This window comes from Mytilus californianus, unplaced genomic scaffold (assembly GCF_021869535.1).
Source record: "Mytilus californianus isolate M0D057914Y unplaced genomic scaffold, xbMytCali1.0.p SCAF_5, whole genome shotgun sequence".
NCBI lineage: Eukaryota > Metazoa > Mollusca > Bivalvia > Mytilida > Mytilidae > Mytilus > Mytilus californianus.
The window spans coordinates 88,762,403-88,834,491 of record NW_026262701.1 but is presented as its reverse complement, the minus strand read 5'-3'; the positions used below and the strand labels follow the sequence as shown (position 1 = coordinate 88,834,491).

At 32.2% G+C, this 72,089-nt stretch overlaps 2 long non-coding RNA genes across 2 annotated transcripts; one reads left to right on the top strand and one right to left on the bottom strand.

Annotated features, from left to right (window-relative positions):
- Nucleotides 1-18,398: 18,398 nt before the first annotated feature.
- LOC127701745 (uncharacterized) lies at nt 18,399-24,220 on the bottom strand. The gene is made up of 2 exons (XR_007982197.1): nt 23,985-24,220; nt 18,399-18,795 (listed from the first exon to the last, which is right to left on the bottom strand). It is a non-coding gene; the product is annotated as an uncharacterized LOC127701745 (long non-coding RNA).
- A 2,140-nt stretch (nt 24,221-26,360) lies between these two features.
- Nucleotides 26,361-38,906, top strand: LOC127701737 (uncharacterized). Its single transcript, XR_007982188.1, has 3 exons — nt 26,361-26,874; nt 36,961-37,047; nt 38,202-38,906. It is a non-coding gene; the product is annotated as an uncharacterized LOC127701737 (long non-coding RNA).
- The last annotated feature ends 33,183 nt before the right edge of the window (nt 38,907-72,089 follow it).

The following is a 72,089-nucleotide window of genomic DNA, read 5'->3' as shown; positions in this document are numbered from 1 at the left end:
GTAAAGTGTACAGTTTTACAGGGTCAGTTCCAAAAGCGCAATAACTGTTCGATATCATATGCGAAAAATCTAAGCGACATCTTGCAAAACCACAATACTACGCAAGAACAAAATGTGGCGGAAGAAAAAAATAAAATCTCAGAACAAAACCAATAGGTCTTTCCACAGAAAAGTGGAAAGACCTAATAAGAGCGTCTTACCGCCGCCAAAGACTACTTAGTGCTTACAGAACATATTATCAAATAAAAAAAAAATGAAAATTAATTGACAAATTCGAAAAACCATCGTATTGCATGCTTGTCTGACGAATATGCATGCAATATACATGAAGTTCTCTTATAGTTGTGGCCTGTTATCTATTTCTCGTTATTTAATTTAAATAGTAATAATAAACTCAACGAAGGCTGGTTTATTATTATATTGAAATTATGGGTGCATTTCTTTCTAACCTAAATTTTGTAAACGTTGTGTGGCGTTTTTTGTCGTTTTCTAAACGCTACAAAAGTAGAAACAAATACATCGTTTAATTAGTGTTTTCTGACCCTGTTTGAACTTTTAATAATGCATGCACATGTTGTTGGTAAATACTAAACAGACTTATTACGCGGTTATAATTAAATGCGGTTCCTTCAACCAACATACCTAATAAATCTCAAGACTTTACACCGTTTTTTTCTATTTCATATGTATGAATGTTTGTTGCCTATAATTAAGATTATTACTAACATGCAGTGTTTTTGGAATTTTTGCTTATACTGTTAAATCATGGGTCCCTTTTCAAAAGTCTCCCAACTATTGCCTTAATTAAGCAAGTTATTCTTTTATATTTTTGTTACGTTTATACGCTATCATAGGCACTACTAAGGGTGAAAATTTCACTGCATTGTTTGTCTTTTTGCAAATTGTTCCAATGTTTTTTTTTATTTTAATAAAATTCAAGGTTGAAGTTAGAAACAAATGTAGCGTTTGTACTAACAAACGATGAACGACAAACTGTAGACGCATATTTAGCGAGTGCATAGTTTGTCAAAGTTTATGTAAACTTTGCAAACGTATGTTAAAAACAAATGATCAAAACATGTGCGCGCTTAGCTGTTTGCATCGTTTGTGTTAGAAAGAAATGCACTCTAAATAACTCGAGTTGATATCAAGCGATATCCCATTCTCACTCGTTATGAAATCTATAATATTCGCTGCATGTTTTTTATCGGCGCGTGTCATACTTTTGTTATATGTCATGCGTGACCAATGGTTATTAAGAATATTAACGGTGATTAAAAATTATCCAATAAACAACTAGTAAAGACAAAAATGTGTACACTGAAGAGACTTTTATTGTAAGCTGTTGTAGCTACAGTTTAACAAAAATTGTTGAATAATAGCGAACTTAAATGATAGGATTCATAAATATTATGGTTATTGAAAATCTTTAGGGAAATAAAATTTAGAAGAATAAAGCAATTAACCCGTTTTTGTCACTTTTAATAAAAAACAGAAATAAATGAAATTGAATGTTACATCGTTTGATCGTTGTCAATTAGAAGAGAAATTGTATTTAACAAGATAAATTGAAAAAAAATACCATAAACTTTTTCGTCGTTAATTTGGCATATCAAGAAACTTTATTTTATAATTTAGCTATAATTCAATTTGTGCCGGAAAATATTAGCAAAATTTTCTTTAAATTGAAAGTTCGAACTTATTCGTGACATAAAGTTTGCATTTTTCATATATAATTCATTAAACTTTATTGACCTTATTTTTTCCCCTCAATATGCATGAGCTATTTGCCACTGCTCGTTAAGGAAAAAAAAAAAAACTATTCCATCTTTAATGAGCTATCGTCTGTTTAATATTTATATTTGTTTCATATTTTGTTACTATTCTCTAAACTTATTTCATGCAGTAAGATTTTTTTTCTACACAGAAATCGTTCTTGTCCATTATTACGTTCCTTGAACAGGTTTAAATATAAAACTACAAATCTTACAAAAAAATAATTGTTGCAGTAGCTCCTGTGCTATGATCTGGATAATGCACAGCTTAGGTGTGCATGAATTATCTTAAATATATTGCACAGTTCAAATGTAATCTTATCTTTAGGGGCGGACACAGGACTTTTCAAAGTCACAGGGGCGTAAAGACAAATTTTGACGATTTTGGGGTTAACTGTTTTATAAGTTTCCAATCAAAGCGCACACCCCAACCCCATTCAAATCCGCCATTCCCGCGGTCCCCTTGCAATTTACATTTTTGTACAGACTTCGTCGATTCAAAATATGGAATAGAAATTGTATCTCATTCTTTGGAATGGAATTTATTACCACATATTGAATATTAATTCCCTTTTAGTGACTTTTTTGGGATCAAATGTAATGAGGTTTATTTTTGGGTATATGCAACGGGAAAAATACTAATTAGTTGAAGATCAATCAGACTGCGTTTAGATACGACATGTCTTCAAAATTATTACAGGTTCAAAAGGGGGGAGTTGGTTAAAATTGGAAAAATAAAACGTTTTTTTTTTTTTACTTTGCACTTCAAATTTTAAGTACAAACCTCTTCTATCATCTCCCTCTGAACAAATTCTTGAGGAAAATCTATATTCAATTACCCTTTCAATTTTAATTGTCTTTAACAAATTTAAAAGTACATTAAACGGAACTTAAACTGTAGGAGACGCAGTTATAGTTATACACCGAGGGATAGGTGTGTCTGGATAAGAAACCCCGTCGGCCGGAGGCCGGAGGGGTTTCTTATCCAGACACACCGTATCCCGAGGTGTATAACTAACTTACACCCCATTCTAAACCCTATATTTGTTAACATTGATTATCAAATGAATAAAAAAAACCGATAGCATATTTATTGACAATACCAAACCATGACTTATAAGAATTTTTTTGTATTACATGAAACCCCACTAGTAACCTTTCTTTGGTTATCTTCGTTCAAACTTTGACAAGTGAGTATATTTTACAGATGTCAAGTTGTTTTGCATATTCCCGTTAAATCCTGTGCTAATATGGATCAGAGGGTCAAGGTTGACCGTTTCGTGTATTCTTATTACAAAGAAACAATACATCATGTTCCTTGTATGCAGTTGTCAATATGGACGGGTATAAGACGGACGACATTTTGTGGCAAGCGTTGGATTTGGTAGAAGAGACTTAAGATAAAGGCAATATTATAATCCAAAGTACTGACCGGTATCAGTGTAATAAAGGTAATCATAACTGTATTTTATATCTTATGGTTTTATAAACCCCCCCCCCTCTTATCGAGAATAAACAAACATTCATATTCCAACATACTAAGGGATAGGTGTGACCCGACTACCAGACACGCTCAACATACAAAGAAAGAGATTTAATATTTAGGAACTCCCTTTTTAGGGGGCAAACAGGGCTGATCCAGCTGGGGGTTCCCAACTCAACAAAAAAGGGGGGTCCAACCATTCAAATGCATTGATCTTTTTGGGTCCAAACCGCGGAAACCCACTCCAGATCGGCCAATGGGTAACCGGGGGGGGGGGGGGGGGGTCCCGGGAGTTAGAATCCCCATTTTTTTAAAGACCAATGCTTAAGAATAGAGACATATGACTGGAATAAAATAAATTGCTTCAAGCAAAAGAGTATTTAAAGGATTATTTTTGTATTCAAAATAGATGCTTAATTCTTTTTTTTCGCTATCGGAATTTCCTAAAATGTGTTTTTTAATATCTTGAAACAATTTGTAGTGAACACTATTAGTAATTTCTTATGTTCATGCTATTTAAAAAATAATCAATCTCTATTGTTACGAATAACAATGGACTTTGTTTGCGGGATGTAGAAGCAGGGGTTTCCAGAAACCCCGCTCGTCACACCCTGTGGTCAAAATCCTTTGTTATTCGTAACAATAGATCTATTCAATTTACACTTGTTTCAGAAATAGAAACTATGAAGTATAACAATAGAACTGGGGTGTAATGTTGGTTTAACGTCTATAAGACAGCAATCAAATGACAAAAAAACCCATAAGGACACCTAGAGGGCAATTAACATATAGTGTTCAACAATAGACGAGCGCCTACACAATATGTCAAGTTCTAAATCGTCCCGAATTTATATATAGAAATTGTGAATACATTTAACCAGAAAAATAAAACACATTTATTAGATGTCTCTGATTTAACAGAAACGATCAAAGGTCTGTCATTAAAAGAGGGGCGAGAGATACCAGAGGGACATTCAAACTCATATGTCGAAATAAAAATTAAAACGTGATTCTCCAACTAATTTAATAATTAAGGAGAAAGCCTGAATATAAAAAAAGTTTATAATTCAATCTCAAATTTTACTACTTAAAGGCCTATGTCCCCTTTCAAGAAAACTTTTCTGAGAGCCGTTGATTGAATATCGTCCGAATATTTTCAAAAACGTTCATGTAATATGATGCTGTCATGGGTTACAACAGGTCCGGGAACACAGTTATCGTAACAAAAACAGTCCCTAGTGTGGACGGTGTGTTACCATTTTTTTTTATATCCTTTCCAAATTTATTACTTCATGTTTTTTGCCTCAAATAGCAAGTAGGGAGATGAAATTACACAGTGAAAAAAAAATGGGTGATGAATTTGTAAGGAAAGTAGTGATTTGGTTCAGCAAAAAGGTTAAAAATTAGTATTTCGAAAGCTGTCAAAAGAAATCAACACCCCCTTAACATAAAATTGTCCATGTTTTGAGTTAGAGCTGATGAAGTTTTCTATAATTTTGTGATATATTTTGTCCCAAAATTAGTACACTACACTGCAAAAATTATACTGAGAAAGCGCAGGTGGGATTTTTTTTATTTTCATTTATTGTCTAGAAAAAATTAACTACGAAATAACTGTGTTCCCGGGCCAACCGTTACTGGTCAGTCATATCGGTATATATTATTTAATCTGCTCGTCGTTTGGGTCAGGTAAGGACACCCGAACCGTGCAGATTAAATGACATTTAGCAATTTGCATGTTCAATAACTATAAAATATTTAGAATTTGTGTGTCGAGTTGATGAAGGGTAGAAAAGTATTTTTACCTACAATTAAATACCTACACAGTGTGTTTTCCTAGGAATTAACCTTGCGATTTTCTACACTATAATTTGGCTAAATTCAATAATGCACTGCTAAACAAATGTTAAATAATTATATTAATAATTAAGAACCAATTGTTCAGAGAACAATTGAAGGTCTTTCCACCCATAAAGATCAATTTTGATATAGAACTATTAAAATTCAGTTGGATATATCATATCCAGCGTCAAATGATAGCTTATTGTACACTGATTCCAAAAATATATGGTTTCTATACATTTTTTTCTAAATAAGGGAGATAAATTGTTACTTCCGGTTTGAAATATGTCACTTACGGTTGTATTTGATAGTTAACTTGATACTCATTCCAAAAATATATGGTTCAATATACTTTAACATTAAATAAGTACAAAAAATAGCTACTTCCGGTTTACACCAGGTCACTTCCGGTTGGCTTTTCCATGGTCAAGTGGCTTGCAACGTAATGCAAAAAGTCCCATGGTTTTATAATGTATACATATGAGGTAAAAGCAAAGGTCAAAATCTAGAACGTCAATTTTACCTATGACCTTGAGCTCAATTTCAAGGTCATAAACCAAGGGCTTCAAATCAAAAGACTATAGGTCTTAATTATATATGGTTAATGAGTTATATCACAATATGTCTAATTTTTAATATAAGAGGGGAGAAAACTCCAATTTAATGTTAGCGTACCCTTTCAACTAAATTTGTATGTGTTACGACATGTCGCAACTTACAATTTAGTAAAAATATGTTGTCGATATCTTATACGGTTTTTGAAAAGAATTGAAAATAAGCCAAAATCAAAATTTAAAATATGATCTTGATCTCTGATCTTGACCTAATTTTCTTATTTTTGGATCAAGGACCTAAAATCAAAAGATCATAGGTCTCTATCACTCATGGTTTACAAGATAGAAATGCATATCACTTATATCAAATGCATAAGGGGAAATAACTCTCATATGGAGTGTTCATATCGCTTCGGTCAAAATAGGACAATTCATGCGAAGGATATAACGAGCAATTTTATAAAATAAATTTGTCGCTTTCTTTTACGATCACGGAGGAGATGCAGTCACAAGGAAAACAGTGTTCGGGGAGATAACTCCTACAAAGAAAATTGTTCGGCTTAGAATGGGTGAAAATAAAAAGCGCATAATCTGTATGATACTATATAAGAAATATCTAAGCGACATCTTGCGAAACAAAAAATTTACGCGAGAACAAAATTAGGCGGAAGAAAAAAATAATAATAATAAATATAAATCAATTGAACGGTCTTTCCCCTCCGAAACATGATTAATTGGTTTTTTGGTTGGTTGGTTGGTTGGTTGGTTGGTTGATTGATTGATTGATTGATTGATAGATTGAGTGCATGGCACTTTCTCGGTGCGACTCAGCTAACTTAAATAACGCCTATATTCTGACCGATAACTATTGTTTTTATTTTGTACAGGGTCATTGATGTCGGATCATGCATACATATTACGTACACATGTTTACGGGAGCACAGATTTGTATTTTAATGCATGTTTAGAAATTTGATTGTAGGATTTCAGTAAATTTACGAACTTGGGAGGGATTTCAACGACATTGATTTTAATTTCGCAATCAAGCGGACCGCACGTGTCTCATCGATTAATTTCAGAAAATACATGAATTGGAGCAGATTTTTGCAGGGATGGATTTCTATTTCAGAAAGAAATTTGTACATAAGAAGGATTAGCATTTTACTGTATAATGTACGGGACTAAAAGCGATTTTTTTTTCATACAAATGGGATAACTTTAAAAAAAAATCAGTTGAAAAAAAGGGGGGGACTGTAGTGGTAGACTGTGGTTGATAATTGAGATAAGAAACATTTACAACATGATAGCTGCAAAGTTTGAAGTTTTGATAAGTAATTTGTTGATTCGACCATAACAGGGACATTGACCCTGCAATAAAATGACGCGTACCAATTCGACAAAAAAATCCTAGTAAACACGTGTTGCGACAAACTTTTTGGTTAAATTGTTTTGTCGATATCTATAACTCTTTCTAGGAAGAAGCGATATGAACTTAATGTAAAAAAATCACAACATGACCTTGACCTTTGACCTTGACCTAGTTTCTATTCTTAAGGACCAAGGACCTCAAATCAACAGACCCTAGGTCTCTATCATTTATGGCTTACCAGTTACAAATGCATATCACTTATTTCAAATGCATAAGGGGAAATAATAGGTCAAATCATGCAAAGGATATAACGAGCAATTTTATAAAATAAATTTGTTGCTTTCTTTTACGGTTACAGAGGAGATGCAGTCACAAGTAAAACAGTGTTCAGGGAGATAACTCCGACAAAGAAAAATTGTTCGGCTTAGAATGGGTGAAAATAAAAAGCGCATAAACTGCATGATACTATATAAGAAAAATCTAAGCGACATCTTGCGAAAAAAAAAATTACACGAGAACAAAATTAGGCGGAAGAAAAAAATAATAATAATAATATAATCAGAACAAATACAATAGGTCTTTCCACTTTTCTAATAATTAAAAACCAATTGTTCAAAGAACAATTGAAGGTCTTTCCACATCAATTTTCTAAATAATTGATAGGAAGCTACTTCTGGTTTACTCAAAGTTATTAATAGCGTCAAAGTATAGATTTCTTCATACTGATTCAATAAATAAATGGTTTCTATATACTTTTGCCTGAAATAAGGGAGATAATTGCCAACTTCTGGTTTAGAAAATGTCACTTCCGGTCTCATATGATAACTTTATTCACACTGATTCCAAAAATATATAGTTTGTATATACTTATGCATGTAATAAGGAAGATAATATGCTACTTCCGTGTTTTAAAATGTCATTTCTGGTCTCAAAAGATAGGTTAACCTATGATCATTCAAAAAATATATGGTTTCTAGGTACTTTTCCATGAAATAAGTGCAAAAAATACTACTTCCGGTTCACTCCAGGTCACTTCCGGTTGACATTTTTCAAGGTCATATGTCAATCAAAAGTTTGCAAAAGACCCTATGGCTTTATCATGTACCAAGTTGGAGTAATAATCAATAAACCTTAAATTGAATTATTTCAGGGACAATAACTCCTATAAGATGTCATTGGTTGTTTCAGACCAAATGTATCATATCTTAATTACAATGAGAGAAACATTTTGCACTTGTTCTTTAATTTGTATCTTTAAAAGTGACGGAGGAGATCAAATAACAAGGAAAAGTCAAAATTTAGAATATTACCTTGACCTTTGACCTTGGCCTCAATTTCATTTAAATGAACCAAGGAACTCAAATCAATATACCTTAGGTCTCTATCACTTACCATTCATGCTATACATTTATATATCCCTTATGTCAAATACAGAAGGGGAAATAACTCTCATATGGAGTTTACGTATCGCTTCGTTTAAAATTGGACAAAACATCCTGAGGATATAACGAGCAATTTGGTAAAATAAATGTGTCGCTTTCTTTTACGGTTACGGAGGAGATGCAGTCACAAGGCATCGGACTTAACGTTAATATTCTGAGCGAACGTGGCTGCGTATTTGTACATCCCGGATAGCCAAACGGACAGCCAGGATTTCCTTATGAATAAAAATCCTTATATCTTCATTTTATAAATGTTCTTTTTTTTACGGGAACTCTGACTTCATGTTGTTTTTTTTTTATTATTTGTTGTGTGTGCATTTTATTTGAGCTTGTAGGAAAACTGAGAAACATTTTGTCGTGGAAGTTCCATTTTCTTTATTTGGATATGGAATTTTGTATTCTAAATTAAGGTCCGCGCGCGAGGTGGTGTTTGTGAAGTCACGTGACGCTAAAATATATATGTCTGGAGAATATTTATATATTTTCAGGGGAGACCGTTGAACAGAGCACATGTGTATTGATCAGAGAAACACGATAACTATTGTTTTTATTTGTACAGGTCATTGATGTCGGATCATGCATACATATTACGTACACATGTTTACGGGAGCACAGATTTGTATTTTAATGCATGTTTAGAAATTTGATTGTAGGATTTCAGTAATATTTACGAACTTGGGAGGGATTTCTACGACATTGATTTTAATTTCGCAATCAAGCGGACCGCACGTGTCTCATCGATTAATTTCAGAAAATACATGAATTGGAGCAGATTTTTGCAGGGATGGATTTCTATTTCAGAAAGAAATTTGTACATAAGAAGGATTAGCATTTTACAGTATAATGTACGGGACTAAAAGCGATTTTCTTTTCATAGAAATGGGATGACTTAAAAAAAAATCAGTTGAAAAAAAAGGGGGGGATGTAGTGGTAGACTGTGGTTGATAATTGAGATAAGAAACATTTACAACATGATAGCTGCAAAGTTTGAAATTTTGATAAGTAATTTGTTGATTCGACCATAACAGGGACATTGACCCTGCAATAAAATGATGCGTACCATTTCGACAAGAAATTTCTAGTCAACACGTGTCGCGACAAACTTTTTGGTTAAATTGTTTTGTTGATATCTATAACTCTTTCTAAAAAGAAGCGATATGAACTTAATGTAAAAAATCACATGACCTTGACCTTTGACCTTGACCTAATTTTCTTTTTTTTTTGGATCAAGGACCTCAAATCAAAAGATCCTGGTCTCTATCACTTATGGTTTACAAGATAGAAATGCATATCACTTATATCAAATGCATAAGGGGAAATAACTCTCATATGGAATATTCATATCGCTTCGGTCAAAATAGGACAAATCATGCAAAGGATATAACGAGCAATTTTATAAAATAAATTTGTCGCTTTCTTTTACGGTTACGGAGGAGATGCAGTCACAAGGAAAACAGTGTTCGGGGAGATAACTCCTACAAAGAAAATTGTTCGGCTTAGAATGGGTGAAAATAAAAAGCGCATAAACTGTATGATACTATATAAGAAATATCTAAGCGACATCTTGCGAACAAAAATTTTACGCGAGAAAAAAATTTGGCGGAAGAAAATAATAATAATAATCAGAACAAATACAATAGGTCTTTCCACAGAAAAGTGGAAAGACCTAATAATAATCAGAACAAATACAATAGGTCTTTCCACAGAAATGTGGAAAGACCTAATAATCAGAACAAATACAATATATATATAGGTCTTTCCACCGAAAAGTGGAAAGACCTAATAATAATCAGAACAAATTCAATAGGTCTTTCCACAGAAAAGTGGAAAGACCTAATAATCAGAACAAAATCAATAGGTCTTTCCACGGAAAGGTTGAAAGACCTAATAATTACAAATGATGAACTTAATTTATTGTTTTCAATCTTAAAATATGACAAAAAAATAAATAAATGACTGAACCATTTTTTTTAATACTGAAGGACTTATTGCTACAATACTGCCGAAAACAATACGACATTGATAAGCAATTATGACAAACCAATCAAAAATGTATTGTTCGGATTATAAGTGGTAACAACTAACAGTCTCCGGGACAAGTTTGCACTTCCGCTGAGTGCAAAAGCTGTCACCTTAATTTTTGGAGTTAAGTCAAAATGAAGTTGATAACTTGGTTGGTATTGGTTCCCTGATATTTGTCCTAAACATTTTTGGCTCTAGCACCACTGTAGAAAAAATAATGCCCCTTTTTTCAACAATTTCCTCAGAGGAAAAGTAGTTTTCCTCAAGGGAAATCAAATTTCCCTAAAGGAAAAAGATTTTTCCTGAAGGGAAATGTATTTTCCTCAAGGGCAGAAAAGATTTCCCTTAGGGAATTTGCTGCATTAATATTTCCTTTGAGGAAATTCTATTTCCTGTGAGGAAATTTGCGGCTTCAAATTTTCCTCTGAGGAAAATTCTATTTCCTGTGAGGAAATTTGCAGCTTCAAATTTTTCTTTGAGGAAATACTTTTTCCTGTGAGGAAATTTTGTCAACAGCAATTTCCTGTGAGGAAATTTTTGACAAACACTTTTCCTTGAGGGAAAATTCAAGACCACAAATTTCCTCTAAGGAAAACATTGTTCTCCAAATTTCCTCTTTGGAAATTTCTGTTATTCAATTTTCCTCTATGAAAATTTCATAACAGTAAAAACAGTATGAATATAATTTTTCCTGAGACTGAATAATTGATACAAAAGATAATTAAAACTTTAATAAAATGTTCACTGATGAGTAACATGACATACAAAAATAATAGACTAGCTGTTTGAGACAATACAACAATAAGCAAAACGCTATGAATATCATACTATTTGTGATGTTATTAATATTGTGCTCATATTTGCAGATTAAATAAAATAACCACTTTTCATGTTAATTTAACTTTTCTTTTGTTTAAGCTGCTGCGTAAAATTATTCAATCCCCTACAAAACAGTTCAGTGCATAAATAATTCCATCCACCAGACATCTTCCTTCAATTGGTAGAGAATACATTTTTGCAATTTGTTCTTCAAACATCTTCCTCTGTATATTTGATATGACAGAGCTATGTACATGAATGGATAAAGCAGGTGTTTATTTCAACAACAAAATACTATTTTTATACATTTCTCCATAATCCTTTAGTGAATATGTAGGTTGTTGCAATTACACAATTGTGTTCTTGTGCATCTATGATTGTACTCCATTTTGTTTACAGCCATTTTGTAAAAATTATCTATTTTTTATTCCAGGTAAGCACACTTTTCATTTCACATTAATCCAATTAGTACACAATGTAGAAAAGTATTAACCTTAAGTTTCCTCTTTTGTATTGACCTGTTGATGATCATGAAAACCAAGAAGTCTCACCTATAAATACACAAAATATAAATTGAGAAAAAAACAGCAATATGAAATAAGCTTATTTTATCATGTTTAATATGAACATTTTGAGAAACTTAAATTTGATATTCTTATTAATCATGATTATGAGTTCTGTTATTTCAGTGCTTTGTGTCCACGACTTAATATCAGTCGTTTTAGTGCCTTGCAGTGATAATGAGTTTAGCCACAGTTTTTACAGTTTGTTCATATGTTGTGCTATTTGAACCACTGTCCTAGATCATGGTTAGGTGGAGTGCTCAGAGACATGATTTTTTTATTAATTGTTATTGGCTTTGAACTAATTTTGATTGTTTAAATCTTTTCATGTTGGGGTCTTTATTGGCTGACTTATAAGGTATGGGTTTTCTCATTATCGAAGGACGTCATTGGTCTTTAATCGTGTTAATTGCTTGCATCCACTTCATTGAACTCTGGTGGATAGATAACTCATTTACCATACAACATCTTCTTATTTTTATAATAGTCATCATTCAAGGGCAATCCCTTTTATTATATAGAACTAGTCTTACCATTTAGGCCTTGTTGTCTTCTGTTTATCTTGTTTTGCCGATCATTTCTACTGTACAGTTGTAATTGTTTATATTTTTCTTTATCTTCAATATTTCTTGCCTAGGTAAAAACTATAATTTAATGACTATAACTATTATTATACATCAGTACGTGTTTTTCTTTATACCATGATATAAAAAAGGAATGAAATATTTGTGCTATTTCATTTCACAGACTATTTGCCAGTCAACAGTTTCAAAGACATAACCACGGTCAATAGTTTAACAAACAAACATTCCCGTACTTTTTCATCATGTTCAATGGACAACAATGACGTGATTAACTTTTCTTCTACGATTTGTGTGCTTGACAACATTAAAATCTGAAATATTGTTAACAGTACAATCTGTATGTGTCAGTCGTCAAAATTTCAAATTAATATATTACTTACAGAAGCAATTAAAACAAAAGGCTCACAAAATGAATGTGGTCTAAGAACTTAAAATTTTCTAATTTACCTATTCAAACCATATCATTAGTATTTGCTTTTATATATACATCAGAAATAATCAATTTAAAATGGAAAATTTTAAAGAAAACAAAAGAAAAAAAAGGAAAAAAAATCCCCCCCAAATTTTTTGAACCCCCTTATGATTCATCACCCCCAAACTCAATCCCAGCCTTCCCTATGTGGTATGGTACCTTGCAGTACAATTTCAGAGATATCCATACACTTGAACACAAGTTATTGTCTGGAAACTAAAGAAAAATGCTTGTTTTTATACGACCGCAAAAATTAAAAATTTTTTGGTCGTATATTGGTATGACGTTGGCGTCGTCGTCGTCGTTGTCGTTGTCGTCGTCGTCCGGCGTCGTCCTGCGTCGTCCGAAGACACATTGGTTTTCGCACTCTAACTTTAGTTTAAGTGAATGGATCTCCATGAAATTTTACCATAAGGTTCAATACCAAGAAAGGAAGGTTGGGATTAATTTTGGGAGTTATGGTACCAACAGTTAAGGAATTAGGGGCCAAAAAGGGGCCAAAAATAAGCATTTTTGTAACTTCCAGACAATAACTTGTGTGTAAGTGTATGGATCTCTCTGACATTGTACCACAAGGTTCCATATCACAAAGGGAAGGCTGTAATTGATTTTGGGGGTAATTGCCTCAAAATTTTAGGAATGAGGGACCAAAAAAGGGGCAAAAAACAAGCATTTTTCTAGTTTCATGACAATAACTTGTGTGTAAGTGTTTGGATATTTCTGAAATTGTACTACAAGGTTCCATATCACAAAGGGAAAGCTGGAATTGAGTTTGGGGGTAATTGCCCGAAACGTTTAGGAATTAGGGGCCAAAAAGGGGCCAAAAATAAGCATTTTTCTAGTTTCCAGACAATAACTTGTGTTCAAGTGTATGGATCTCTCTGAAATTGTACTGCAAGGTACCATACCACAAAGGGAAGGCTGGGATTGAGTTTGGGGGTGATGAATCATAAGGGGGTTCAAAAAATTTTGGGGGGATTTTTTTTTTCTTTTTTTTTCTTTTTTTCATTTTTTTTTTTTTTTTAATTTTCCATTTTAAGTTGGTTATTTCTGATTTATATTTAAAAGCAAATAATAATGATATGGTAGGAGATACACACCAAACAGGATGTGTAAATTATTATATAATAAGTATTGTGCAATAGCAAGAAATTTTCAATTGCACAGTATTGCACAATAGCAAGAAATCTTCAATTGCACGGTATGGCGCAATAGCAAGAAATCTTTAATTGCACAGTATTGCGCAATAGCAAGAAATATCCAATAGCACAATATTGAGCAATAGCAAGAAATTATCAATTGTACAGTATTGCGCAATAGCAAGAAATATTCAATTGCACAGTATTGTGCAAAAGAAGATACTTCGTATAAATTGCTTATTTCTTGATCAATTTCAATGGGGTTTTATTCTTGAATTCTTGGGGTTCTGTAATATGCTGAATCTAACCGTGTATTAAGTTTTTGGATTTTGGGCCCCGTTTTTAAATTGGTCCACATTGAGGTCCAAAGGGTCCAAAATTTAACTTTGTTTGATTTCACCAAAAAATGAATTATTGGGGTTCTTTGATATGCCGAATCTAACCGTGTATTTAGATTCTTAATTTTTGGTTCCGTTTTCAAATTGGTCTACATTAAGGTCCAAAGGGTCCAAAATTAAACTTAGTTTGATTTTAACAAAAATTGAATTTTTAGGGTTCTTTGATATGCTGAATCTAAACATGTATTTAGATTTTTGATTATGGGCCCAGTTTTCAAGTTGGTCCAAATTGGGGTCCAAAATTAAACTTTGTTTGATTTCAACAAAAATTGAATATATGGGGTTCTTTGATATGCTGAATCTAACCATGTATTTAGATTTTTGATTTTTGGGCCCCGTTATCAACTTTGTCCACATTGAGGTCAAAAGGGTCCAAAATTAAACTTTGTTTGATTTCATAAAAAATTGAATTCTTGGGATTCTTTGATATGCTGAATCTAACCATGTATTTAGATTTTGGATATTGGACCATAAAAGGTGAATGTCCAATTTAGAATTTTTAAGTTCTTAGACCACATTCATTCTGTGTCAGAAACCTATGCTCTGTCAAATATTTAATCACAATCCAAATTCAGAGCTGTATCAAGCTTGAATGTTGTGTCCATACTTGCCCCAACTGTTCAAGGTTCGACCTCTGCGGTCGTATCAAGCTGCGCCCTGCGGAGCATTTTGTTACCCCTTTTTGGTCCTAAATTCCTAAGCGTTTATGGCAATTACCCCCAAAATCAATCCCAGCTTTCCCTTTGTGATATGGAACCTTGTAGTACAATTTCATAAAGATCCATACACTTACACACAAGCTATTGTCCTAAAACTAGAAAAAAATTTGTTTTTTGCCCCTAATTCCTAAAATTTTGAGGCAATTACCCCCAAAATCAATCCCAGCCTTCCCTATGTGGTATGGTACCTTGCAGTACAATTTCAGAGAGATCCATACACTTGAACACAAGTTATTGTCTGGAAACTAGAAAAATGCTTATTTTTGGCCCCTTATTCCTACACATTTTAGGCAATTACCGGGTACCCCCAAAATCAATTTCAGCTTTCCCTTTGTGATATGGAACCTTGTAATACAATTTCAGAAAGATCCAAACACTTACACACAAGTTATTGTCATGAAACTAGAAAAATGCTTGTTTTTTACCCCTTTTTTGGCCCCTAATACCTAAAATTTTGAGGCAATTACCCCCAAAATCAATCCCAGCCTTCCCTTTGTGATATGGAACCTTGTTATACAATGTCAGAGAGATCCATACACTAACAAACAAGTTATGTCTGGAAGTTACAAAAATGCTAATTTTTGGCCCCTAATTCCTTCACGTTTGGTACCAAAACCCTCAAAATCAATCCCAACCTTCCTTTTGTGGTATTGAACCTTAAGGTAAAATTTCATAGAGATCCATTCACTTAAACTAAAGTTAGAGTGCGAAAACCAATGTGTCTTCGGCCGACGACGACGACGACACGCCAACGTCATACCAATATTTTGACTGCAAAATTTTTTGGCGGTCATATAAAAACTGCAAAGTTTCCTTAAAATTACCAATCTAGTGGCAGCAACCCAACAATGGATTGTTAGATTCATCTGAAAATTTACTGGCTGATAGAACTTGACATTATGAACAATTTTACCTCACATAAGATTTGCTCTAAATGCTTTAGTGTTTGAGAGACAAGCTAAAAACTGCATTTTACCTCTATGTTCTATTTTTAGACATGGCAGCCATGTTTATTGATGAAACAGAAAATAAAACACAAGCTTTATTCTAAATACCCTATGGATCATTCAGCCTAAGTTTGGTTGGAATTGGTTCAGTAGTTTCAGAGAAGATTTTTTAAAGTTAGAAAACATGATAAACAAATTGTGTAAAATTGTCGTTAAAGTGCAATAACTCCTTAAGGAGTCCATTGACAATTTTGGTTATGAAACTTATTTGTAGATCTTACTTTGCTGAACATTTTTGCAGTTTACAGTTTATCTTTATCATTAATAATAATCAAGATAATAACCAAAAACTGCAAATTTTCCTTGAAATTACCAATTTAGTGACAGCAACCCAACAATCATGACTATGGGTTATTAGATTCATCAGAAAATTTCAGAGCTGATAGAACTTTGAACACCTAATGAACAATTTACTCTGTGTCAGATTTGCTCTAAATGCTTTTGGTTTTGAGATAAAAGCCAAAAACTGCATTTACCCCTATGTTCTTATTTAGCCATGACAACCATGTTTTTTGAAAAACCAAAAAACAAACTTTATTGAAGATACCCTAAGGATCATTCAGCTTAAGTTTGGTAGGAATTGGTTCTGTAGTTTCAGAGGAGAAGATGTTTGAAATAGTTTACACCCGACAGATACCAACGGTTGACGACAGACAACGACAGACGACGACGGACGCCAAGTGATGGCAAAATCTCACTGTTCCTTCGGAACGATGAGCTAGAAAGGCAAATTTAAAAAATTGCGCTGGCTCTATCCAAAAAAGATTTTTACAGTGTAGTGTACTACTTTTGGGACAGGACATATTAAAATAATAGAAAAATCTATAAGCTATAACTCAAAATATGGACAATGGTCTATAATTTAGTTTGACAACTTCAGACATACTAATATTTGACCTTTTCAAACTACATGTATACCAAATCACTACTTAAGGATGTTCGCTACTCTGTTTCAAAATAACAAGCTTTTTAAAAGACTGTTATAAATTGAAAGTATATGAATAAAGGAACTAAAAAAACAGAAAAAATGAAGGGTCCGTGTGCTTGTTAAAATTTAAGATATAAGCCATTAAAAATTTGGCGGGAAGTGATTCTCTCTAGATTTTTCATACACTTAACACTGGCACCTTTTTCTTTCAAAAGCTATGGAAAAATAACAAGGATTTTATTAGATTTTCAAATATGGCTTTTTAAACTATGTAATAAAAATATGAAAAGAAAAGTAGGGGTTTGCGGGCAAAATTGTTTATTGGCACTGTATGGATAAAACCAGAGGATTCCGAATATCTGGTAAAAATTCAAAATCAAGAGGAGCGAACATCCTTAACCTAAAAAAAATGGCCACATTTTTTTCCAATGTAATTCCATCCGTAATGTTTAAAGCAATAAATTTGGAAGGAGTATGAAAACAATTTGCAAGTTATACACTATCCACACTAGAGACCTAATAGAGTAGAAAAACTAATTTTAATCAAACTTGGCATGAACTGAGATTAGGGAATTATAAGACAGTTAACCTAGTTGCATGGCAATAGCATATATACATTAAAGACTATAAGTTCATTCTTATGTTTGAACTTTGGGTGTTAATTTTTTAACATTTAAAGTTTAATGTTTAACTATCAAGATTTGGGCCTAAACACTGGACACTTTTAATTTGCAAAACACTCATTTGCAAATCCGCCGCCACCTCTCCTTAAAGCTACAGTGTCGTGTTTATAACCAAAATGTGCGGAATTACATGGGATTCAATAAATTCATTGCTTTTCTGCTCTTATTATTATATCTATTTTGTAATTTGATTTAGAAAAACATGGGATTTTCAATATCCCATGGGATACGGCAAATCCCATGGGATTGACCATTATCCCATGGGATTTTGGTTAAATCCCATAGGATTTTTTTGGGTCCCATGGGATAATTGTAGTCCCATGGGATATTTGTTGTCCCATGGGACAAAAAAAAATCCCATGGGACTTTAATTATCCCATAGGATTTTTAATATCCCATGGGACAAAATAAAATCCTATGATTCAAATTATAAATATACAGTAAATAAATGTGTATGTTACAATGAATTCTGTTTGGTAGTAAATTGTTTTAAGATGAATCTTTTTAGTTGAATATCTTTTTTTTCCTTGGAAATGTTAATGCAATTAAATTGTTCTATAACTGTTCAAAACTAAACTTTTAAACAACAAAGCAGATAATGTAAGTATCAATATATGTTTATTTATGAATTCTAGAATACTTTTTTGAAACACAATTTTTTCCCATTTGAAATCAATGAAAACTCTATTAATAGGCTTAACATACTAGTAGCTTTTTACATAAATCTATTTTTTTTTCAGGATATCCCTCCACCCAAAAAATTAATAGTTTCTTATCATCCAGCATTGTGTGATCGTAATGTATAGTCCACTTTTTTGCCATTCAGCACAGAACATTGTCATTATTGTGGTTTTAATATCTTTAGATATTTAATAGAACTTCAATTCATTGGCTGAGTGATGAAAATAATAACTGATCTGACTTTTGTCTTTAAATTTATTTTGGTCTTGTTTCTGTGTTTTCTCCTTTTATTCTCAATGATGAATTTCAATCCTTCTGAAAAAGAACCAATAAAATCCGAAGTTATGGATAATAAAAAATTGTTTACTTACATGTAGCAAGAACATATGATTTTCAATAAAAATAGCTATGCGGTATGGATTTTACTGATTGTTGAAGGTTGTCCAGTGTCATCAGTTGCTAACCTCCTACATCCTTTGGTCTCTGATTGAGATTTGTCAAATTAGCAATATACCACATCTTCCTATTCTAATATTATATAACAATCAATTTATGTATTCTTCTTTATAACATTTGGGTATTTTCGCCAGTTATATATATATAGATCAATGTTAAAACTTTAGGCAATTACAATAAAATTCCATTTTTCACAAGAATTTGCAATATATTATACAGAAAGCCAACAATAGAAACAGCACTTCTTTAAGCTTCAGAAGTTCTAAAAGAGTTCCACTTGTGTTTTATTTCAATTAGAAAATACATTGAACTCTTTGGACATGTTGGAAATTATAACATTGATACAAAAAATTATATTGGGTTTTTTTTCTTATTTTTGTGTTGTTCGGTTGCTGTCTCATTTTTATATATGGTTATACATATATCCTAAATCTTCTTTTTTATATAGTTAATCATTAATACACAATGTAGAAAAAATGGGATATTTTTTATTTTGATAATCTCAAAACATTATTATTCTATCAAATAACTTATTTCCAAGTTCACAAAACACCAATGTGTCAGATATTAATTTTAAGACATGTATAAACATGATCAACAAGCAGTTGACAGGATGTCATGCAAAAATCTCACTAATATTAAACTTTCACAAAAACTCCATACTCAGCGAGTACTATTAAAGTTCTTAGTACAGGACAAATTCCTAGTACAGGACACAATGCCTGGCAAACACTAGCATGTGTCAATGTCTAGTCAATCATGTAATCAGGCTCAAAATCTTAGTTTGGTACTGAATTTAAAAATTCACCACATAATGAACATGTGTATGAAATTCAATTTCATGGTAAGCTATGTACCTTAACCTAAAACTTTAACCTAAGAATGTACTATAATTTCACATTATGACATTTCTATGTTCAGTGATCCATAAAATCAGGGTAAAATGTTGATAGTCCTAAATATAAAGCTTTACTACAACTATCACATAAACTCAACATGATCCAAGAAAATGAATTCAAGGTCATATAAACCTGACAAGAAATATATGTACACCTTACAATCATTCAAATTACTAAATACAGTTGACCTACCGGTATTGCTTATAGTTTCTAAGAAGCAGACTTAAACAAGAAAACTAAACATTGACCAATGAACCATGGAAATGAGGTGAAGATCAGATGAACCATGCCAGGCAGACATGTACAGCTTACAATCCTTCCATACAACACATATAGTTGACCTATTGCTTATAGATTAAGAAAAACAGACCAAAACACAAAAACTTAACACTGAGCAATGATCCGTGAAAATAAGGTCAAGGTCAAATTAAACCTGCGGGACTGACATGTACATCATAAAATGTTTCCATACTACAAATATAGTTGACCTATTGCATTTTCTATTAGAAAAAAAGACCAAAACTCAAAAATTTAACTTTTTGACTACTGAACCATGAAAATGAGGTCATGGTCAGATGACACCTGCCAGCTAGACATGTACACCTTACAATCATTCCATACACCAAATATAGTAGACCTATTGCATACAGTATAAGAAAAACAGACCAAAACACAAAAACTAACTATAATCACTGAACCATGAAAATGAGGTCAAGGTCAGATGACACCTGCCAGTTGGTCTAGTACACATTACAGTCCTTCCTTCCATACACCGAATATACTAGACCTATTGCTTATAGTATCTGAGATATGGACTTTAATTATCCCATGGGATTTTTAATATCCCATGGGACAAAATAAAATCTTATGATTCAAATTATAAATATACAGTAAATAAATGTGTATGTTACAATGAATTCTGTTTGGTAGTAAATTGTTTTAAGATGAATCTTTTTAGTTGAATATCTTTTTTTTCCTTGGAAATGTTAATGCAATTAAATTGTTCTATAACTGTTCAAAACTAAACTTTTAAACAACAAAGCAGATAATGTAAGTATCAATATATGTTTATTTATGAATTCTAGAATACTTTTTTGAAACACAATTTTTTCCCATTTGAAATCAATGAAAACTCTATTAATAGGCTTAACATACTAGTAGCTTTTTACATAAATCTATCTTTTTTCCAGGATATCCCTCCACCCAAAAAATTAATAGTTTCTTATCATCCAGCATTGTGTGATCGTAATGTATAGTCCACTTTTTTGCCATTCAGCACAGAACATTATCATTATTGTGGTTTTAATATCTTTAGATATTTAATAGAACTTCAATTCATTGGCTGAGTGATGAAAATAATAACTGATCTGACTTTTGTCTTTGAATTTGACCACCAAAACTTAACCTTAAATATAAAAAAGAAGATGTGGTATGATTGCCAATGAGACAACAACTCTCCACAAGAGACCAAATGACACAGAAATTAACAACTATAGGTCACCGTACGGCCTTCAACAATGAGCAAAGCCCATACCGCACAGTCAGCTATAAAAGGCCCCGAAATGACAATGTAAAACAATTCAAACGAAAAACTAACGGCCTCATTTATGTACAAAAAATGAACGAAAAACAAATATGTAACACATAAAAAAACGACAAACACTGAATTACAGGCTCCTGACTTGGGACAGGCACATACATACAGAATGTGGCGGGGTTAAACATGTTAGCGGGATCCAAACCCTCCCCCTAACCTGGGACAGTGGTGTAACAGTATAACATAAGAACGAACAATAATAAAATGCTCCGCTGGGGCGCAGCTTGATACGACCACAGAGGTCGAACCCTGAACAGTTAGGGCAAGTATGGACACAACATTCAAGCTTGATACAGCTCTGAATTTGGATTGTGATTAAATATTTGACACAGCATAGGTTTCTGACAAAGAATGAATGTGGTCTAAGAACTTAAAAAATTTTAATTTACCTATTCAAACCATATCATTATTATTTGCTTTTATATATAAATCAGAAATAACCAATTTAAAATGGAAAATTTTAAAGAAAAAAAAAGGAAAAAAAAATCCCCCCCCCCAAATTTTTTGAACCCCCTTATGATTCATCACCCCAAAACTCAATAACAGCCTTCCCTTTGTGGTATGGTACCTTGCAGTACAATTTCAGAGAGATTCATACACTTGAACACAAGTTATTGTCTGGAAACTAGAAAAATGCTTGTTTTTTGGTCCCTTTTTGGCCCCAAATTCCTAAACGTTTACGGCAATTACCCCCAAACTCAAACCCAGCTTTCCCTTTGTGATATGGAACCTTGTAGTACAATTTCATAAAGATTAATACACTTGCACACAAGTTATTGTCCTGAAACTAGAAAAATGCTTGTTTTTGGCCCCTTTTTGGCCCCTAATTCCTAAAATTTTGAGGCAATTACCCCCAAAATCAATCCCAGCCTTCCCTTAGTGGTATGGTACCTTGCAGTACAATTTCAGAGAGATCCATACACTTGAACACAAGTTATTGTCTGGAAACTAGAAAAATGCTTATTTTTGGCCCCTTTTTCCTAAACGTTTTGGGCAATTACCCCCAAACTCAAATCCAGCTTTCTCTTTGTGATATGAAACCTTGTAGTACAATTTCAGAAAGATCCATACACTTACACACAAGTTATTGTCATGAAACTAGAAAAATGCTTGTTTTTTGCCCCTTTTTTGGCCCCTAATTCCAAAATTTTTGAGGCAATTACCCCCCAAAATCAATCCCAGCATTCCCTTTGTGATATGGAACTTTGTGGTACAATGTCAGAGAGATCCATACACTAACACACAAGTTATGTCTGGAAGTTACAAAAATGCTTATTTTTGGCCCCTTTTTGACCCCTAATTCCTTAACTGTTGGTACCATAACCCCCAAAATCAATCCCAACCTTTCTTTTGTGGTATTGAACCTTATGGTAAAATTTCATAGAGATCCATTCACTTAAACTAAAGTTAGAGTGCGAAAACCAATGTGTCTTCGGATGACGACGACGCCAACGTCATACCAATATACGACCGCAAAATTTAAATTTTGCGGTCGTATAAAAATCAGTTGAAAGAGGCTTAACTCATCAGATGGATAAAAATACAAATACTACAAATACAAGTGGACGTGGCCGGGTACTTGTACATCCAAACAACAAAAAGACACTAAGTACAGATCAGAGAGTACTCGCAGTTACTGACAGCTAGTACAAAGCCACTAACAACTAATAAAAAAAATCATGCATCTAAGACTAAGTTCTTGTTCACTGATCCATGAAATGAGGTCTAGGTCAAGTGAAAACTCTCTGACGAGCATGAGGACCTTGCAAGGTACGCACATACCAAATATAGTTATCCTATTACTCATAATATGAGAGAAATTAACATTACAAAAAATCTGAACTTTTTTTTCAAGTAGTCACTGAACCATGAAAATGAGGTCAAGGACAATGGACATGTTTCAGACAGAATTCGTATCATGAGGCATCTATATACAAAGTATGAAGCATCCAGGTCTTCCACCTTCTAAAATGTAAAGCTTTTAGGAAGTTAGCTAACGCCCACGGAGGGGGGAGGGGGGGTCTCAACATGGGATTTTGGGTACAGTTGTGCAGCTGGAATTTAAAAAACACCCCCATTCATATTTTGAATAATTGTGAAATCCTTACCTATACATATATTTCACAGCAAAATCATAACCCATTAAGTGAATATCGTTGCACAACAAACTGAAAAGTTATGACCCATTGATATATTTCCTTGGTAAAATTGCACCCCATTGATATATTTGATGCATCAAAAAAGGGACCCATTCCAGCGGCACATATGTATATACCTTAATATAGGAAGAGACCCCCCCCCCCCGTGCTAACGCCACCGCCAAGGCCGCCACCGGATCACTATCCCTATGTCGAGCTTTCTGCGACAAAAGTTGCAGGCTCGACAAAAATACATGAACATTTTAAAGTACTAAATTTTGAGTATATACATGTAAAACCAGAAGTTACTAACTGAAGTTCATGGTGAACTGTAACCAAAAACTTTAAGTGAATACAATTTAGAGAAAGACAGATGGATGCACAAACACTATCATAACAGAGCATAAAACTTACCAAACAAGATGTTTTACATTTATCCTTCAGAAGCAGGAAAACTGAAGTGTTTCTTTTCTTTCTCTGCCCTCCATGATATAAACTTCAAATTCATTCATGCAAAATATGAAAATCTGCAAAAGTAGGACCTTGTACTGCAGCTTATCCACATTTTGACTTTTGAACTGCATTGTTCTTTTCATCTTGCTGGCAACCTAAACATAAAAAAAAATGATAAACACATAATTCTGGATTAACTTTATGTATTTATTTTTGTTGGTACAAACAATTTTTTCCAACTTTAAACTAAATCTGCCTCTGCTTTAAAAAACAACTGAATACCATGTATTTATCTTAAATGAAAACAATTTCTTCAGTTTTTCTCATTTGTATCACCCTGTTATTATATATAAATTTTATTTTTGTCCCTTTTTAAAAATAGGAATGGTTTAAATTCCTCAATAATCATGATAATTCTAGTCAGTCAATTAAAAACGTATGAATAAATTATTTAACCTGTATACTATTAATATCAATATATTTCATTTTTGATAAAAACTAGGCTCTGTGTTGAAGACCATACCTTGACCTATAATGGTTTACTTTTATAAATTGTGTGACTTGGATGGAGAGTTGTCTCATTGGCACTCATACCACATCTTCCTATATCTACAAACAGATTTTATGGGCGAGCAGACATTATACCCTGGAGGTGGTTTTAAAAAAAGCATACGACTTAGATGTACCATAAGCATGGAAAAACAATTCAGCAGTCAGTTTCACAAAAAAACTTACAAATAATATTGATAGTAATTAAGTCATGTACAATACAGTATACTTACGATAAATTGTAAGTTTTTTTTTTTGTAAAACCGACTCAAGTATACTTATAATCAATCTTAGTCGTGAGTATTAAGTATTATTCATCTTTTGGATAATTTGTTAGTTTATTTTATGAATATACAGTGGCAGATCCAGAAGGGAGGGACGGCTCCAGTCATGCTTCAGTGATCCCTATATAATCAACAAAATTTTTCCCAAGAAAGCACCCCCCGTACTGACGGCAAGTGTTGTAACCAATGTCTTGAGACCAAGTATGTGCTATGATTTACAAGTGCGATCGAGAAATGCAGGGGAAAGAAACTTATCAATTATGTTTATTCTTTAGACAAAACTGAGCCGCCGTAAAAATGAACCGTGTCGAGGAGGTTACTGACACGTAATAGGGCAGAGACATATTTACACATATGTGTATATATGTCTCTGTAATAGGGTCATCCCTCGAGAACATTAACTAGTACATTGATAGTTTACTATGCAGTCAGTATCCCGAAAAAGAAACGTATGGATGCAAAACGCTTAGTGGTTTCGGCTGACTACTAATACGTGCACTTTGTCTAAAAAATATCCTGGCAGCGTTAAAGTTGAAGTCAGGATATTGGGGGGGTCTTCTTTTTCTGTGTTCTTTATTATTTTTTTTGCTATATTTCTACAAACTTACACTTTTTGCTCATTACTCTCTTTCCTCGTATTTTAGCATTTCATTATTCTTTAATCTTTATTGTTTGTCCGTTATTCTCTATTCTGTTAACCCCATCTCTACCCTGTTATGTGGACTTAAGCTTTCGGCAGTTTATTTTATCCTATTTCTGTCTAAATACATTATTTATCACAAAACAAAAACTTACTAAATATTTATTTATGAAGTCCTCACCAGTTGCGGATCCAAAAAATGTCATAAGGAGGCACTAACTGTCATGCATAAAGAGGGGGCCCGCTTCAGTGATTCTCTAAACAATCAACCAATTTTTTTCCAAAAAAGGGGCGGGCCCCCATGCCCTCACCTTAATCCACCTCTAAACCCTTCCCACTTCGTATCCTTGAATTCAGATTCAAGATCTCTCTGACTAAAGTAAGTAAGTAAGTCACATTTGCTTATATCAGGTTTTTGAATTGAACTGGCGGATAGTTGTTTCATTACCAATCGTACCACATCTCCTTATTTATATATATACGAAAGCTTTATTCATATTTTTTGGTGTATTGATGGATGTGTAAAGATGCAGCAATTGTAATACATTTTAAAATACAGCACAAGAGATGCAGATTATATAAAACCAATCTCACTATACAAATCCTTGATAAAACTTATAAGTCGAAGACATACTGACAAACGCCATGGCAAAAACTTAAAAACGACCAAATGACGTACAACAGTCTATAAAACTTGACTATAGCATTTAAAACACATAAGAAGCACCCAGACAGTCAAACAGAAATTAAAAGAATAAATAATTTGTAAAGATTTTCAACTAGGCCTACAGCTATATTTTCTTATCGTGTAACAGTAGGCTAAACATAGATTCTGGTATTATGTGATAAGTCATTTTTTTTCATGCAGACCCAGTTTTATTGATACCTTGAACTTAAAGTGGTTTTATGCATATCAGCCCAGATTATGTGTGTAATTTTATTGAACAATTCAACAATACACGTTCTTAACAGGTTAAATTTAATTTAAAAATTTACAAATTCAGATCTACTGGCATTCAACACCCAATTACTTACTTGCTGTATATTGCTAACTTTGATTGTATATTGTCAATCCCTCCACATCGTGAATACGCCATGCGAGGTGTTGGATAAGTTTGATACAGGGTGGCGGCTTCGAAGCGTAGAAAAAAATCCAGGTAAACGAAAGTGTAAAATTTTGTTGTTGAAAATTTTAAGTACTAAATTCCTAAATTTGTACTTAACTCCGTTCTACGGGTAACATGGTTGTTTGATATGAAAATAGGATAAAAAGCATCCGGAAAAATTAATTATCACGTTATAAGTATTCGTAAATGGATATGAAAAAACTTAACAAGGAATAAGTATTGGTAAACGGACAGAAAGTCGCAGGACAAAGGTTTAAATTAATTATTTTACAATTGTTTAAATATATGAGAGAAAGTTCTTGACGAATTGACTTTATTTATAGATAAATGTATTTAGTTGAGGAAATGATTAATTCGCCTTCAAATAGTTTTTTTTATCAATAATAGACGGTGTGTTCCCATTTCGCCTTAGCTGGAAATTCCAGGTAAAAAAGGTAAAATAAATACTAAGGCGATATGGGAATTGTACTAAGGCGAAATGTGAATTTAGATGAAAAAATTAAATAAACAAATTAAACCTCTGTGTTTTTATAACAATATAAACAACATGTAATTAGGGATTTTTTTTTCTCTTGGATTATTATTTTAATATTTATTTATAAAAAGACACTTTTTATGATTTAAAAAATTGTGAAATCAGAAAAAAAATCTACAATAAAACATAAGTCAGTAGGAAAGTTGCTTCTTTTATGCTTTATTTAAGAAAAGTTTCGATTGTATGAATTTTATGCAATTAAAAAATTCTTAATAATTCAATTATCCTTTACATTGTGCAACACAAAAAGTTAAAAAGAAAGAGAAAAAATACATTCCCACAGATTTATTTACATATATGACAGAAATTTTAATAAAATAAATAAAATAATAAAAAAATTTTTTTAATTGTGTTAATTATATATAATAAAGAAAATTTCGCCAGACCACAAGTAGAGAACCATGGTGACATCAACAAGCTACTCATATTTACAACTGCTGAAAATCTACGACAACTGTGCACTGCAGACACTGTATACTGTGATTGAACTTTCTACACAGCACCACCAATGTTTGACAGCATTTTCACCATTCATGCATTTGTTGGGACAGCCATGTTTCAAACATATTTGAAATTATCAATGTGTTCAAGAAAGAGCAAGCATCTAACGAGGTAAAGAAAGTACAGTATGCAGCAGGTGGCAAGATGAGGGGGAAAGCAAAGAAGTATAGAGAAATAGAAGAAAGATTCGCCAATTTGAAGGAAACCCTACACAATGGTACAACTGACTATATTCAGTATGGTGATGCAGCATCTTACATCCTCAAACTTGGAAACTAAATGAACTTTGAACATTCAAATGTGTACATCAGTGCCTTGTTTTTCAAAATATGAACTATATGGAAATAATTCTTATGTTTTATGTATAAGTGCTTATTCTCATGCTATTATTTATAACATTGTGCTTTGAATTCAGTGCTGATTCAGAAATAAAATATTTGTTATGATAGTTTGATATTTGTCTTTATTTATTCATTAAAATATGAAACATCCATATCCAATTTGTCATATCTAATAAGACTTTATTTACAAAATATAACACATGAGTAAAAAAATACAATTTCAGAAAAAGAAGAGCAACTATAAAAAAAAATATTTTAAAAGTGGGACACAAAAAATCAAAAAAAAAATATCTTCTTTTAAATAGTATTTCATGGTAGAATTTGACATCAAAATAACAAATATCAACTAATTGCAATACAAATACAGCTCCCATTTCGCCTTAGTTAATTCTTGTGTACCTGAAAATTTGTACTAAGGCAAACTGGGATTAATTTTATATAATTATTTTGACAGCTAAGGCGAAATGAGAATAAGCCCTTATAAAAAGGAGACATTTTTGACAGCATGACTTCAGTTAATTACCAAACCACTTTGGCAGATTGTTTTCTTAACAATCATTGTTCATATTAATATTCAAAAATAAATTTTGTTTACAAGTCCGTTTCCTTTTAAAATTGTTTCAGAAAAATACTGAAACGTTTTTAAAATTAAGTTTATTCAAAGAAAAAAATATCCCAAAACTGAATCGTGACTTTTTACTTGTTACTTTTTGTTGTACGTTCTAAGTGTCAATCCTAGCAAACACAAATGTGGAAATAAAATCGATTACAATGTAATTTTATAGAAGGAAAAAGGGGGGTTAGTGAACAAATTAGTACTATACACTCACATACTTCTAAAAGATTTGCATATGTAAGCTGTCTATAGATAATGTTAAATTATTTCAGGAGTTTCAATTAATTTAGGAGAAAAAAAAGATTATAAACAGTTTAGTTTTCAACGCCTACTACTACAAAAAATAGTGATTCTTTTTGTAGATTTGGTACATCAGTTTCGACTCAAAATTTCCTATTGTAATTGTTAGATGCCAAATATTTAGGAGAAGATTGTATTTGTACTTTAAGTAATTGTGGTGATATTGGCGACGCGATTCATTATATTATAGCAAGGATTTGTAGAAATCCTCGATTATAGAATGTTCGGCTATAGACGAAAGTAGACAAACCCTATTTAAACGGGGTTTTGATCTCTAAGGACGCCACATTTTACATCGAATAAGATCTATATTTGTTAACGTTTTCAAATGAAATAACTTGAATTGAAAATTTCCCGACTATGTGAAGATTTCTTATATTTCTAAATGGCTTCAATTATTACATACAAAACGAAAAATTTATTTAACTTATTTTGTAAAAACAATATTCATGTATTTTTATAATTTTTCCAAGGAAACGGTTTTTTTTTTGTTTGCAAAATTTACTTGTATGTGTTTATAACCATCACCAATCAGTCCTAATTATTAAAGATCAAACGTCGTAATCAAAATGATGATTGGTATTGAATATGATCATCGGTCATGCATGACGTATCCCAAATAACTTCTTTAATGTTGGTTTGATTTTATCAAAACCAACATTATAAGATCAAATATTAAATTATCTATCGAATGTTTACCCTCAACGCTCACTAAAACATATATACATGTCCTGAGTGACTTTTTATGTCCTGTCTGCACTCAGGAGGTCCTGAGCGGTTTTTAGACGTACCGTTAATTTATAGGCATATATTTGAAGCTCTTTGTTCTTAATTATGTACATTATCTATAGGCATACATGTATCAGACAAAAAGACTTTCCAATGAACTTAGTTCTAGTTATCTTAGTTCCTAGTCACAGGCACTTGTCTCAGAAAAAAAATGTCCCTATATACTTTTAATGTTATATTAAGCAGGGACTTTCTATACTAAGTTAGCATAGAAAGTCCCTGTATTAAGGTATATAGGAAACAAAATTCTGACACAAGTGCCTGTGGTCCTAGTGTGAAATAAATCCACTCGGAATTGGCCTTTTTAAATACATCTATATATACGTTTTCTCAAGGGTTTGTACATGTAAAGTGAAATTATGTTTACTCAATGCGTAGTTACATAAGTTTATTTGCTACTTTTTTCTTCTTTATTTTATATAAATGATTTTTTTTTTAATTTTCACATTTTTTTCTTCGAAAGAATTGTAGTGTTGCAATAGGGAATGGACACAGATACTTAACTACATTTAACGAAAAAAAATTTGTGTAATGTCATCAATCTGTATTACACATAGACAGGATGTTCTCTAGAAAACTATGATATTTCTAATACGTTATACACACCCCAGGGTACACGCACTGTCTTAATGGAAAATTACTGCATGCTTTAATTACCTGTAATCACCCATGCAACATATCAGTTGACTGACCATGTCATTACAGTTTAAAAAGTTTTTCCTCAGATCAAAACGGAATATTCATTTTAACTTTAAAATTTAAAACTTTAAAAAGTATACTTTGATATAATTATGACGTAAAAGAATTTAACAATTTAATAATCGGATTTTTCCAAAGATTAAGATACAATTACATTTATTATTCTGGGACTGACAGATATATCACAGGCACTTGTCTCAGAATTTTTTTCCTATATACTTTTATTAAAGTATATAGGATTTGTTTTTCTGAGACAAGTTGCCTGTGAGATATATACATGCATAAGTCCCAGACATATATAATTGTAAATCAAAATGATTTACATAATTACTGGGAAATAATATAATGTTTCAGTTATGTTGATGTCACAAATACACATGAATTATTTGATGATGCATGCTGGAATTTCTTATCTAACTGCATGACGGTGACCACAGACATATATATATATATATCCATTTACTGATTCTATAATTTCTTGAGAAAAAAAATCAGGAGGGAAGTCAGAGGGAAGTGAAACAAACATTTTAAGCTTTTATTAAAAATTGTTGGGAAAACAATAAAATACGACACTGAGTTTTGAAAAAAAAGTTTATGATTGGTCTTATTTTTTTTTTTTAATAAAGATAGAAACAATTTTTTGTCCCAAGAAAAAAAACCAATGCCCCCTTTTTAGCCAAACCGACACACGCCGATGAATGAAGAATTCCAAGTAGGGTCACAAGGTCACATTTAAAAACTAACAGTCGCCCAGTCTCAAAAAGCAATTTTGACTGGCATTGTTTTTAGTCGAATTATGTTTTTGCAGGTCAGGTTGCAAAGTGGCAGGTCGGATTTGACAATGTCAAGTTGACAACGGTCCTAAAAAATATCCGAAAAAACGTTGAATCAAACGATATGAACCTACGCAGTTTTATATTATAAGACTGACACACACCAGTGTGCTAACTGTGCTGGGTGAGGTGCTGTAACTTGATATACATGTATCATTAAGTTACAGTACTGTGAGGATTTGCCAGCTGCCTTTTTACAGGGACTTTCTATACTAACTGTTAGTATAGACTGCCCCTGGCTTGAAAGTATGGTTCTCTGCTCATCAACGGGTACGTGATTAGCAAATCAAATATCTTGTAGCAGTAAAATACCTCCGGGGGGGGGGGGGGGAGGGGCACTTCAATACTTAATTGATAGGGGGTGTCGCTGGGGTTCTGTTACCCCACCCTATTCATATAATTTAGATCTTAAAAATTATACCTTTTCATATATTGTGTGGGTAAAATTGTAACCTTTTCCCATATTGGTTGGTTTTCGTGGGGTGTGTTGGAAAAGTGGAATATTTAAGGCTAAGATTCTGTATGTAATGTTTACTTACGGCGAGACTTTCGGCTGTGAAAAAATGACAGGGCTTTTCATATACAGATATAGATTATATTCAGAGAGAGATTGATTTACCAAATTTTGACCAATCAATTGGTTCTTTATGTCAGTATGTTCAAAATAAACTATGTGAAAGTTATTTAACATTTTGGAATAGACTGAAGTATCAAACAATTAACTCCGAAAAAGGGAAGCTTGGTACTTATTTTTCTATAAAAAATTGTTTTAAAAAAGAAAAATATTTAGAACTACAGGACTTTAAAAAAAGACAGTCAATTTGTAAATTAAGAATAAGTGCTCACTCTTTAAAAATTGAGACAGACAGATATTCAAAAAAATATATAGAAAGATCTGAGCGTCTTTGTTCAAATTGCTCACTTGGTAAAGTTGAAGATGAGCTTCATTTTTTGTTGGAATGTCCTCTTTATGATACTCAAAGGGAAGACTTTTTTCAATACATATCTGACAATTGTTATAATTTTAAAAATTTAAATAAATCGTCTAAATTTTTATGGCTCATGACTCAAGAAAATGTAACTCTTATGGAAAAACTGGGCTGTTATATTTGTGACTGTTTTGAATTAAGGAGATCAGGTATGCATATTGACACTAAGTCAAGTAAATGATTTGAGAATGAATGCATATAATGTAATTTTATTCTTTTATTCACAATATATATGTGGTTTTTGGCTCTGATTCTGACCAATGCTAATATACTAAATATATATTTTCAAGTGACTATTATTGTTGTTGTTACCAATTATGTAAATCAATTGTATCTGATTTTATGCCCTTTATGGGCCCTGTAATTTGGGAAATAAAAATATTCTATTCTATTCTATTCTATTCTATACAAGTAATTGGAACTTTATCGACCTTATCATATATTTCTGATAGTTTTCCCCACCTATTCCCATATTTTCAAGCTGGAAAAAGTGACCTATTCCAGCGGCACGTCCTATCACCTTGTATATAGGAAGTGCCCCCCCCCCCCCCCCCCCGAGTAAAACTGCAAAAGACAATATTTCAGTTCACTGATTTAGATTGAATAGTGGTTCAGTTAATCCCCTCTTCCCTAAACAAGTAAGAATTAGGTTACACCTTTTGGTAGTCCAAATAATTATGACGTCTAGCAAGGCTATTTTATTTTTTTTAAGCCCCCGCCGTAGCGGTGGGGGCATTAAGTTTTACCCTTGTCCGTCTGTACGTACATACGTCCGTACGTCTCAAAATTGGTTTCCGTTCTCTAACTTGAGTTTGCCTCAACCAAATGTTAAAGTAAAAACTTATACACAATGCTTATTACCACAAAACACAAATCAAGTTTGAATTTTGGTGGCGTCACTTTAACCGTTCTAGTCTTATGCCCCTTTATAAATGGAAAAATTGCAAAATTTTTATTTTCTTCTAAATATCAAGTAATTTTTAAAATTGGAATTATCTTCCTTTGTCCATTATTATAGTTGAATCAACTACAATCAATGCTTTATACAATGCAATGTTTAATTTTGACTTCCACTGATAAAACACAGATCAAGTTGAATTTGGGTAGTGTCACTTTAACCATTATTGAGTTATGCCCCTTTATAAATTGAAAGATTGCAAATTTTTAGTTTCCATTCTGTAACTTAAGTTTGCCCCAACCAAACATTATGAAACCTATACACAATATTCATTACCACAAAACTAAGATCAAGTACAAATTTTTTGTTTCCGTTTTCTAACTTTAGTTTGCCTCAACCAAATGTTATGAAACTTATACACAATGCTTATTACTACATAATACAGATTAAGTACGAAATTTGGTGGCGACACTTTTACCATTTTTGAGTAATGTACCTTTATAAACATAAAAATTGCTGAATTTTTCGTTTCCGTTCTCTAACTTTAGTTTGTCTCAACCAAATGTTCTAAAACTAATACACAACCGTTCTAGAGTTATGCGTGTTTACAAATAGAAAAATTGCTGAATTTTTAGTTTCTGTTCTCTAAAGTTAGCCTCAACCAAATGTTATGAGACTTACACACAATGCTTATTACCACAAAACTCAGATCAAGTTCAAATTTGGGTAGCGTCACTTTTACCGTTCTTCAGTTATGTCCCTTTATAATTTTTCTATCTATCTATCTTCATATTTCCGCACTCAGTCACAACTTTGACTATTACGTGCCCAGAAAAAAGTTAAAATAGCCTTGCAAGACGTCATAATTATTTGGACTAGTCTTTTGGCAAAGAAGGTCGTACCACATGGGTTTGTTACAATTTGCCGGGTTTTCTATCCTTACGAACCCTGAAAAACTTACCAGGCCAGGTGATAAAAAATCTGTCTCCCCTTTTTATCCCACCAGAAAATCAAAAGGTTGTCTCCTTACACCTACATGACAAAAACATATACAAATATGGTATCATTGCCAATGTGACGACTCTTCAACAGAAACTAAAAACGTAGAAGTTAACAACTATATAGGTCACTGTACAGATTTCAACAATGGGCTAAAAAGCCAAACTGCTTATAAGCTACAAAAGGCTAAAATAGATAGACAATATCTGACAAGGGTAGAAATGTTCAGAATGTTGAAAAAAAAATCTACTGTCCATTTGCATCAAAACTGGCAGCTGACTCATAGGAGTTGTTGCCTTAAATACAGATTTTAACCATTTTTTTTTTCTTCATATTTCTTGAATTTGCCTTTTTATCTCGAAAACTGTAATAATTAAAGAGAAACTTAAATCTTATTAAAAAGTTATTGCTTTTCGATGATGATTTTGATCCAGTTTTTGCAAAAACTTGGAAACTTTAAATCTTTGGTAAACTCCTTATATTATACTGCCTGGTCTCGTGGTAGCGTGTTCACCTCACGTGCAGAAGGTTGTTTATTTTGAACCCAACCAGGTAAAACTAAAGACTTTAAAGTTGATATTTGCTGCTTCTCCCCTAAGCACGCAGTATTATTAAGGAGTAAGAGCAAATACTGGTTTGTTCAGAGTCAGAATAATGTGTCAAGGTAAGGTGACATGTCTCTCTGAGAACTAGTGTAAGAGATAAATTGTCTGGTCAGACAAATATAACTAGTATAAAAAGTCCATGGATACAGAATTTACTAGTATATTTAGTCCGATGTCAGTAATTTATTTCCCCAGACTAATTTTCCTAGTTCATGACATCACTGTTCCTAGGTAAAATGTCCAGTTTTTCTAATACTGTATGCAACATGTCAAGTATATTTGGTGTATGAAAATTTTTAAGGATGTACATGTTAGTCTGGCATGTTTTATTCGACCTTGACCTCATTTTTATGGTTCATTGCTCAATGTTATTATTTTGTTTTTTGGTCAGTATTTCTATTTTCTTATTTTCAAATTAGCAATAGGTCAACTATATTTGGTGTATGGAATGATTGTAAGGTGCATATGTCTGACTGAGAAGTTTCATCTTACCTTGACTTTATTTTCATAGTACATTGGACAATGTTTAGTTTTTGTGTTTTTTTTCGGATACTGTAAGCAATAACATGAATAAGGCCCCTATATTTGGTGAATGGAATGATTGTGAGATGCACATGTCTGTCTGACATGTTTTATATGACCTTGACCTCATTTTCATGGTTCATTAGTCAATGAAAAGTTTGCATTGTTTTGTCAGTTTATCATATGCTTTAAGCAACAGGTAAATTATATTTGGCGGATGTAACGATTGTAAGGTGTGCATGTCTGTCTGGCAGATTCATACAACCATGATCGCATTTTATGGTTCTTTGGTCAATGCTAAGTTTTCTTGGTTTTTTATACGACCGCAAAAAATTTTTGCGGTCATATATTGGTATGACGTTGGCGTTGTCGTCGTCCGAAGACACATTGGTTTTCGCACTCTAACTTTAGTTTAAGTGAATGGATCTCTATGAAATTTTACCATAAGGATTGATTTTGGGGGTTATGGTACCAACAGTTAAGGAATTAGGGGCCAAAAATAAGCATTTTTGTAACTTCCAGACATAACTTGTGTGTTAGTGTATGGATCTCTCTGACATTGTACCACAAGGTTCCATATCACACAGGGAATGCTGGGATTGATTTTGAGGGTAATTGCCTCAAAATATTAGGAATAAGGGGCCAAAAAAGGGGCCAAAATAAGCATTTTTCTAGTTTCCAGACAATAACTTGTGTTCAAGTGTATGGATCTCTCTGAAATTGTACTGCAAGGTACCAAACCACTAAGGGAAGGCTGGGATTGATTTTGGGGGCAATTGCTTTAAAATTTTAGGAATTAGGGGCCAAAAAAGGGGCAAAAAACAAGAATTTTTCTAGTTTCATGACAATAAATTGTGTGTAAGTGTATGGATCTTTATGAAATTGTACTACAAGGTTCCATATCACAAAGGGAAAGCTGGGTTTGAGTTTGGGGGTAATTGCCCTAAATGTTTAGCAAAAAGGGGCCAAAAAACAAGCATTTTTCTAGTTTCCAGACAATAACTTGTGTATAAGTGTATGGATCTCTCTGTAATTGTACTGCAAGGTACCATACCACAAAGGGAAGGCTGGGATTGATTTTGGGGGTAATTGCCTCAAAATCTTAGGAATAAGGGTCCAAAAAGGGGCAAAAAACAAGCATTTTTCTAGTTTCAGGCAATAACTTGTGTGAAAGTGTATGGATCTTTCTAAATTTTCCATTTTAAATTGGTTATTTCTGATTTATATATAAAAGCAAATAATAATAATATGGTTTGAATGGGTGAATTAAATTTGTTTAAGTTCTTAGACCACATTCATTCTGTGTCAGAAACGTATGCTGTGTCAAATATTTAATCACAATCCAAATTCAGTGCTGTATCAAGCTTGAATGTTGTGTCCATACTTGCCCCAACTGTTCAGGGTTCGGCCTCTGCGGTCGTATCAAGCTGCGCCCAGCGGAGCATTTTATTCATTTTATCAGATATTATAAGCATATGTCTACTTGTTGGTGTATGGAATGACTGCAAGGTGTCATATAAAAATAAGAAGATGTCTGTCTGCCAAGTTTAATATTACTGTGACCTCATTTTCATAGAACATTGATAATATCAAGCAAAAATGATGAGCAAGACAAGATACAAATGATCCAAAATTGTCAGAACTTTGCCTACTCATTATGTAATAGTAGTTATTGTCATTAAATGATAATGTTTACTCTTTTATGTGTAGGGCAAGAACATTAAAGATAAAGGGAAACTATAAACAAAAGAAATTATCAACAAAAATAGATTTACAGACATCAACAAAGCCTAAATGGTAAGTCCACTTCTATAAAAGTTATTGCCCTTGAATAATGATTATTTTGAAAAATAAGACGTGGTATGATAAATGAGAAAACTATCCACCAGAGTTCAATTAAGTGGATGTAAGCAATGCAATTACTTATTAGAGGCCAATGATGACCTGTAAATAATGACAGGCAAAATATGGCAGGGTTGATATAAAAATAAGAAGCGGTACCATTGCCAATGAGACTTTTCTCCAAAAGAGATCAAATGACATTAAATTTAACAAAATTAGTTCACTGTACAGCCTTCGACAATGAGCAAACCCTATACTGCATAGTAATCCATAAAAGGCCATGAAATAACAAATGTAAAACAATTCAATAAGGGCATGGCGTCATTTAAAAAGGGCATGGTGTCTATCCATGCTAAACATGCTTGGGGGAAACACCACAAAGGTGAAAGCTAAGTGCCTGATTTTTGCACAAAACAATAAACAAAAAAACATATATGATATATAGCAACAATAGACCCCTGACTTGGGACAGACACTTACAAAATGTGGCATGGTTTAACATGTTTGCTGGCGCCAAATCCTCCTTTAATTAAGGACAGTGGTGTAAGTGTCAGTTCAATATAAAAACTATAAAATCAGTTGAAAAGGGCTTTTTTCTGCTCTTGGGTCAGGTTATTTTGATACATTCCCGTTTTCATTCTCAATTTTATTAACTCATTAGAATGCAACAAAGCAGAAAAACAGCTACCAAAAACACAGACCGGATGTGGCTGGAAATTTATTCTTTCCCTTTAACAAAAAAGACTCAACATACAGATCTATTAGTACTCACAGTTACTGACAGCTAATTCAAAGCAAATATCAACTAATAAAATAAACATTTAGTGAGCACCCAACCCACCCTAACCTGGGACAGTGGTTTTAGTAACAGCACAACATTTGAACAAACTGTAAACATTTGTGTCAATTGGCTTAACTCAAAAGACTGCAACAAGGCACAAAAAACAACAAATATGAAAACCATTGACACAAAGCACTGAAATAAGAGTTGTTACAATTTTAAATATTCAAATGAAATTTTTATCAAAATGTACATAAACATGATAAAATAGCCATTTTATTGCTGTATTTCTCTTCATTTGTAATTTTTGAGTTTTGTGTATTTGTAGGTCAGACATCTTGGTTTTCATGATCATCATTCAACAGGTCAATACTGAACAGCAAACTTAAAGTTGATATTTTTCTACATAGTGTGACTTTTTTATTAATTTGAAATGGAATGTGTTTTTTTTCCTACATAAGAAAGAGGAAATTTCAACATAATGACTATAAACAAAAAGGAGTCATATCATCATGATCATAGATGCTCAAGAACTTAATCATGTAAATGCAACAACGTAATTATCAATTGAAAGAAGGGAGGAATGAAAAAATATATTAGTATTTTGTTGTCCAAATGAACTTGCTTTGTCCGCTCATTTAAATCGCTCCATCCAATAAAGATGTACTGAGGAAGATTTTTGAAGAACAGATTGCAAAAATGTTTTGTCTAAGAATTGTAGGAATATTCTAGCGAATGAAATAATTTATTTACTTGACTCTTATATAGTGGACTGAATAATTGTTCATAGCAAGCTGAAACAAGAAAACTAAAACTTAACAGGAAAAGTGTTTATTTTATAAATATTCAAATATAAATGTAATATTATGAACACCACAAAGGAATAAGATTCAAATCGTTTGCATATTCATGTATTGCAATGGAACTATAACAAAGAAAACTTTACCTCATGAAAAGAGTAAACTATTAACTGTGCTTTGTCAATTTATTCAGTCAGAATATGAAATATTTTTTTCAGTTCTATTTTTCATAATCAAACAAAGAAGACAAAGATTTCAAATCAATATTTTTTTCTTTTATTAAGACGTCATCATTTTATTTCAGTTAAAGGATTCTATTTTTTGACTTTAAATATTATTATATTTCCAAAATAATAATAATCTTTATTGTCGCACCCCCCCCCCCGCTTGAAAATTTTAAAATAATTTTTGTATTAACTATTTCTTGTTTTAATGTCATCTTTACTATAAATTGAATATCCAGCACTGAATAGGGTGACACGTTGTCACTACACTCCTTTAAATATACACATGTCATACTTACATTGGCCTGAGGGAAACTTAATCGATAATTAGAGGATGAAAGGATTTGATTAAGACAATCCAAGGCGGCTATCTCTATATTTTATTACTTTGTTGGTTTTATGATTAAAACGACGTTTTCTGTTAACTTGATTTGAAGACCAATACTTTTTCACCTTATCATATCCATTATAAATTTTTTTAAGAAAATGACACCAGCTGAATTTAAGGATATTGCTTTATTTCCACATCTGTACCTAGTGCTCAAATGTATAGCATTCTAAATGAAAACTGGAATCCACCTAGTTCTTTTCCTTTTCATAAACAAGAAATGTTCGGGTTAAAATGTTTGATGACAACCCCAGACAGTTTGTTAAAAAACCGTTCAGAATTGGGTTAAGCAAACTGGTGAATGTTAATCCCCCCCCCCCCCCTCCCCAAAAAAAAAAATACCACCAAACAGCCTTATTAAGATCACAAGACTTTACCAACACACATGATAAGACGGCTAGTGGAACAGATGCAAGGGCTGATACAGCAATTGCAATCCATATAATTTTGTATTATGTCTCTGGAAATATAAATGACAAACACGTTGTACGGACAAACCCTTAAATCCCTCAATGTTATGTCAAATGAATTATAGCGAGGAAAGGTAAATTTAATTTAATATCAAAACTAAATATTTGTTATATTTCGCTCCTGATTTCTCAAGAAATCATAGAATCAATAAATGTATAAATTTTAATTATGCATTTCTGTGTGAGATCCATTTCATGAGACCAAGGATTTCTATAAAATCCTTGATGGGACCCTTTATATATACAGTTTTCAATTTTCCCCGGAAAATTTTTTAAAAAAATATAATCTTTTGGGAAATAATCCGATTTTGTTGAATTATTTCCCTTCATAATTATGATAAATCCTTTTAGTTCTTCAATTTTAAATTAAAATAAATATTTCATTTTGATCTAATGACAAACTTTTTAAATTGTAGTGGCATGGTCAGTCAACTGATTAGTTGCATGGCTGATTACCAGTTTACTGGTGACCCATGCAGTAATTTTCCATATGATAGTGGCGTGTACCCTTGGGGTGTGTATAACTTAATTTGAATACCTTAATTTTCTGGGGAACATCCTGTCCACGTGTAATACTTAGTACATATTGCAACAGATGACATTAAACAAATTTTCTATGTAGCATCGGTACCCATGTCATGTTCAACCACTCAAAATTTTCACAAAAAACATATAATAAAATCATTAAAAAAAAAGATTAAAAAACACTAGCAAATAAACTTCGCAATGAGTAAACGGGGATTTGTGTTTTAAAGGGCTTATTTTCAGTGGATATATTTCATACTAGATAACTAGACCTGAGATAACTTTTTTTGTAATATATATCTTATTATTTTCATATCATTCTCAAATCTCGATCATCTTAAATAAAGATGTACAAAAAATAATTTTGTTATAACTCATAAATATATGGTTAATCATAATTGTTACAAATTATAAAATGGTAAGTCAATGCCCGATGTGCCGCCGTCTGTTGCAAAACTACTATTTAATCTTTTAAATGAAAGACGTGCACTGCCTTCATCGGAACAGAGGAAAATCCACCTAGTGTACATTAAAGAGCATCCGTTTGTTATGCCGAAAAAAAAAGAGATCATCATAAACTTTTAAGCAGACCTTCTCGTGTAAAAAAAAACAAACCTTTACTTAAACTGAATTAAACAAAAAATTATCAAACAAAACTCATTAGAACACTCACAGTAACATTTTTTTTAGACCTGAGATAACTTATAGTAAGATTATTTATATAGAACAGTTAAAAAAAATGTCCGATCTGATACACGTACCTATAATGTACAAAATTTTGAACAGCTTCAAATATATGGCCTTATCATTGGTAATATATCATATTTGTATCAGTTATTGCTGAACGTGTAACCAAATTAAAATGAAGAAATAGACTCGAAACCGCATTTGTTAAAAGATGTTTTTTTTTTTCAATCCCAAAATAGATAATAGATATGCAGATTAAAGTCCAGATGAGAAGATTACTTTCTTTTCTACCGAAGTAAATATATTAAGAAGGATTTAGGATATCAATAAATTATTAAATTCATCAATTTATTAAATTTGAACATGTGAACCAAACAACGAAAAAAATAAACGGGAAATTGGCTATACCTTTTTGGTATTAGCCATGAAGCCATGTAGTGATGCATCTGTAGGCAGCATTTGCAGCGTTTTTCATCACACGAACGACATTCTCCATAAGTACTTCTATTATCAGACACTCCATGATAGCTTTTAGGCAACCCAATAGTCTGCGGAACCTGCTGGTGCGGGCTGAAGTGTCTGATAATAGAAGTACTTCTGGAGAATGTCGTTCGTGTGATGAAAAACGCTGCAAATGCTGCCTACAGATGCATCACTCATCAACTTTTCACAGTAAGGCAACCGAAAATAACTATAGGATATTTTGCGATGTTAACTGCAAAATCATGAATGTTATTTACATTCTAGAATGTTCGGTTTGTGTCCTCCAATATGTTGGTGAGTCAAAGCAGCCTTTCCACAAACGCCTCAATGGCCATAGGAGTGATATCTCTAAAAAGCCACTTCTCCCAGTTTCTCAGCATTTCAGACAGTCTGGTCACAAACTTGATGACTTTAACCGCATGAAGATCCTAGTGATTGAACAGAACATTCACTGGAGTGATGCCCAGCGACAGGTTCGGGAAAGCTTTTCGATAAAGGAACTAAATGTACATCATCCAAACGGCATCAATAAAAAATACTAAGTTTTATTTTTCACTCATTTTGGGATGTAAATATACACAGTCACGTATATTTGAGTATTGAGTTTTGTTTTATATTATGATGTTCAGGATTTTTGATTAAATCAATAGACCAAAACTTACCTGTATTAATGAGCTATTTTTATACATATAATCAGTATTTTTAAAATTATTGACACGGAAGAAGGCTATTTGTTAAGCCGAAATATTTGTCAACACGATTTAATAACAACACCTTCGTATAATACCATCTTATATTAGTATCGTTGTGCAAATCTCTAGACTTATATAATTTTTTCCTTATCTGCACAGTATCGTCTATTCTATACTATCCGGTACATAATAGTAAATTTGCTGGTTGGTCCTTTTTATAGACTTCTATATATATATATATATATATATATACTAGATAACTCTTTCCTTTATATTCAATGGAACAAGAAGCGAATTCGTTAGCGAACTAGAGTAACTATAGAAATAGCGTCGTTACAGGTCTTCTTCTGACCGGCAATAAATCCTAGCAGTAATGATAGTGGAACGTCCATTGGGCTGTGCTCAGCCACGTCCGAATGGGGACGTTGAATCCTTGCAACAACTCTTCCAGTGGACTGTAAGTAGCCTGGTATTAGGCCAATTTTCTTTCTTTCCTTTTTCATTGGCAGTCGAAATCTTCCGACCGTATCACGGGCGGTCTCAATAACAAGACCTACATGTACCTACATGTATCATATATTATTCGGTACGTCAGACACACCCGACATTAATCAACCAAAAACTCAATATTTTACAGTATGGAATGAATATCTCACACGTTCACTTGTCCCTTGAAGGATCAATATTGAATATCTTCCATCGCCCCGCCCCCTTTTTTATAAGATTACATTATGCCGTATGTTTTTTACGAAAGACCAACAAATCGATTGTTATCACCAAATTTGTCTTTGCTGAGATTAACACTAAAAAAGTATAACAAAACGTTACGATTGAAAAACTCACAGTTCAGTTTTTAAGATATTTTTTTCTTTGGAAACTAACAGACTAATTTTCAAAAAGTTTTTTTCTTGAACCATTATCTATTAAAACGAATTTGTAAACAAAAGTTATTTTTAAATATTAATAATGATCAATGATTGTAAAGAAAAAAATCCATCATAGTAGTTTGTTAATTTACTGCCTCCATGGTGTTAAACATGTCACCTTTCTTTTACACATAACTGATTAAAAATATGAAGCCTTTACTGTAAAATAAATCATTCTAATAAAAATAAATTCATTCAGATTTTTCTCTCATAACCTTTCAACAGTTATTGTAAACTAATTTATTCGAACTATAATAGTCCTATGACTTGCTGTCCGTTTACCAATATTTATACTTTATAAAGTGTTTTCATATTCATTGATCATTAACTTCATGTTTTGCGAATACTTATAAGAGGGTAATTATTATAGCCAGTAATAGCTAACAATTTATCTAAAGAAAACGAGATGCTATATTCAAATTCTGAGATATGAATCTAGTTCTTAAAAAAAAAATTATCAACAACAAAATTCTACACTTTCATTTATCTGGGTCTTTTTGTCTCCGCTTCGAAGCCGCCATCCCTCCCGTACCAAATATATCTATTCGTTTGGCAATATACAATCATGTAAGCAATATACAACAGGCAGTAGATCTGAATTTGTAAATTTTTATTTTGGATTTTACCTGATTAGGACGTCTCGTTGAATTTTCTAATAAACTTACACACACATAATCTGACTTTTAATCGTAATGCTATGAGATCTATAAGAACATAGAGCTACTGTATAGGCCTAGTTGCATGCAAGTCTTTACAAATTATATATTTTGGTATGCTTTAGTTTTTTTTTATAGACTATTTGTCATTTGGTCGGGTTATTTTGGGTTTTTTTTAGTTTTTGAAATGGCGTTGACTCGAGTTTGATATATTATGCATCTTTTGTGCTGTATTTTAACAATTATTTACAAGCATGCTGCATGTTTACACATTCATCACTATACCGCATCTAAATATAACTTTATTGTAAAAAAAGGAGATGTAGTATGATTGGTGATGAGACAACTATTAACCAGAATTTAAAATACCTGATATCAGCAATTGTGACTTACTTTCTTTACTCGGAGTGATCAGATAAGCTTGAGGAGGGGCGGGGGCTTCATATTAAAAGAAAAGAAATTAGCATTAGCTTTTTGTGAGAAATATATAATTAACTCACAGTAATACAAATAGCTCTTGAAAGCTCTGTCAGATCCCGGCACTTTTAACTGTTTTTTTGACGCGTACTAAAAAAATGCAGCACCTGGTTACAGGGGCTCATTTGACAAATTATCATCTTTCGTAATTTAAGTTATAAAATCTAAATTTTAAGTGATCTAAAATGTTCATGACTAACGAGTAATTTCACTTCTACGATTTTTCTGTGAAATGAGTCTAAGAGTATATACATGTATATCGGAATACTGACTGCATTGTAAAATATTTATGTACCTATTAGTTGTGGCTCATTTTGGTCTTTTAAGTAAGTTTCCTTCCCCTGCATTACTTGATCGCCTTTCTAAAAAATAAACAGCACAACAGGCCTCAGACCACAATTATTCTTCCCATTGGTTACAATGCATTTTTTGGTAAAAGTCTAATTGAATTAAAAAAATTGCACCGCTTCAAACATGAAATAAATTTACCTGCTTATAGACCATTATTATTTGAATAAAATATGCTTGTTCCAGGACAATCCATCAGTGCTTTTTCTTTTGGGAGCCATATTAACATGCCAATGGTAGGATTTGAATCTTGAATAAACGACGAAAGCTAATTTTTACCCTACTTTCATTTTGGCCGAACCACTACTTTCACTTTCAACAATAAATTTTTTCCACATGTTTTACTTATTTCAATATATATGCAACTGATAGGACCACTTAAATAGTAAACATTTCAAAGAAAACAGTAGTCAGAATACTTAGGAAGAAATACCCCATATAATAATTGGGAACTATATTCCTAGACCACGAACACACGAACAAAGGGAATTAATTGTGGTCTGAAGCCTATTAGACCTAAAAAATTTATAATATTCTTATGAAACTTAACAATTACTTAGCATGATATCTTAGTAGTATAAATGCCAAATTTTATTACATTCTGACAATTATTAAAAACGTTTGGAATGTTTTTATATTAGCATATCTGTCTGCGGAACATGCGTTTTGCAAAGTTTTAAGAATTCAGTCAAAATTTTATTCAGAAAATATTTGTTTAGTTATTTTTTACCAAAATATGCCTTGATCCAGTAAACATAACTTGTATTTAGCTGTAATGAGACAACTGTTAAAGCAAACTGCACCTTATGTGCCAGTTTTTTTTCATATTTATATATCTCTGATTCTTAAGTCAGAATTGGTCAATATGATAAGGGTACAGCCATAAAAAGCACAATTGTGGGTAAATTAACACAGAAAAGTTTATTTATTTTCATCTTTCTATCCTCTCTATTGGTTATTTACTTCTAAACAACTAAAAGTAAATTTAGAATTGACACTTTTGAACTTTTAAGAAATTTTACTTTAGAATAGTTTTAAATGTGTTTGTATGTCATGTTATGTCCCAGGATCAAACCAATTTTGGAAAAACTTATTGAAATTGCATTTATAAGGTACCCTCATTGATTCAATACAGTAATGTGGTGCATTCTCACAATTTTTTTTCTATAATTTTCATTAGAAATCATGTTTACTGTAAAAAATGACAATTCCTGCCTTATATGCCCAAATATGGTCAAAATGTCTTATTTTGATAAATTTTCTGTAATTTCTATTTTCTTTCTTGAAAGGTAATCTGACTTAGATCATTTTGTACCTGTAAGACCTTTTATTCACAATAACTGTGTTTTGTCCAAACTCATCTCCTAGGCCTCAGACCACAATTATTCTTCCCATTGGTTACAATGCATTTTTTGGTAAAAGTCTAATTGAATTAAAAAAATTGCACCGCTTCAAACATGAAATAAATTTACCTGCTTATAGACCATTATTATTTGAATAAAATATGCTTGTCCCAGGACAATCCATCAGTGCTTTTTCTTTTGAGAGCCATATTAACATGCCAATGGTAGGATTTGAATCTTGAATAAATGACGAAAGCTAATTTCTACCCTACTTTCATTTTGGCCGAACCACTACTTTCACTTTCAACAATAAATTTTTTCCACATGTTTTACTTATTTCAATATATATGCAACTGATAGGAAAAACCTAGTCCAAAACTTTTTGCGGTCGTATATTGGTATGACGTTGGCGTCGTCGTCGTCGTCGTCGTCCGGCGTCGTCCGAAGACACATTGGTTTTCGCACTCGAACTTTAGTTTAAGTGAATGGATCTCTATGAAATTTTACCATAAGGTTCAATACTACAAAAGGAAGGTTGGGATTGATTTTGGGGGTTATGGTACCAACAGTTAAGGAATTAGGAGCCAAAAAGGGGCCAAAAATAAGCATTTTTGTAACTTCCAGACATAACTTGTGTGTTAGTGTATGGATCTCTCTGACATTGTACCACAAGGTTCCATATCACAAAGGGAATGCTGGGATTGATTTTGGGGGGTAATTGCCTCAAAATATTAGGAATTAGGGGCCAAAAAAGGGGCAAAAAACAAGCATTTTTCTAGTTTCATGACAATTACTTGTGTGTTAGTGTATGGATCTTTCTGAAATTGTACTACAAGGTTCCATATCACAAAGGGAAAGCTGGAATTGAGTTTGGGGGTAATTGCCCGAAACGTTTAGGAATAAGGGGCCAAAATGGGGCCACAAATAAGCATTTTTCTAGTTTCCAGACAATAACTTGTGTTCAAGTGTATGGATCTCTCTGAAATTGTACTGCAAGGTACCATACCACAAAGGGAAGGCTGGGATTGAGTTTGGGGGTGATGAATCATAAGGGGGTTCAAAAAATTTGGGGGGGGATTTTTTTTTTTTTTATTTTTTTTTTCTTTTAAAATTTTCCATTTTAAGTTGGTTATTTCTGATTTATATTTAAAAGCAAATAATAATGATATGGTAGGAGATACACACCAAACAGGATGTGTAAATTATTATATAATAAGTATTGTGCAATAGCAAGAAATGTTCAATTGCACAGTATTGCACAATAGCAAGAAATCTTCAATTGCACAGTATTGTGCAATAGCAAGAAATCTTCAATTGCACAGTATTGCGCAATAGCAAGAAATATCCAATAGCATAATATTGCGCAATAGCAAGAAATTGTCAATTGTGCAGTATTGCGCAATAGCAAGAAATATTCAATTGCACAGTATTGTGCAAAAGATACTTCGTATAAATTGCTTATTTCTTGACCATTTTCAATGGGGTTTTATTCTTGAATTTTTGGGGTTCTTTAATAAGCTGAATCTAACCGTGTATTAAGTTTTTGGATTTTGGGCCCCGTTTTTAAATTGGTCCACATTGAGGTCCAAAGGGTCCAAAATTAAACTTTGTTTGATTTCATCAAAAATTGAATTATTGGGGTTCTTTGATATGCCGAATCTAACCGTGTATTTAGATTCTTAATTTTTGGTTCCGTTTTCATATTGGTCTACATTAAGGTCCAAAGGGTCCAAAATTAAACTAAGTTTGATTTTAACAAAAATTGAATTCTTAGGGTTCTTTGATATGCTGAATCTAAACATGTATTTAGATTTATGATTATGGGCCCAGTTTTCAAATTGGTCCAAATCGGGGTCCAAAATTAAACTTTGTTTGATTTCAACAAAAATTGAATATATGGGGTTCTTTGATATGCTGAATCTAACCATGTATTTAGATTTTTGATTTTTGGGCCCCGTTATCAACTTTGTCCACATTGAGGTCAAAAGGGTCCAAAATTAAACTTTGTTTGATTTCATCAAAAATTGAATTTTTGGGGTTCTTTGATATGCTGAATCTAACCATGTATTTAGATTTTGGATATTGGACCATAATAGGTGAATGTCCAATTTTAAATTTTTAAGTTCTTAGACCACATTCATTCTGTGTCAGAAACCTATGCTGTGTCAAATATTTAATCACAATCCAAATTCAGAGCTGTATCAAGCTTGAATGTTGTGTCCATACTTGCCCCAACTGTTCATGGTTCGACCTCTGCGGTCGTATCAAGTTGCGCCCTGCGGAGCATTTTATTTTAATATATATACATGATATAGCTATTTCATATTGGAATGGCACATACTCATGAACAATCAACAAATGATCCGAAAGTCGGAAAGATGAATATAGTCCTCTGACTTCACAAACTTGGAAACAGTTGTGATGTTGCTTCGCTGAGCTATAGATAACCGTACGACCATCAACAATGAGCAAAATTCACATTAGACATTAGACATAGGTGCTTGAGGACAGGAGTCGAGATTCACGTTGATAGTAAACATGCATATTAAGAGTAAAAATATGGTATATTAGTATATATATGGTACAAATAAGTGATATTTATTGAAAAATCTAAGATTTATGATAATAAGGGGGAGGGACTATGGAGGGCTCAAAACAGGATCCTGTCCTCAAGCACCTATGCATATAGAAAGCTGTAAATGTAATAAAAGGCCTCGAAATGACAAATGTAAAACAAAGAACAACAAGAAGCCTAACATTTATAATAGAATTTAAAATAAAATTGAAAATAGAAATGGGGAATGTGTCAGAGAGACAACAACCAGCCCAAAGAGCAGATAACAGTCGAAGGTCACCAATGTGACTTCAGTGTGGCGAGAAAATACCACAACCTGAGGCGTGCTTCAGCTGGCTCCTAAACAAAAATGTATACTAGTTCAGTGATAATGGCCGACATACTTAACTCCAAAATATATAAAAGAAACTAAAATTAAAAATCATACAAAACTGAGAAATGCCATAGGCTCCTGACTTGGGACAGGTGCAAAAATATGGTGGGGTTAAAAGCCTATATACTGTAAATTTCAGAAATTATTGCATGCATTTATTAATACTGCCATGCAATTAACATAATCATGATAATTTCCCTTTCAATTTTTAAAAAATTCTGATTTAAGTTTTTGTTGTATATTGGGACTTTGGATAGTCTGAAGAATGCTTTCACCAATTTTCATGAAACTTTGGTTAATTGATTTTATATATTGACAAAAACTCCCTTTTCATTTTTATGACCCATAGTGGGCCAACCCTTGACCGTCTGTCCGTCTGTCCCAAAGTCATTGGTTTTTGTTCTCTAATTTAGTTTGCCTCAACCAAATGTTATAAACTTTTACAAAAGCTTATTTCCACAATACTCATATTAAGTGTGAATTTTGGTGGTGTCAGTTTTACCATTCTAGAGTTATGCCCCTTTACAAATGGAAAAATTGCTGAATTTTTGGTTTCCCGCTCTTTAGCTTTAACTTTAGTTTGCCTCAACCAAATGTTATGAAATTTGCACACAATGCTTATTACCACAAAAAACAGTTTGAATTTTGGTGGTGTCACTTTTACTGTTCTAGAGTTATGTCCTTTACAAATGGAAAAAATGATGAATTTTTCGTTTCCGTCCTCTAAATTAAGTTTGTCTCAACCAAATTTTATTAAACTTTAACGCAATATTTTTTACCACAAAATCAAATCAAGTTCAAATTTAAGTAGTATAATTTTACCGTTCTTCAGTTATCTTCCTTTATAACTTTATATGATATGCAAGCCGGAGTTTCATCCCCTATTTATTTTTATATAAGATGCAGAGTTATGGAAGTTTAGTTGTTTGAAAATTGTTTAAAATTGTCCACACTTTGGAAGGTTTTAGAATTGTGTTTGTTCAAAAATCACGGCCTTAAACTTATATACACTTGCGATATCCCTAAATGGAGCCAAATTATTTTCATGTTTTTTTTCTTCAATGAATACCACTATGTGTGCATGTCCTTTTTTAGCTCACCTGGCTCGAAAGGCCAAGTGAGCTTTTCTTATTACTTGGCGTCTGTCGTCGTCCGTCGCCGTTGTTAACTTTTTACATTTTGAACTTCTAGAGAACCACTGAATGGAATGGAATCAAACATTTTTTTTTTTAATTTTTTTTTCAGTAGTCAGGCTTTTACAATCCCTGTACATCACCACCTGACTATGGTGTTAAGGGGGTTTGATACAGGAAACAAAAAAATTAATAATTGACTATATTTTTTTTGAAACTGTGAATATATATTATATGAATATCAACATTATAATAAAAAGGGGAAAAGAAAACAATCACACACACATGCACCCACTCTTGCACTTGGGTTAACATAACATATATCAACTTGTGTATTGCAAAGAAAAATGTTATCTTTGTAAAGATCTGCTCTTTATAAACTGTAAGTTTCATTTTTTACTTTATATGATTTGAATCAAAAGTAATTGTTACTAATCATGCTAATCAGTAAAATGCAATCTACTGGGGCCCAGAATTTTTGAGAAAAAGGTGTGGTACCATTTTTCTTTGCTATATAATGTTCATTTTCCTGATATTTTCTTATGGAATCAAACATGGCATGAATGTTCCTTATGAGGTGCTGACCAAGAGTTGTTACTTTGTTGCTGATCTATCATCCAAGATGACCGGCAGCGGGGGACTTAGTTTAAAATAGGACCCTTTAGGAAATACATACAAATGTCTTCTTTTAGAGAACCACTGAATGGAATGGAACCAAACATAGCATGAATGTTCCTTATGAGGTGTTGACCAAGTGTTGTTACTCTGTAGCCGATCCATCATCCAAGATGGCCGCCAGCGGAGTAGGACAATATTAAACCAAATATGACCTCAATCATTATTCAAGTATCTGTTATGATTTTTATCTTTTTTATATGATTTCAAAAACCCAAATAGAGTCAGGTGAGCGACACAGGCTCTATGGAGCCTGTAGTTTTGTTTTTTCAGGGGGGGGGGTCTTAGTTGCGCAGTGCTCACAGTTTTTCTATAATGTAGTTGATAATTAAAATTCATTTAAAGCATAAACCCAAGCTAAAAGGGCAACAAGCTTATCAAGCAATCTTGGTACAGCTTTTTATTAAACACGCATTGATATATACATTAAACAGCAAAACAATTATTGATGCAAGATGTCATTAAATAATAATTTTTACTCTTTTATGTGTAGGACAAGAACTATAGACGATACAGAGAAATTATAAACAGCAGAAATGATAGGCAATTTAAAATTTGCAGAAGTCAACAAAACCTAAATGGTAAGTAAACTCATCATAGATACCAGGATTTAATTTTATATTTACGCCAGACGCACGTTTCGTCTACAAAACACTCACCAGTGATGCTCGATAAGACTCATAAGGCCACTTTTATCAAAGTTATTGCCCTTTAAAGATGATTATCATGATTATTATAAAAATAAAAAGATGTGGTATATTAAATATGAAAACTATTGATCATGGCTCTAAGAAAGTAATTATAGGCCAGTGACGGCCTTCAATAATGAGAAAATCCATACCCTATTGTCAAAGTAGTCAGCTATAAAAGGCCCTCAGCTAAAAAATTGAAATAATCCCAACTGTAGAACTTATTGCCTAGTTTATAACAAAACAAATTAAAAAAAATAAATATGACAGATATGAAACAACAACAACCACTAAATTTTAGTGTCAGAATAAACTACAGGCTCCGAACTTGGGACAGGTACAATCAGAATATGGCAAGGTTATATAAAAATAAGAAGATGTGGCATGATTGCCAATAAGACAACTCTTCACCAGACAAAAAATGACATACCGGTAGATTTCCTGCAAAAAATAAACAGTCCGGACTAAGCAGGAAATTTATACCTTTCCCTTAATCGAAAAGACACAAAGATCTATTAGTACTCACAATTACTGACAGCTAGTTAAAAATCAATAAAAACTAATACATGAAATAAAATAAATCAGGATTGTGAGCACTCAACCCTACCTTAACTTTGGACAGTGGTTTAACAGCTCAACATATAAAGAACAAACTGTAAAATAATCGTTGCAATTGCCTCAACTCGAAAGATTGATAAAATGCACAAAATCAACCCATAGACAAAAAGCACGGAATTAAGAGAACTCACAAGTAAGAAAGGAAATATTTTTAAAATGTTCATAAACATGACAAAATAAGCTTTTTTATTGCTGTTTCTCTCTCCATTTATAACATCTTATTTGTTTATTTTGTGTATTTATAGGTGATCAGACATCTTTGTTTTCATAATCAATAGGTCAATACTGAAGAGATATAACTGAAAGTTGATATCTATCTACATGGTGCGCTAATTGGATTAATGTGAAATGGAATGTGTGCTTTCCTGCAAAAAAGAAATAGGAAATTTCTTCTTAATCACATGATAATGGCTATAAACAAAATGGAGTTCTATCATAGATGCAGAAACACACAATTGTATAAATGCAACAACATATTATATATATTCGTCGAAAGAAGGGAGAAATGAAGAAAAAAATAGTATTTTGTTGTTGAAAGGAACACCAGCTTTATCCATTCATTTACATAGCTCCCTCATATCAAATATACTGAAGAAGATCTTCGAAGAACAAATTGCAAAAATGTTTTCTCTAAGAATTGAAGGAAATTGTTTAGTGAATGGAATAATTTATGCATTGAACTTTTACGTAGTGGATTAAATAACTGTACACAGCAGCTGAAACATTTACAAGAAAAGTGTTTATTTTATTATTTAATTTGCAAATATGAACGCATTCTTAAGAACACCACAAATGGTATGACATTCAAATTGGTTGCTTATTAATGTATACCATTGAAACAATAACAAAGAAAACAGAATACTTTGCTACAAAAAATATTTTATAAATATTAAAGTCATATAAAGTATGTACAATACCTTGACCTAAACCATGTAAACAGGCAGACTCACTGTATTGTTTTTGTATGTCATGGTGATTTTGAGTCAAATATTTATTAAAGTTTTAAATATCATTTGTATCATTTATTAAGTCTTGTAAACATTAAGTTCATACTGTATAGTGAAGAAATTTACAATGAGTAAAAATAGGGGAAAACATTTCCTACAGGGAAAGTTGATGTACAGAAATTTCCTTAGAGGAAATTTGGAGAACAATATTTTCCTTAGAGGAAATTTGTGGTATTGAATTTTCCCTCAAGGAAAAGTGTTTGTTAAAAATTTCCTCTATAGAAATTGCAGTTGACAAAATTTCCTCACAGGAAAAATTATTTCCTCCAAGGATAATTTGAAGCTGCAAATTTCCTCAGAGGAAAAAGTATTTCCTGAGAGGAAAAAGTATTTCCTGAGAGGAAAATTTGAAGCCGCAAATTTCCTCAGAGGAAATAGAATTTCCTAAAAGGAAAATTTGAAGCTGCAAATTTCCTCAGAGGAAATAGAATTTCTTGAAAGGAAATATTAATGCAGCAAATTCCCTAAGGGAAATCTTTTTCCCTTGAGGTAAATACAATTTCCCTTAAGGAATAATCTTTTTCCTTTAGGGAAATTTGATTTCCCTTGAGGAAAACTACTTTTCCTTTGAGGAAATTGTTGAAAAAAGGGGCATAACTTTTTCAACAGTGGTGCTAGAGCCAAAAATTTTTAGGACAAATATCAGGGAACCAATAGCAACCAAGTTATCAACTTCATTTTGACTTAACTCCAAAAATTAAGGTGACAACTTTTGCACACAGCGGAAGTGCAAACTTGTCCCGGAGACTGTTGGTTGGCTAGTTGAATAATCAGTGGCACGTGTCCTAATTGTAATGAAGAGGGACACAAAATTATTCAACAGAAATTACCGTTTTTTTAACCACATTTTCGAAATTCACTGGTGCAAACGACTTGAAACTGTTTCATTTTTTTTCAGTGTGCATATACGGTGATCATGAAAGTGAATGTGGATGAGGGACCTTCATTTCTGCAATATTTTAGGCCATATATCTCTGCTCTTTACAAATTTTGCAAGTTATTCTCTACTCTTTTTATTTTAGAACCTCATTATTCTTTTTTTCTGTATTTTTGTTGGGCCTATTTTTCTCTATTCTTTATTTTTTAGCCCTTTATTCTGCACATTATGCCATATTTTCTCTATTCAGAGTACCCAATCCAGATCCTCATGAAGTGTCCTTAGGGCCTCTTTTCGCAAAACAATCCTACTATAAAAATTGATTGCAAGTTTAAGAGGCATCTAATTATAGTTTTGAATTAAAGAAATCATTCAATGCCATGTGATTCTATTTGGGTCGGTGCGTTGTTTTATTTAAGAAGAAGTCAAATAGAAAAAATAAAAATTAGAAACTTTTAAGGGAAAAACCTCCAAAAAAAGACAACTAAAAATTCAGATAAATGAAATAAAGAAATTATATCAGTTTACAATAGAGCTTACAAATACGTACCTAAGTGCATTTAAGAAAGAAATTCGTTGATAAAGCAAATTTTTATCTTAATTAGGTCTTTCCACTTTTCTGTGGAAAGACCTATTGTATTTGTTATTATTATTATTATTATTATTATTATTTTTTATTTTTTTTCTTCCGCCAAATTTTGTTCTTGTGATAAATGTTTGTTTCGCAATATGTCGCTTAGATATTTCTCATATTGTATCGTATAGTTTATGCACTTTTAAATTTCACCCTGCTAAGCCGAACCATTTTCTTTGCAAGAGTTATCTCCCTATTCACTGTTTATCATCCGTGTGCATCTCCTTCGTAACAAAAAAAGATATCGACAAAATTCTTTTTCTAAATTGTTTGTTACATCCTCAGGAATTTTTGCCTAATTTTGATCGAAGCGATCCAGTGAGATCTTAAAGGAGTTATTTGCCTTTACCAAATTAATTTGTCGTTATGTTTTTGTAACACGTAAACCGTAAGCCGTATAAAAAAAAATTGACCAAAATGTTAGTCGCGACATGATATAACTGGAAAGTTTTTGTCACAATGGTACGCGTCATTGTTTTAGGGGTTCCATGCCACTGAAATGGTAAAATGAACAAAATGAACTAACTATAGCCTCAAACTTTGCAGCTATCATGATGTATACATGCATCTTATCTTAATTTATCAACCAAGGTCCACAATCCTCCAACCCCACCCCCTTTTTTTTCTTTTTTTTTTTTCCTTCTACTTTGAGGAATCCCATTTCGCCTGGAAGTTCTGATGTACAAACTTCTTAAATAGAAATTCATTCCTGCAAAAATCGGCTCCAATTCATGTTCCCGTTAGACGCGGTCCGCTTGATTGAGAAATAAAATTCAATGACGTAGAAAAATCGTAAATATTGCTGAAATCCTACAATCAAATTTTTTAATCATGCATTAAAATACAAATCTGTGCTCCCGTAAACATGTGTACGTAAGATGCATGCATGATCCGTCATCAATGACCTGTAAATAATAAAACCAATAGTGATCATGTTTGTCCGATCAGTACACATGTGCTCTGTTCAACGGTGTCCCCTGAAACTCCAGACATATATATTCGAGCGTCACGTGACTTCAAAACATCATCACGCGCGCGGACCTAAAATTAGAATAAAACATTCGAGATCCATATCCAAATATGGAAAGTGAAACTTCCAAGACAAAATGTTACTCATTTTTGTCGAGCCTTCGACTTTAGTCGAAAAAGCGAGACATAGCGATCCTACATTCCGTCGGCGTCGTCGTCGTCGTCGTCGTCGTCGTTGTCGTCGGCGGCGTCCACAAATATTCACTCTGTGGTTAAAGTTTTTGAAATTTTAATAACTTTCTTAAACTATCCTGGATTTCTACCAAACTTGGATAGAAGCTTGTTTATGATCACAAGATAGTATCCAGAAGTAAATTTTGTAAAAATAAAATTCCATTTTTTCTGTATTTTACTTATAACTGGACTTAGTTTTTCTGCCGGAAATATTACATTCACTCTGTGGTTAAAGTTTATAAAATTTTAATAACTTTCTTAAACTATCCTGGGTTTGTACCAAACTTGGACAGAAGCTTGTTTATGATCATAAAATAGTATCCAGAGGTAAATTTTGTAAAAAAATAAATCCATTTTTTCCTTATTTTACTTTTAAATGGACTTTGATTTTCTTCCAGGAAACATCACATTCACTCTGTGGTTAAAGTTTTTAAAATTTAAATAACTTTCTTATACTATTTTGGATTTGTACCAAACTTGGACAGAAGCTTGTTTATGATCAAAAGCTAGTATCTAGAAGGAAATTTTGTAAAAAAATAAATCCATTTTTTCCGTCTTTTACTTTTAACTTGACTTAGATTTTCTGCTAGGAAACAACACATTCACTCTGTGGTTAAAGTTTTTAAAATTTTAATAACTTTCTTATACTATTTTGGATTTGTACCAAACTTGGACAGAAGCTTGTTTATGATCAAAAGCTAATATCTGGAAGGAAATTTTGTAAAAAAATAAATCCATTTTTTCCGTATTTTACTTTTAAATGGACTTAGATTTTCTGCCAGGAAACAACACATTCACTCTGTGGTTAAAGTTTTTAAAATTTAAATAACTTTCTTATACTATTTTGGATTTGTACCAAACTTGGACAGAAGCTTGTTTATGATCAAAAGCTAGTATCTAGAAGGAAATGTTGTTTTCTTCCAGTTTACATTACATTCAGTCTGCAGTTAAAGTTTTTAAACATTTATTAGATTCATAAACTATCCTTGATTTTTACCAAACTTGGACAGAAGCTTCTTACAATCAAAAGATAGTATCAAGTGGAATATTTTTATTGATTTACTTCCTCATTTTTGTTGAGCCTGCAATTAACAGAAAAAGTAGGCGAGACACTGGGTTCCGCGGAACCCTTACGAATTTTTTTTCCCTACAAGTTGAAACAAAATGTACACACAACACATAAAAGAAACCATGAAGTACCAGTCCTCGTAGCAAATAGAGAAAATTAGAAAAAAAAGAGGATGTTAGGATTTTTATTCATTAGGAAATCCTGAGGCTGTCCGTTTGGGAGTGCGGGATGTACAAGTACGCAGCCCGGTCAGAATATGAACGTCAAGTCCGATGCCTCGGATAGAGAGAGTGTCATGCAAACTTTCAATCAATCAATCAATCAATCAATCAATCAATCAATCGATCGATCGATCGATCAACCAACCAACCAATTAATCATGTTTTGGAGGGGAAAGACCGTTTAACAATTGTTTTTAAAACAATTGATTTATATTTTTATTATAGTTTTTTTTTTCATTTAATTCTATTTAATTTGTGTTGAATGTTACCCGATTTGGAGTCTTCCAAACAGGTAAATTCACTTGTATGGGTATTTCTAGTGTATATTTCTCGCACGTACCATCTACAATATACGAAAATAACACGGCTGGGTATTGTACAGATACGGTAGGAAGTTAAATGTCAAATTCATATCCCCGGGCGAAGAAATTACCGATGTGTTAAAAAGACCGTTTGTACACAAACAAAGGTGTATTTATCTTTTTCACGCTGTCTAGCCTGAAAATAAAAGTTTTGGCAATTTTTGTAGGTTTTTAATTGTAAAATGTAAATGAACGAGTAAGAAGATCGCCAAAAACTTTAAGTGAATCGGAAAATGAGCTTTGCAGCCGTTTGTCTTTCAATAAAACAAAATAGTTTGGTCCGTCGATATGAAATTTTACAGAGGCAGGTACTATTTGTAAAATCGCATTAAATCTTTCATAAACAGAAATTTGTAGAACTGCTTATTTCGATCATTCGAATGTGTGTAAAGTAATGAATATTTATATTGTTTGCAGTAGGTTTATAAATACTGTAGATTTGTTTTGATCATTGATTGCTTAAGTCCAGTGACAAATATTTCAAGTATTCATGACAAGAATAATTCAACAACTTTAAAATACGATTGATTGGTTATTTTAAGGTTATTCGATCCAAATGATTGGCGTTATGTGCAGAAATCTATGAAACTTGGACAGAAGCTTATCTTCAAGCTCGAATAATATCAACGAAAAAAAGAAAGAGTTATTTTTTAATCATTAATTTTACTCATACACTGACTCGTGCACTTTTTACAGTCAAAATAGCAGTTTTAATACCGACAGCAGCAATTTCAAGCGAGACACTGGTTCCATATAAGCCTTCGCGAATTTTTATATACAGGCAATCCTTGGTTTATATCAGACTCCGATATTGAGGGGAACAAATACCAAGGAATGTTTTCATGTCTTTTTTAAGTCATAACATTTAAATCTTTGTTTTGTAAGAGTAGCAAACTTCATAGGTGTTTTTTTGTCTCTCTCTCTCTCTCTCTCTCTCTCTCTTTCTCTCTCTTTCTCTCTCTCTCTCTCTCTCTCTCTCTCTCTCTCTCTCTCTCTCTCTCATTATACAACAGATAATGATATTAGTTGCAGATTTCTTTCAATCGGTAAGGAATGGTTTACAGTTCAAATTCTACTTAAAGTTATATTACATGTATTTTTAGTTTATTGTATGGCTAAACGTTTCTCAAGATAAAACTTTAACAATCAGTATTAAGAATTTTTTATGATTTAATAAGTTTTATGTTAATTAAATAGTGTACGTTCCATGCATTGATCCAAGGGTATTGTGTTTAGGTTAGTTTTCCAATATTTTATAATATCGAATTTGAAATGTTATTACACAATGCTTCAAAATATAAACATATTTTCCCCATTTCAATCAGCATTTAAGAAATTAAGAATTGCACAATAAGAATAAAACAAAAAAATATAATAACTAAGATAGCTTTTTTTGCTTTAATTGACAATCGACATGTATATTTTTTCCAACAAGTAAATTTCTAACTTACTTTCCAATCTAATATTATCCCAAGGGTGACTGGGGAATAGAAATATAGTCATTACAGGTCTTCTTCCGACCGGCATTAAAACCCTTGCCAAATTGTACATTGCAAGTACGCAGCCTCGTCTGGTCAGAATGGAGACGTTAAAACGATGCCTCGTGTACAGAGAGTCCCAAGCTCATTGCACGTTAAGAACCATTGTAAAAACTATTTGAGTTGTCCGTAGGTGGTCTGTTGCTAGGCAAAATAACCTCATTTTCCAGTAGTAGTCTAAATTTCCCCGACCTTCATTCCGGACGGCCTTTTTTTAAATTACCATTGTATTTATTGTAAATTTGTTCTCGTCCTGAACATGCATGAAATATTTTCCACTGAATGCTAAGCAACCAACAATTAATAATCGTATGGTATCAATCCAATCTAATAATTAGTTTTGTTTTATTGCTCTAATTTTTAAATCATTTTTTATTTTTTCATGTTCTTAACTCAAAATATTATTCATATATTAATTGAAATACAAGTTTCTAAAATAAAAACCTAACATATACCATACGCTCAACAATACGATATACCATACGATAGACGAAACGCTAAACTATATAATATACCATACGATAAACTAAACGCTAAACGATACCATATACCATACGAATTATAAAACGCTAAACGATACCATGTACAATACGATATATAAAACGCTAAACGATGACATTTACCATACGATGAACGAATGATATACGAACGCTGACCGAACGTTGAACGAACGTTATACGAATGATGTACGGACGATTCCCGAACTCTATACGAATGATTCCCGAACGCTGTACGTACGATTCCCGAATGAAAAAAGTGTTAACTTTTACGTTACAAGGACTGTAGTTGTTATATCAGACTAATAGTTTCAACATTTTAATCGTTGCAAAATAAATTGTAGGCTGATTGATGTTACCCTATTTGAAATGAAAGATAAACGACCGCATGTCACATGATCAGCTATAAACGCAAAACGAGCGCACGTTACATGATAAGGGATGGAAGAAGGATGAGCACTCGTTGAACGGAACACTCGTTACGACGAACAATGAGCGTACGTACTGTAAATGGACGCAATACCCACGTAGAATTGACGATGAACGATAATTACGAACATACGGAAAAAGTTGAGTTAAAATTGTAGAAGGTCTGAAATAAGTAATTGAATACTAATTACAACATATATTCTAGGAACCTATAAATTCAAAAGAATAACGGATTAACGTGATAATGACAGATGTGACATCAGAAAATGTAGTTTAACGACATTTTATGATTTTTTTGCACAACGGAAAAGATAAATTCCGCGTGCGACTCGACGTTGATAGGAGAAACTAAACAAAAGGATGAGACACACGTTTTACAACTTAGTTATGTCCTCAAGTTAAATATTTGTTTAGACGATGTCGGATTTTCTTTAGGTCTTGTACATATGTTACTGACTAATACTCTAAACTCTCGACTTCGTTCTTAAAATCGTGGCGATAAAAGTGTTAATGAAATTACTATCTTTAATATATATATGTTGCTGAATGTTCAGTTATAGTGGTACAGTATTATTTGTTTCAATTAGTTCTAAAATAGAGAAGTATACATTATTTTTTTCTTCTATATGATTATATAACGTATTTACCTGACGATATCGGGATATGGGTATTTTAATTTAGTCAAAACTTAACAGGAATTTGTGATAATATTAAAAAACCGACACTAAAAGAAAAAATAAACAATGTCAAGCTTGACTTAAATTTTGATTTTGGTAAGTTGATGCAAGCATAGGATCTGTATTGTGTCTTAAACTGTTAGAAGCAAATAATGTTTAACGACTCTATTATATTTATGTGTAAAAACGTTAATTATGAACTATGAAAGTCAAGTAGTTCGTGCATTCTTGTGAGTAGGTTTTAAAAAATTTCAAAAAAAATATACCTTACCGTGGGTTAGCTTTCGTTAGCAGTCCTAATCCTATCGATCAACAACTGTTGGTTATATTGATAATTTAAAATCTTCATAGAAGCAGGCACACGAATGTTGTGATAATTAATTCTTTTGGTGTGTCATTTGTATGCAAGAGTGACATCCCTTTGTACTATGTTTCAATTCCAAAAAGTCTATCGAATCAACTCGTTTATTGTCTCCCTTGAACAGGTTCATAATTTTAGCTTTACGTATAGTTATTTGATAAGATTTTAAATCATTATAAAATTCACATAATTTCATAGATTTTAGTATTTATTATTGGTTTATTAAAGACATTTAATATGTATATGTAATATTTTATTTATTTGTTTTGAAACGTTTTAAATTATTATGTACCATACATAAAGAACCTTCATTATTTTTTAAATACCCAGGTATCATTACATTTAAAATGAGTAGTCAAGGTCAATTTATTTTGACATCTTACCATGTAAAAAATTACATTTAGTAAAACACCGCATTATATCAATATACATACTTACACCAGCAGCTACTATCTTTTCATTCGGAAGTCGAAGGCCTTTTGAAATCACATATTTTACTATCATACTAGTGAGTAGATTTACAAAACATAAGACTTAGTAAATGAAATCCGTTTTACAAACACTTGTGAAACAAGTAGTTAGTAATAGTTATACACTTAGGGATAGGTTTGTCTTATCCAGACACGCCGTATCCAGAAGTGTAAAACTAACTTACACCCGATGTTAAACCCTATATTTTCTTCTCAACATTAAACAAACATTCATATTCGACAATACGGAGGGATAGGTGTGTCTGGATTAGAAACATACAAAAATACAGATTGCATATTTAGGAACCCCCCTTTTTGGGGTGCTATCGAAAGGGGAGGTTCCGGGGTTTGGAACCCCCCCTTTTTACGATCAATGCTTTTGAATGGGGACATATGGCTGGACCCCCCTTTTATCCTGGGTTGGCATCCCCTTTTAAAAATGGCTGGATCCGCCCCTGGGTGCCATCATTAGTCTTTAACAATCCAAACATTAATATTTATTTTATGATTAAGACTTAGTCCTAATGAAATCTATATGTTTTTAATGTTTTATTCGAATAAAAGTTCTTTACATGTATGTTATTTAAGACATTGCCATATGGGATTAAAATTGTAGCTTCAAGCAAAGGAGTATTTAAATGATTTTTTTTTATTCAAAATAGATGCTAAATATTTTTTCGCTATAGGAATTTCCTGAAATATGTTTTTTAACATGTTTTGAAATAACTGGTAGTAATCTGTAATCTGTTATATAGCTTCTGCCAATGTAGGCACACCTCTTCCAAGTAGTGTATTTTACAACATGAATAAAAATATCTTCCACCAATATCACTGTACATTATTTACATTCTTGACGATAAAATTGGGCTTAATGTCAATTTAGACTGCATCAATACTTTAAATACTTTAAAATCTAAAATATCTATCTAAAGATATCACTGTTTAAGAGTAGACAACCATTAATCACTTGAGGGTTTATATAAAGTTATTATCTACTTTTTCTTCTTTTTCTTTATATCATCTAATTGCAACAGTCTATACCTTTCACAATGGAGATTGTAACATAATCGTCTACATTTTGGATCTATAAGTTTCTGTATCACTTTAAAAGCTTTTTCATTTCTTAACATTGTCAAGTAAGCAAATGGATCTATAATCAGTTGTAAAATGTCAAAGTGTTCATCTCTCATATTAAAAATAGCCAACTCTTCACTACAGGAATTAATTAAATCTTCCAAAATCGGTTTTCTTATATCTTCTAGACGTTTACACGTTAATAAAAAATGTGGTAAAGTTTCTTCTGTTTCATTACACAATTTACATATAGACAGTTCTGAATTATTTATATACTTAGCTCTAACTGCTTGTAGAATGTAACTTCCAGTAGCTATTTTCAATTTTGTAGGAATTCTAATAATTTCCCTTGAATTCATAGAGTTTGTATTAGCAATAGGATGACAACGTCCTGGTGTATATATCAATGATAAATATTTTAAACTGGTATACAGTTTTGCTTGATTCAGTATCTTCTCAGTCCAGAATTTTTGAACTTTGGAAGTTATTTCACTTTTCCATTGGTATTTAGAAATTGGATTGACTAAATATTGTACAGGATCATTCAGTTCATATTTCAAAAAATATTTTTCGCAGTAAACTAAACCAGCTATTACTATTAATAGATTTTACATTTAATTGCCTTTCCGCTAGTTGCCATTCAATAGAACTTTTCTCTTGTCTAGTAATATTTCCATAAAAAGTTAAAATTTTAACATCTATTTGAGCTTCTACAGGTAGCATCCCAGGAATTATATATATAGCAGGATCAGCTACTGTTTTTGGTAAAGATGACAATTGTTTCAAAATTTTTTTTAAACTGGATATATAAAGTTTCTAAACATCTTCCTCTTGGAATTACTATTTCCAATCCATATAACATTATTGGTATAATATAATTATTCATAATTGACATTGAGGTTTGTGGAACTAATCCATTTTCTCCATAAAGTCCAACCCCCATTAAACTATAAAGTGTCCTTCTTGCTTTCTTTAAATTCTCATCTATTGTTGCTTTACATGAATCATCGTCTGTACGACAAATTCCTATATGTGTTGCTTTCTTAGAAGTTGGAAGAGTCGAATTGCCTAAATTCCAAAAATTTGCATTTATTTTCTCATGGTGACGTGAATTAGACTGTATAACACAACTTTTTGCTGGTTGTAGTAAGTATGCCTCACGTTTTCTAAAATCAAAGGCCATATTAATTAAAATTTGTGTTTCATACGGACAATTGCTAAGTATGGCTATATCATCTGCGCAAGTAGGAGCACAACAAGAAATTGATCCAATTTTTCCTCCATATCCTGAATCAGTTAAAATGTCTAAAAGTGTATTTATATAGATTTTGTACAAGTCTGCACTAAGAGTCCCACCTTGTCTTACGCCTTGCTCTATTCTAAAAGTGTCTGATATTTGGTTATTCCATTTTACACAGGAAACAGCATTTTTATATAAATTATCAATAATCAAAATAGATTGTTCTGGAATTTTCATTTGATATAATCTTCTTATAAGCCCTGCATGTTTTACTGCATCAAATGCTGACTTTGCATCGAGCATAGTAATTATTGTTTGATCATTTAACTCAACACATTCTTCATGAAATTCTTCTATAATAAAAGAGCAGTTTAATGGTGCTGTTCTTCTAGTAAAACCACGTTGTAATGGATTTTGATATTTTATAATGTCAGGATTAATTCTGATCTTTAAAACAGCCTCAATGAGTTTGGATAATGTTGGAGTAATTGTTATTCCACGATAATGTTTACTGTCTTTACAGCTTCCCTTATTCTTAAAAAGCGGAATTACTATCCCTAATTTCTGTTCGTCAGGTATATAACAAAGTCTAAAAGTACTATCCAGAAGTTCTTTAAGATGATAAATAAGAGATTGTCCACAATATAATAAATTTTCAGTTGAAATTCCAAATATATCTTGTGATTTATTTAAATTTAATAACTTCAAAGCTTCTTCTATTTCATTTTTAGTAATACTTTGGTGCTGAAACATATCTCTACAAATGTCAATTATATCAATATATTCTTGTTCGACCTTTTGTTGATACTTGTTGTCAAAATGTTCATGAATAGAATTTTTCGTTAAATTTTCAAAATGGTGTTTCCATCCAATTAGAATGTTGTCTTCTGTACTATACACTGTGTCACCTACAGATAGTTCATCTATATGATTACTTAATCTTCCCCTCTGTTTTTTAATAAGTCTATAAAATGAATTTTTATTTTTGATATTTGCTTCCATTATCTTTTCTCTTTCATCGATTCTATTCAAAGCAACTGCCTTGCAACAGTGTTTACGTAAATTATAAGTTGTCTCTTTTTTCTGGATATAAAGTTCATTCCTGGGATCTTCAGACCGCCCATTAATCTTCCATTGATGAAAAGCTTTTTTTTTTTATTGCAGTTGCGTCAAAAAAATGTCTTGGTTCATTACTTTTAATTTCGGTTTTCTAAATCTTTTTCGTGGAGCTGGACAACTTTTTGCCGAATTGAAAAGTAAACTGTTCATGTTTTGAAAAGCAAGATCCACTTCATATTTATTTTCTAAAGATGATGACAAGTTATCTAAACCTTTTTCAACTAAAGTTTTATACGCGTCTTTATCTATTTTTTTCCATGAGTTTTACCTGACATTGGTAAAATTTTTGAATTTGAACATTTTGATTTTTCTTTAGCATTGATGATATATTTCACTTTCGCTTTTACTGGATAATGATCAGATATATTAGTAGCCACATTGTCCATTGTTTCCATACAGATCACATTCTCTTTAAAATTTTGTTTAAAAAGTAAAAAGTCAATAGTTGAGGTTCCTTTACCACTACAATTTACAAAAGTAATTCCATTTTCTTCAGTATATAAACGATTTTCATTCAAAAGTCTACTAAATATTTGTTTCTTCTCGTATCGATTTTACTTAAGATATTTTCGTTAAAATCGCCACCAATTAAAATGGAGTGAGAGTCACTGTATCTTTGAACAATTTCATGTAGTTGATCTATACAGTTATAAAATTCTAATGAATCAGATGGTGATCTTTTACATGGTAAATAAACAGAGACCAAAAGTAGCTTTGAAGATCCAAAAAGTTCAACACAGCAGATTCTATCATTTCCTATATCTAACGGATTAATAAAATTGTCGAGATCTTTTCTCCATAAATTTCCTGTTCCCCCATAACCACGAGGTAAATTGGTTGGATTAATTGGGTCTTTATCATCGACAGCTTTTCCAATTCCACAAATATTTTGATGTAGTTCATTAAGTAAATTCAGTTGAAAATTAAACAGCCAATGTTCTTGAATTAAAAATATATCTGTCGAGTTAAAAAGTTCATCAAAGAACATACCACACGTTTGTATATTTTTACAGTTAAAAGTTAAAATATTGAGTTCTTTCTTTTTATCCTTCGCTCTACACTCATGATCCATTTGTTCCATTATGTTGGTTGGACACTGAGGCTTGTTTTCCATAAAAAATCATTTTAATGTATAGGGTTGGCAATGTTTTTACTTTGGAAATATAAATTTTGTCCCAAATAGTTAATAGGGTGATTACTTTGTGAACCACTGGTTAAGGTATAATTTGACATTAATTGGTTGTTTAACGCTAATACATCTATAAGATTCGCATGACTAACCGTTTGATTATTATTCTGGGAAGAATCTCGAAGCCATTGATTTTCATAATCACATCTAACCTCTGAATCGCTATAACCCTCATTTTCATTTACATAACTGTCTGTATAATATAAGTTCTGATGATCATAATAATATGGATATTGTTGATAATAATTTTGATAACCCAAATTATGTTGCGAATATTGATTTTCTGAATTACCATTCACATTTTGTTGATTAAAAAGATTTTGTGTATCCTTTGATTTATCATTATTTTCACAAAGATTGTCAGTTAATTTATCCAATTCCTTTTCGATCCTGCCCACAATAAATTTTGTGACTTTGTTCCTTACTTGTACTAGTAGTTCATCACTATTATCCCTATGACTATTTAAATTTCCAGATTCTGATTTTTCATTACGCAAGGAGAAGTTATTTTGATTTTCTTTCAAGATAATAATTTTTCTATTCATTGTTTTTATAGTTTGTTCTAACTCTGTATTTCAGGCTTCAAGTTGGTGAAGATATTCGATAAGTTTGGTTTTCTCTTTAAGTTTTTCATTTACTGACAACTCTTTTAATTTTAAACTTTCCTCTTTTTTTTTTAATTTTAATTCCAATTGACGTAATTCTTTCTGTTTCGACACACTATTTCCATTTTCCTTATCTTGATTTTCTTTAGATTTATCAGAAATGCTTTTGTCTACACAAACTGGAGTGGGATGAGGTGGTGTAAACTTCTTTACTAAAGTTTCATTATTTAAATGAAAATTTCAGAATCTTGACTATGTGTTGCTTCACAACCTAGACACTTCTTATCGTCTTTTCCCATACACTGTATGTGATAAGATTGATCACAAACTTCATATATTTGTTCATCCCTGTTTAATAATTCTAAACATAAGGCACAGGTCCTTGGAAATTCCTCCAATAAAAGAGATTGAGCTAAAGTTACTTTAGATATTACTTGATCTTTATCACAGATTTTGTCAATAGTAGGCAAATGTTTTACATATTGTTTTACCAAAGTTTCGGATTCTATTTCATTTTCTTCTACAACAGATTCTTCATTGACCATGTTAACTACAGGTAAACTGTTACTATTACATAATTGAGTTTCAGTAGGAGAGTTAACAGATAGTACTTGCTTATCATCTATTGAGTCGATGTCACAAAGTGAACATATATAATGGTTTGTGTCTAAATTATTCTCTAAAATGTTAATCATTTCACTTTTTAATTTCTCGCAGTGATAATGTATCCAATGATTTCCTTTACTACACCCAAACACTTCTTGATAAGCATTTTCTTTTACATTTTAAACATTCTTCAGGGTTCTTAATATCATTACAAGCGTTTGTAACAGCTTTATATGGATTAATCTTTGTATTATTCACTACAACTGATGAATTATGATCATTGTTAATTGATGATAATAAAATATCACATTGCTCTTTAATTTTGGTATTGAGAAGTTGATAATCTACATCATTACTCATCTGCGATGCAATTTTAGAAAGTTCATCTATAAATGACATAAATTGTTTCCCATTTACTTCAATACGACATGTTGTATTAACTAGAGGCTCTAAAGAGCCTGTGTCGCTCACCTTGGTCAATGTGCATATTAAGCAAAGGACACAGATGGATTCATGACAAAATTGTGTTTTGGTGATGGTGATGTGTTTGTAGATCTTACTTTACTGAACATTCTTGCTCCTTACTATTATCTCTATCTATAATGAACTTGGCCCGGTAGTTACAGTGGAATATATTTTGTAAAAAATTACAAAAATTACAAAAATTTACAAAGTTTATGAAAATTGTAAAAAATTGACTATAAAGGGCAATACCTCCTTAAGGGGTAAATTGACAATTTTGGTCATTTGACTTATTTGTAGATCTAACTTTGCTGTACATTATTGCTGTTTACAGTTTATCTCTATCTATAATAATATTCAAGATAATAACCAAAAGCTGCAAAATTTTCTTAAAATTGCCAATTCGGGGGCAGCAACCCAACAACGTGTTGCCTGATTGGTCTGAAAACTTCAGGGCAGATAGATCTTGACCTAATGAACAATTTTATCCTCATCAGATTTGCTTTAAATGCTTTGGTTTCAGAGATATGAGCCAAAAACTGCATTTTACCCTATGTACTATTTTTTAGCCATGTCGGCCATCTTGGTTTGCGGGAGGGGTCATCGGACATATTTTTTAAACTAGATACCCTAATGATGGTTGTGGACAAGTTTGGTTAAATTTGTCTTAGTAGTTTCAGAGGATAGGATTTTTGTAAAAGATTACAAAAATTTACGAAAAATGGTTAAAAATTGACTATAAAGGGCAATAACTCCTTAAGGGGTCAACTGACCATTTTGGTCAAGTTGACTTATTTGTAGATCTTACTTTGCTGAATATTATTGCTGTTTACAGTGTATCTCTATCTATAATAATATTCAAGATAATAACCAAAAACGGCAAAATTTCCTTAATATTACCAATTCGAGGGCAGCAACCCAACAACGGGTTGTCCGATTCATCTGAAAATTTCAGGGCAGATAGATCTTGACCTGATGAACAATTTTACCCCTGTCAGATTTGCTCTAAATGCTTTGGTTTCAGAGATATAAGCCAAAATCTACATTTTACCCCTATGTTCTATTTTTAGCCATGGCGGCCATCTTGGTTGATTGGCCGGGTCACTGGACACATTTTTTAAACTTGGTACCCCAATGATGATTGTGGTCAAGTTTGGTCAAATTTGGCCCATTAGTTTCAGAGGAGAAGATTTTTGTAAAAGTTAACGACGACGGACGACGACGACGAAGACGACGGACGACGGACGCCAAGTGATGAGAAAAGCTCACTTGGCCCTTTGGGGTGAGGTGAGCTAAAAATGTTCACCCTATACAGTTGCTTTGAAGGATTATTAACATCAGCAAATGAAATTGATCTCTCTGATAATTTCTTTGATAAATCGAACCTCTCATGTACTGTTAATTTTAAACTTTGGCTTAAACTAAAATACTGGTCAAAGCATGTATTAAATTGTAAAAATGCAGCTGACGAAAACTGATAATTAAATTCCCCCTTTTCAACGTTGCTTGAATATCAATATCTCTATTTGCAGCTTCCTTAATTTTATTCAAAGTTCTTTTCTCATTTAATACATAATTTCTAGTGGTTTGGTTACTCTTGCTGGGTGTATATATTTTGGTTGGAACTAATTCTCTATTTGACCTTCTCGACATTTTGAATTGCGTCTACTGGAACTATTGGTTGTATCTACTCAGAAACAGTGATATTGGGAAAATGTTCAAATAAAACAATTGTCTTTCATAAAACTATTCTCTATATATTAAAAATGTTCACTGTTTAAAAGGTAAAAGGACTGTTATATAAAAAATTTTAAACATTTCTTCGTAAAATCAAGGTGGCGACTATGATTTAGCTATTGTTCTTTGTCTATTTTCATAGTGAACACTGTTAGTAATCGATTATGTTCATGCTATAAAAAAAAAACATTTCTACTGTTATGAATAACAATGGACTGTGTTTTGGGGATGTAGAAGCAGGGGTTTCCAGAAACACCGTCCGTCACACCCTGTGGTCAAAATCCATTGTTATTCGTAACAATAGATCAATTCAATTTACACTTGTTTCAGAAACAGAAACTATGAAGTATAACAATAGAACTGGGGTGTAAGCCAAAATAAACTATCAATAGACCAATTAGAGTTGTAAATATGTGCTAAATTGGATAGTCTATGAAAAGGTATATACTATGAAATTAAGAGCTCGGGGCAAGCCTTGCTCTAAATTTCATAGTATATACATTTTCATAGACTAATGGATACATACAAAAACAGAGGTAATTGGGTCACCAGGTGTACGATAAACCGCCAATGAACTCATTGAATGCACAAATAACCCTATTCATAAAAAGTGTCCGTGCAGCACCAGTTAAAATACTGTTTTTCTGAAGCTCTTCTTGGGGACATAGTCGTAAGAAATTGACACACATGTTTACACAGGCTAAAAGATGGTATACATAGATGACTTTTTCTCGGAAAAAATAAAAAATAACAATATTTTCCGTGTTTCATATTGAAGAGAGAAAATTCGGCCTATATATATATATATATCTTCTTTTTAAATTTCCCACACGTGTGTAAGTATGTGTAACTGACATTACGTAATCAAACAAAGAATATCAATAAAATAGCGAACCATGTTTTTATTCTAAATTTCAAATTGATATTCGGTCACACTAAATAATAAAATTATACCATAGGATTTGCAAAAGGTTCGGCGTCGTGTTCAAACGTTTTCAATAAATCTTAAATATGCTGGGGAAATGATCGATGTTTAAACATTTTCATATAAAAAAAAATGTACTTAGTTTAAACACGGAAAATGTCACACTTCTATTTATTGCTATTTCTATGATTCATATAACGTTCAATTTGAAAGATTTTTAAATATTATCAATGTGTACTTACGAATCCACAGAATGTTTACTAAGTAACAGCGGTATGCTACTGTTGCCTTAATTTACACAAGTCAAAAGGGAAATCCGACATCTTCTCAATAAATGTACAACTTCCTTGTTTTTGATCTTATCTACAATATCGAAAAATTAAAACCCATTCCGCACATGTTGACATAACAAAATAAATGGCATTCATACTGTATTATTCCTTCAGATTTTAGAGGATATAGTTTATATCGTGTTAGAAGTGGTACATTAAACAAAAAGTTGACGATAAAAAAAAATTCTCATATTGTAGCATTTTAAAACAAAATAAACACAAGAAAATGTCTAGTTTTGTCATGCGCAGATCTCCACGCGTCAATGTAGCTGACCGTGCATCTGTTCTTGTTGTGTCCACTCTTATACTATTATATCTTACCTGAAGCTGATATGCATGTTCTTTCTTTATATATTCCAGTTCCCGAATCTCGATACAATTTCTACTCACAAACCAATTTGAAGAGCAGCATTAGCATTTAAGTTCAAAACTTTAATTTGTACATGTTTTTACTGTTAACATATTTTATTTCTCACAAGTGTGGACACAGATCAGTGTGGATAGCAAATTGATTGATTAGTGTTACATGTAGTATGTCTGACAGTGCTTTTTACACTGAGTTTATGCATCGGTTTTGCTCCACCAGACGTTTTCTGATCTAATTGTATGTTTCCCTCACAGAGCCCTACATTGTATATCAAACTGTGTTCTACAGTGACAACTGTCTTGGAGTTTTTAGATTAGTAGCAAAAGCTCAAAATTACTAACTAAGTGCAGGGTTTAAAATTATCTTTTTTAACATATGATATAATACTTGTCCTAAAGAAACAACCACATGTCAAAATTTGTACTTGCTTCGGATATTTCTTCACTGGCATATTCAAGGACATACAATCTTGTGGAAAACTTTGATCCTCTGACAAAATTCCCAGTAGTCAGCAGCCGTGTCATCTTTAATCATAGTGACTTCGGAATGTTATTTTAGAACGTAATATTATCTCTATCCAAGGAAAACACTGGAAATAAAATAATTTTAGCAAGGCGCTTGTGCCTAATCCTTAAATAAAGTTGTGCTGAAATTTGAGAAAAAGTTCAGAGGGGCATAACCGCTAGAAAATAAAAATCACAATGTCCTGTCGATATGCACATCTACATAGCATGTCCTTATTATCTACAAAGTTCATGAAGTTGTGCTGAAATTTGAGAAAGCTCATCACAATTATAGGTCTAAATATATATATACAGATATATGTATTTATCTTATTTTATTTTACTTTTGTTACGGTTTTTGAAAATCAATGATACATGTATAAAGGTTATCTTGAATTTATATTAATGTGCTTCGAATAATTTTCCTAAAATATCTTAGTCTAATCTGAGTTGTTCATCAAATGGTGCTTTAACAACAGAATTATAGTCTGATTGGCCAATATTTTAAAAGTGTCTACAGTGAGAAAGTTAAAATACTAAAAGTCATAAATCTGGGCTCATTGATATCATTTATTAAAAAGAGAATTAACCACATAACTACATAAGGGGTAAGGTAGGGGTTCATGTGTT